Below are 60,948 nucleotides of genomic sequence, written 5' to 3' on the forward strand. Positions count from 1 at the left end.
TGAGAGTATAAGAGATAGTATGAGAGTAAGAGAGAGAGTAAATGTGAGAGTGTGAGAGGTAGTATGAGAGATAGTAGTAGTGTGAGAGTATGAGAGAGATTAAACTAAATTCAGGATTAAACTAAAAACATTTTTATTCAAAGACGCATACCATAGCATTTAAATATTTCCTCCCTAATAGCTAGCAAACTAAATACAAACCGCTTCTAAGAAGCGATCCCCTTTCCTGATGTCATATCCTCCCACTCTCTTCCTCTCCTTTTAATTTTTCTTTTAATGATGTAATTATCAACTTTCCCTTCCCCTTCACCCTCAAGCTCACATTGGTAATTGTAATTTTTCCATTTAATGTTCACACACACACCCATCTTATAATAATTTATTTTTAACATTGTAAACCGGCCAGGTGTCCGTCGATGTTCGGTATATTAAAATTAATAAACTTGAACTTTAAGTTTATCAAATAAATAAGTTTCTAATGATTTCCTTCTTTATTTGATAAACAAGAATGTTGATTTTAATTTTACAATAATAATAATAATAACTTTATTTTTGTATACCGCAATACCACAATCAGTTCAGAGCAGTTTACAGAAGAGACTGTACACAGACAGTGAATTTACAAAGAAAAAAAAGAAATACTTTCTTTTTTATATAATTCTTTATTCATTTTATAACTTACATCAAGTACATCAACATTGGTATTAACATTTTTAACTTAGATATATCACTTGAAATTCTACAATTAATCTTATCAAATTAAATTTATCCCCTTCCCTCCCATCCCTTTATATTTCATGAAAAACATTTTCCAATAATAAATATCCCCCTCCCCCGCCCAATACTTTCAATTACATTAGTAAGCCGAGAGTAGTTAGGTATGTCCGGAAGTATTTCAGAGATAAAAACAGGCAGGAAGGAGTCAGAGAAATTTGTCAGAGAGATAGGTTTTAATTGATTTCCTGAAGGATTGGTATGAGGGTGAATTAGAAATGAGGGTGGTTAGACATTTATTCCATTTGCCTGCTTGGAATGACAGTGATCTGTCAAGGAATCTCTAGTAGATACAGCCCTTCAGTGAGAGGAAGGCAAACAGATAGGTATTATGTGTGCAAGTGTTGCCTGGAAATACAAAATGGTACAAAAGGTAGATTGGGAATGAGCATGTTATGGTTTTGAAGCAGAGGAAGGCAAACTTGAAGATGACCCTTGCCTCCATTGGCAACCATGTAGTTTTTTGAAGAACGGGCTTACATGGTCTGACTTTTTGAGACCATAGATAAGACGGATGGCAGTGTTCTGAATGATTCTCAAGTCATTTGATGGTTTTCTTAAATGATCCCAAGTATATGATATTACAGTAATCTAAGGTGCTTAAGATTAGAGATTGGACCAGCAATTGTAAAGAGAAGTCAAACTAGTGTTTGATGGTACGTAGTTTCCAGAGGGTACAGAAGCATTTTTTAACCTGGGCATTGGTGTGATCTTCAAAAGTCAGGCATCGGTCCAGGATGACTCCAAGAATTTTGATGGTGGAATTGATTGGGTAGATTAACCCATTTAATTTCAGAGAGGTATTCATTAGCTTGTGGTTAGGACTTGCCAGGAAAAGCTTGGTTTTTTCTGGGTTCAATTTTAGTTTGAATTGTGTAGGCCATTGTTCTACCTTAGTGAGAACAGATGAGGTGAATTGTTCTGTTTCTTGTGTCAGTGAGGTTATGGGAATGATAATTGTAATGTCATCTGCATATATGTATGATTTCAATTTTAAGTCAGATAACATATGGGCCAATGATGCCATGTAGATGTTGAACACAGAAAGAGAGAGAGAGGGGAGCCTTGTGGGACTCCGCAGGGGTTACATCAAAAATAAGAAAAGGTTCCGTCACTGTGGACCTGGTAAGTACGGTTTTTTAGGATGCCTGTGAACCAGGTTATTACCTGACCAGAAATGCCAATAGAATTGAGGCACTTGAGTAGAATGTCATGGTCTACAATGTAAAAAGCACTGTTCAAGTCAAACTGAAGGACCAGTGCACTTTTTCCCAGAGAAAATAGATGGAAGAGTTGGTCAGTCAGTGACGCTAAGACAGTTTCTGTACTGTGGTTTGTGCGAAATCGTGACTGAGAGTTGTGTAGAATGTGGTTCTATTAGAAGAACGCTGCTAGTGATGGAGTAAGCCCAAACCTTTGATCTTATTCTTTTTGCTTCTGAACTATTGTCGATGTGACATATATTAAATGTAGCCAGTGTTTATATATGTCTGTGTTATATATGTATGTTTGTATGTGTGCATGTCTGTATCTAACAGCATATTTCTGTCTATCTGTCTATAATTCTGTCCTATTTCTGCCTATGTGAGGTTATTAAATTTGCAACTGACACCAAACTCTGCAGCAGGGTTAGAACCACGGAAGACTTCGAAGACCTGCAAAGGGACCTAACGAGGCTGGAAGAGTGGGCAAAAAAGTGGCAAATGAGCTTTAACATAGAGAAATGCAAGGTCATGCACATAGGGAAAAAGAACCCAATGTTCAGCTATAAAATGCGGGGATCATTGCTAGGGGTAAGTAACCTTGAAAGAGACCTGGGGGTGATGGTGGACACAACATTGAAAGCATCAGCACAGTGTGCGACAGCCTCAAAGAAAGCGAACAGAATGTTGGGTATCATTAAAAAGGGTATCACGACCGGGACGAAGGAAGTCATCTTGCCGCTGTATCGGGCAATGGTGCGTCCACATCTGGAGTACTGTGTCCAGTACTGGTTGCCATACCTCAAAAAGGATATGGCAGTACTTGAGGGAGTCCAGAGAAGAGTGACAAAACTGATAAAAGATATGGAAAACTTCTCATACGCTGACAGGTTGGAAATGCTGGGGCTATTCTCCCTGGAAAAGCGGAGACTCAGAGGAGACATGATAGAAACCTTCAAAATCCTGAAGGACATAGAAAAGGTAGACAGGGACAGATTCTTCAGACTGTGGGGAACTAAAAGTACAAGGGGGCACTCGGAGAAATTGAAAGGGGACAGGTTTAGAACAAACGCTAGGAAGTTCTTTTTTATACAGAGGGTGGTGGACACATGGAACGTGCTTCCGGATGTTGTGATAAGCCAGAGCACACTACAGGGGTTCAAGGAAGGTTTAGATAGGTTCCTAAAGGATAGGGGGATTGAGGGGTACAGATAGAAGTAGAGCATAGCAATAGTCAGGGACCACTTCACAGGCCATAGGCCTGATGGGCCGCCGCAGGAACGGACCGCTGGGCGCGATGGACCTCTGGTCTGACCCAGGGAGGCAACTTCTTATGTTCTTAAGTCTGTCTCCCTCTATTGATTGATGCCAATAAAGTGACTTTGCGGCTCTGTGAGTTTCCCATTAGATGTTCTTCTCTAATATCACTGATAAGAACATACTAACATAAGAATTGCCGCTGCTGGGTCAGACAAGTGGTCCATCATGCCCAGCACCCTAACCGAGACTAGCCCTACCAGCACCCATTCTTGTTCAGCAGGAACTTGTCTAACTTTCTCTTGAATCCTTGGAGGGTGTTTTCCCCTATAACAGCCTCTGGAAGAGCGTTCCAGCTTTCTACCACTCTTTGGGTGAAGAATTTCCTTATGTTTGTACTGAATCTATCCCCTTTCAACTTTAGAGAGTGCCCTCTCATTCTACCTACCATGGAAAGGGTGAACAACCTGTCCTTATCTACTAAGTCTATCCCCTTCATTACCTTGAATGTTTCGATCATGTGCCCTCTCAATCTCCTCTGTTCGAGGCCCAGTTTCTCTAATCTTTCACTGTACGGCAGCTCCTCCAACTCCTTAACCATCTTAGTCACTCTTCTCTGGACCCTTTCGAGTAGTACTGTGTCCTTCTTCATATACGGCGACCAGTGCTGGATGCAGTACTCCAGGTGAGGGCATACCATGGCCTGGTACAGTGGCATGATAACCTTCTCTGATCTGTTTATGATCCCCTTCTTTATCATTCCTAGCGTTCTGTTTGTCCTTTTTGCGACCGCTGCACATTGCGTGGACGGCTTCATCAACTTGTCGATCAGAATTCCCAAGTCCCTTTCCTGGGAGGTCTCTCCAAGTACCGCCCCGGACATCCTGTATTCGTGCATGAGATTTTTGTTACCGACATGCATCACTTTACACTTATCCACATTGAACCTCATCTGCTATGTCGATGCCCATTCCTCGAGCCTGATTATATCACGTTGCAGATCTTCACAATCCCCCTGCATCTTCACTACTCTGAATAATTTCGTATCATCCACAAATTTAATCACCTCACTCGTCGTACCTATGTCCAGATCATTTATAAAGGTGTTAAAGAGCATAGGTCCAAGCACTGAGCCCTGTGGCACTCCACCCGTGACACTCTTCCAGTCTGAGTATTGTCCATTTACCTCCATTCTCTGTTTCTTATGCTCCAGCCAGTTTTTAATCCATGTGAGAATTTCACCCTTGATTTCATGGCTCACAAGTTTCCAAAGTAATAATAATAATAATAATAGTTTATATACCCCGTTACCATGAAGTTCTATGCAGTTTACAAAAGATTAAATGAAGGTACGAATTGATTGAACTTAAGAGGGGTGGAAGACAGTGATTAATAGGTCAAGAAAACCATTATTGAGGAGAAAGAGATGTATGGGTCAGTTGTCTAAATACTTCAGGAACAGGTATGTTATTAGACGCTTCCTGAATTCCTCATAGGTAGTGGGCGAAAGCAATTGTTCTAGCTCTTTACCCCATAATGCTGCTTGATGTGAGAGAAGGTGTTCAAGGTGTTTTTTCAGTTTACAACCTCTAACTGGGTGGGAAACGAAGTTCGAATGTGAGCTTCTCTTGTGTCTATTGGCTGAGAAGGAGAAAAGGTCAGTTATGTATTTAGGGGCTAATCCGTATAGTACTTTAAAACAGAGGCAGGCGACCTTAAACCTTACAGGTGCTTCCATCGGTAGCCAGTGCAACTGCTAGTAGTACAGTGTCACGTGATCAAATTTCTTTAGCCCGAAGATTAGTCTGACCGCTGCATTTTGCATTAATTGTAAACGTCGCATATTCTTTTGGGAAATTGCTAAATAGGCGATGTTACAGTAGTCAAGTTAACTTAGTACGAGGGATTGAACCAGGGTTCTGAATGCTGACGTATCAAAATATGATTTAATAGGTCTAAGTAGTCGTTCATTTGGAACCTTGTCGAATGCCTTCTGAAAATCCAGATATACAATGTCTACCAGATCACCCTTGTCTATCTGTCTGTTTACTCCATCAAAGAAGTGCAGCAAGTTCATCAAACATGATCTGCCTTTGCTAAAACCGTGCTGACTGATCCTCATCAGCCTGTGTCTATCAAGGTAATCAAAGATGCTGTCCTTTATCAGTGACTCTACCATATTTCCCGGTACAGAAGTCAGTCTCACAGGTCTGTAGTTTCCCAGATCTCCCCTTGAACCATTCTTGAAGATCGGCATAACATTCGCCACCTTCCAGTCTTCTGGAATCTTTCCCGATTTGATTGACAAATTGGCTATTAGTTGATGCAATTCTGCTATGGTCCCTTTCAGTTCCTTGATGACCCTCGGATAGATGCCATCCAATCTCAGGGATTTATCGCTCTTAAGCCTATCAATCTGCCTACAAACCTCCTCTAGACTGACCGTCAATCCTGTCAGCTTTCCATCTTCATTTCCAGCATATAGCCTGATGGGTTCCGGTATGCTGTGTACATCTTCTTTGTTAAATACAGACACAAAAAATGTGTTCAGTTTGTAGGCAATTGCTTTGTCCTCTTTTAGCGCTCCCTTTATTCCATAGTCATTCAATGGTCCACCGCTTCCTTCGCGGGTCTTTTCCCCTTAATATATTGAAAGAACAGCTTGAAGTTCTTCGCCTTCTGAGCTATTTTTTCCTCATAGTCTCTTTTGGCCCCTTTTACTGCCTTATGGCACCTGCGATGTTTATGCTTTTTCCAGTTTTCATCCATTTTTGACCTTTTCCATTCTTTAAACAAAGTCTTCTTGTCTGTTGTCTCTGATCGCTTCCTCATTCTTCCCTTTACGTTTGCATTACTTATAATTTGGTAAGTCCAAACATTTGATTTTCTGAACAATTGCCAAAGTCAAAAGTATTGAATTGGTGTTATTGTATCAGAAAAATATTAATAGGAAAAAGAAAAAAGTCATTTTTAGTTAGGAAAGCCTTGGCTTTCTAACCCTTAGGGCCGTAATTTAAAAAAAGTGTGAGGTCATGTGACGTGATTGGCTGGTGAGGACGGTTTCTTGCTAGCTCCATGCTGGATGAACTTGCATTGCATTAAACCCCCCTTTTTCAAGTTTTTTGGTTTGCGTTTGCCTTCAGATTGTATGGATAGATTTGTTACTTGGTCTCAAGCTTCCATGTCAGCTAAATCAGCCAAAAAAGATCGAGACCGTCCACAGCCTGCCGAAACCAAAATGGTGGAGACACCATCGGCAACAGTGTCCCAATTCACTGAGGTGGCACTGAGTGATTTAAAAGCAGCCATTGCACATGTACTTGAACCCCAGCTTGAGCAAATATCTGCCCAGATTACTCACCTAGAACATATTTAGTCAGAGGCGGTGATGAGAACAACCGAATTGGAGCAATGGGTATCGGCGATTGAGGACACTGCGACCACGCAGGCTGCAAGACCTACTACGGGCACAATCGACGAAACTGGAAGACCTAGAAAATAGGTTCCGTCGCTCGAACCTATGTTTCTTAGGTCTGCCGGAGACAGTGTGTGTGGCGCAGTGGTTGGATCTACAGCCTCAGCACCCTGGGGTTGTGGGTTCAAACCCCGTGCTGCTCCTTGTGACCCTGGGCAAGTCACTTAATCCTCCATAGCCCCAGGTACGTTAGATAGATTGTGAGCCCACCGGGACAGATAGGGAAAATGCTTGAGTACCTGATTGTAAAACCGCTTAGATATCCTTGATAGGCGGTATATAAAATCCTAATAAACTTGAAACTTGAAACAATCGCGGAGCGGCGCTTTTTGGAACTTTTGGAGTATTGGTTGACGGATGAAATTCCTCTCCCACCCATACTCGGCCCAGTGCACATTGTATTGGGCCTCTACATGGCCAAGATATGCACCCCCGGGTTGTGATAGTGAAATTGCTTAACTATCGGCACAAGGTGGAACTACTTCATCAATTCCGATTGAAGAAGAATGAGTTGAAGTATGACGGAGCGCCTATACGTCAAGATTACTCTGCAGTGCTGACAGAACGTTGGAAGCCTTATTGCCTACTGTATACAAAATTGGTAGGTCTCAAGCAGCATTTTCAATATGTTTATCTAGCGCTTTTGAAGATTCATCATAATGGCATGTGGCAATCATTGCTACTGCAGGTGACTTTATTGCTACTCTGGGAACTTCTACTTCTAGTGGACCTTGAGGGTGCAGCATTTTAGATTTTGTGGAGTTATTCCTTCATAACATTTTGCAGATCCTTTCTGGTGGTATTAGTTCTCTGTTATTTGAATTGCTAGGGGATATCACGGTATTACTGGCCTGTTCAAGGAGGGGGTGCCTTGTTAATCTAGCGTCAATTCGTACCTCCATTGGTATCCCTATTGGGAGGATATGTTGGGGTTTCTGTGGGAAAGAGGGGGATGGGTTTGTTGGGTTGGTTAGGTTTTGGGGAGCAGTGGCAGCACTGGGGCTTGCTTTTTATTATGGGGGATCTATATGTTTGCACATACTGGGGTTGGTGGGTTGCAAATTATTTATTGTACTGTGTTTGGGTACTGCTTCCTTCTCTGGAGTCTTTAACACTTTTATCTTCTGGGTGAGGCTGGGTGCCCCGTAGATTTTGTTTACATTTATTGGCTTATGGTATGTCCCCTGATATACCTTGAGTAATCGCCCATTGGGAATCATTTCCTGAAATGTATCAGGCATAACGTGCCCAATTAAGAGAACGAAAATTCTCACTCTGTTGAAGCATCATAGGGTGGACATTGCCTGCCTCCAGGAAACACACCTTACTGATACTGAGCATGCGAAACTGAAGTGGAGTTGGGTGGGAGACATATTACGCTTCTTCCCCTGGTAAGAAGGCTGGCGTGGCTTTGCTGATTCATAGGGGTTTACCTTGTGAGGTTCAAATTAAACAACATGATCCCCAGGGTAGCTATTCACTGTCCCACATTACAGTGTGGGGTACCACCTTCCGCTTGCTTATAATTTATGGTCCCAATGTGTAGTCTCACCCTTACTTTCAAAACTTGGTGAATCTTTGCATTAAAGAGCCTCCATTACCATTGAAAGGAAAGAGAACCATAGCGACAACTTTTAACTTCAGAAAGGAAAACTATGAAGCAATGAGAGGAATGGTAAAGAAGAAAGTTAGGAACACTTCCAAAAAATGGCATACGGTAGAACATGCCTGGTCCTTTTTCAAGGATACGGTGAGCGAGGCGCAAAATCTGTATATCCCCAGATTCAGAAAAGGGTGCAACAAGAGTCGAACAAAAGACCCGGCGTGGATAACTAAAATAGTGAAGGAAGCGATAGGCAATAAGAAAAACTCATTCAGAAAATGGAAGAAGGACAAATCTGAGGGAAACTGGAAAGATCACAGAAAGTATCAATAAGAATGTCACCATGTGGTTCGAAAAGCCAAAAAAGAGTATGAAGAGAGGCTAGCCAAGGAAGCACGAAATTTCAAGCCGTTCTTTAGATATATTAAAGGGAAACAGCCGGCTAGGGAGGAGGTGGGACCGCAGGACGACGGAGACCGGAAGGGAGCGGTGAAGGAAGAGAAAGAGGTCGCAGAAAGACTTAACATGTTCTTTTCATCGGTATTTACAAGCGAAGACACAACCAACATACCGGAACCTGAACAAATCTTCAAGGGAAATCAAGCACAAAACTTAACAACCATGGAAGTGAGCCTTGATGATGTGCGCAGGCAGATAGAAAAACTAAAAACTGACAAATCGCCGGGTCCGGATGGAATCCATCCAAGGGTTCTGAAGGAACTAAAGGAGGAAATAGCGGAACTACTGCAGCAAATTTGCAACCTATCTCTGAAAACAGGTGTGATTCCGGAGGATTGGAAGATAGCCAACGTTACGCCCATCTTTAAAAAGGGATCAAGAGGGGACCCGGGAAACTACAGACCGGTGAGTCTGACCTCGGTACCGGGGAAAATGGCGGAAGCACTGATAAAAGAAAACATCGATGAACATTTTGAAAGAAACAAACTTCTGAAAACCAGCCAACATGGTTTCTGCAGGGGAAGATCGTGCCTGACTAACTTATTGCACTTCTTCAAAGGAATTAACAAACAGATGGACAGAGGAGACCCCATAGACATCATATACCTAGATTTCCAGAAAGCCTTTGACAAGGTGCCTCATGAACGTCTACTCCGGAAACTGAAGAACCATGGGGTGGACGGAGATTTGCATAGATGGATCAGAAACTGGTTAGAAGGTAGGAAACAGAGGGTAGGGGTGAAGGGCCACTACTCAGACTGGAGAAAGGTCACGAGTGGTGTTCCGCAGGGCTCGGTGCTCGGGCCGCTGCTTTTTAACATATTCATAAATGATCTAGAAACAGGGACGAAGTGTGAGATAATAAAATTTGCAGACGACACCAAACTATTTAGTTGAGCTCGGACAAAGGAGGACTGCGAAGAATTGCAAAGGGACTTGGACAAACTAGGGGAATGGGCAGAGAGATGGCAGATGAAATTCAATGTTGAGAAGTGTAAAGTATTGCATGTGGGAAGCAAAAACCCGAGGTATACTTATGCGACGGGAGGGATGTTTTTGAATGAGAGTACCCAAGAAAGGGACTTGGGGGTGATGGTGGACATGACAATGAAGCCGACAGCACAGTGCGCAGCTGCCGCTAAGAGAGCGAATAGAATGCTAGGTTTAATCAAGAAAGGTATTACAACCAGAACGAAAGAAGTTATCCTGCCGCTGTATCGGGCAATGGTGCGTCCACATCTTGAGTACTGCGTCCAGTATTGGTCTCCGTACCTTAAGAAGGATATGGCATTGCTCGAGAGAGTTCAGAGGAGAGCGACACGACTGATTAAGGGGATGGAAAGCCTTCCATACGCTGAGAGATTGGAAAAACTGGGACTCTTTTCCCTGGAAAAGAGAAGATTAAGAGGGGATATGATAGAGACTTACAAGATCATGAAGGGCATAGAGAGAGTAGAGAGGGACAGATTCTTCAAACTTTCAGAAAATAAAAAAACAAGAGGGCATTCGGAAAAGTTGAGAGGGGGCAAATTCAAAACAAATGCTAGGAAGTTCTTCTTTACCCAACGTGTAGTGGACACCTGGAATACAATTCCAGAGGACGTTATAGGGCAGAGTACGGTACTGGGGTTTAAGAAAGGATTAGACAAATTCCTGCTGGAAAAGGGGATAGGGGGGTATAGATAGAAATTTACTGCACAGGTCCTGGACCTGTTGGGCCGCCGCGTGAGCGGACTGCTGGGCGCGATGGACCTCAGGTCTGAACCAGCGGAGGCATTTCTTATGTTCTTATGTTCTTATGATAGTGGCTGGGGATTTTAATCAAGTTCTGGATCTGGCCATGGATAGATCCCACTCTCCTGTGGGATCATTGGGGAGGAGTACTAAGGGTATTCCTTACTTTTGCCCATCCTTGGGGTTGGTGGACCCAGGGCATCTCTTACATCCAACCGACCATGATTATACCCACCAGTCTAGAGTGCATCATACCTTTTCGTGCATTGACTACCTTTTGACTGCTGAATCTTTATTTACTCAGGTAGAAGAGGCTACAATTGGTCCCTTGGAGGTATCTGACCATAATTTAATTTGGTTGGATGTCTCTATGGGTGGCCCATCGGGCCTTGGGTGTGGGTGGTGGTTCCCGGCATATTTACATGGGGATAAACAATTTACTGCTTATTTACAGACTAAATGGGATGAATACCTTCACTTTAATTCTCTACACTTAGAGAGTCCAGTCCTATTTTGGGAGGCAGCGAAGGCCGTCCTCGGGTGACATTATTTCGTACGTGTCCGCTGAGGAAGAGATGAACTTTGTTGGACTAGCGCAGAAATGGACTCAAGAACTACGGGTCTCTATAACGCCGGATATGTTGAAAAAGGGCCTGCAGCTAGGTCATAAACATCTGACTCAAGCCACAGACAAAGAACGTAATTATACATTTGTGCAGGTGATCATTGGATTAAATGTTTGCAGACACACGCCACTCTTGGACACATGTTTTGGATTCAACTTATAGCATATGTGGCACAACTTTGGAATTGCTCATGGCGCTTACATCCTAGTTTTCTTTTTACGTTGCAGGTCCGTCTTCACCCTATTCGACCGGGTTGTGCAGCCTTTATTAGGAAAGCCATTGTTTTGGGCAGAACTAGTATTTTGCATTGCTGGCTTTCCCCACAACCAGCTACTATGTCACATTGGAGGTCTCTGATGATCCACCATGCACTGATGGAAAGGAGAGATGTGGGAGCTCTGAAAAACAGATGTTGGACTCCCTTTTGCATGACTTCAGAACAAACTTGGGGTTTGACTGGTTAACGGAGGTATCCCTTTCTATGCACTTGCTGCTGCTGCTGCTCCCGGGGTGGGAGGGGATGGGGTTGGTTGCTGATACACTCTAACTGCTGATTGTTTTTGAAATTACTTTACTGCACTTGTTTGCTGTTGTTTTCTGAACCTTTAATAAAGAGATTTACACATAAAAAAGTGTGAAATTCTGACCTGTTTCTCACAGTTCTTCAGAGACAGAGAAACTGATTTCTTCAACTGCCAGTTTTTTGCCTGTGACAACTAATCACAAGTATTTTTGGCTAGAACAACAATCGCTAAAAAAAAGAAGGAAAACCTAACAAGCCCTTCTTCAGAACAAGCGTGGGTCTGTTGCCCTTACAGACTTGCCAGCCTCGTTTTCTCACATAGCAGCCGCTAGGACCATGGAGACTTTAGAAGTTAAGATATCTATGCCTCCAATTTCACTACAAACCGGCACGGAGAAAATGCCAGTGATTTTTATGGCTCCTTCCCCTCAGGGCCCTGCTTCTGTTCCAGCGGGGGAGGGAAGTGCCATTCAAGCTCAACTGGCTGCACCCCAGCATTGGCAGCAATCAATAATATGAGGCAGCTCCTGGATATCCCAGGTAAGTGTTGGGACGTGGGTGCTTTCAGCGGCTAAAAGGAAAGCCACACTGGGACGTTGGTTCCCACGCAGGGACTCTGAAGGCTGCACCGTTGAGAAGATTTTATTGGGCCACGTTCTTCTTCTCTTGTTCCCTCCCCTCGGGGCCATATTTTGACTCTGCAAGGTGATGGAATCCTATCGCTGCCATCACAGCAAGTAAAAAAAGGGAAAACTCTATATTATTAATACTTATAATATGATAATTATTAACTAAGTACCCAGAAGCTCTTGCTGCTGAATTTTGGTACTGGCATATTAGACAGAGAGTTTGAATTCATGAGTGGCAGTGGCTCTCTTTTTTTTCTTATAACTAGTTATAACTAGTTTGACTTTATGATTGTGCTACTATGTTCTTCAATTTCAACCACACTGTTTGTATTTCAACTAACTGTTGTGAACCGCCTAGAACTCCCTGGGTATGGCGATATACAAAATAAAAATTATTATTATTATTATCTTATTGGGGAGATGCCACTGAAGAAGTTGGTGGGTTCTAAATGTGGTGGAAGTTACAAAAAATACTAATAATAATTATTTACAAGTCTTGACGGAGCAACTACCCTCCTACACCCAGTTGCACAGATGGTTGCGGAGAGCTCGTGGTGGGCTATGTCTCCAGTTTCAGAACCATTGGATATGGAGGAATCTGACAGCAAACCAGTATCCTTCAGCCACTGTGTCTTCCTCTGTGTATATGTGTGTGTCTGTCTCTGTATTTCTGTGTGTCTGTCTATATCTGTGAACATATGTGTGTCTATCTCTATTGATTGATGCCAATAAAGTGATTTTGCTGCTGTATGACTCTCCCATGAGATGTTCCTCTCTAATATCACTGCTCTCATTCTTCCCTTTAGGTTAATGTTTCGGTAAGTCCAAGCTTTTGTTTTTCTGAACTATTGCCAAAGTCAAAAGTATTGAATTGGTGTTATTATATCAGAAAATCTTGCTCTTTGTAGCCACTCTATCTACATCTGTGTGCGTGTGAGTGTCTGGCTTCTTATCTGTGAACATATGTGTGTCTGTCTCTATTGATTGATGCCAATAAAGTGACTTTGCTGCTGTATGACTCTCCCATGAGAAGTTCTTCTCTAATATCACTGCTCTCATTCTTCCATTTAGTTTGGCGTGGGTTGGGATGTGGTAAGTCCAAGCTTTTGTTTTTCTGAACTATTGCCAAAGTCAAAAGTATTGAATTGGGTTTATTATATCAGAAAATCTTGCTCTTTGTAGCCACTCTATCTACATCTGTGTGCGTGTGAGTGTCTGGCTTCATATCTGTGATTATATGTGTGTCTACCTTTGTGTGTGTGTGTATTCATATGTTTGTCTGCCTCTGTTGACTTTCCCATGAGAAGTTCTTCTCTAATATCACTGATCTCATTCTTCCCTTTAGTTGCTCATTAATGCTGAGGAAAGCCCAAACCTTTGATCTTATTCTTTTTCTTCTGAACTATTCTAGATGTGACATATATAATTGTAGCCAGTGTTTATATCTCTGTATATATGTGTGTGCGTGTTTGCATGTCTGTATCTAACAGCATATTTCTGTCTATGTCTGTCTCCCTCTATTGATTGATGCCAATAAAGTGACTTTACTGCTCTGCTACTATTTATTATTATTTCTATTGTGCTGAAAGGTGTACCCAGTGCTGTACATTTTAACATACAATAGACAGTCCCTGCTCAGAAGAGCTTGCAATCTAATTTAGACAGGATATTTCAGAGTTGGGGAGATTATGGTAGAGGAAATGATACAGTGGGTCTAGGTATCTGACAGCAGTGTGCGGGAGTTAGCTTGGATTTGAGTACTGCCAGGGATGGAGCATGACGTCTTGATTCAGGCAACCTGTTCCAGGCATATGGTGATGCAAGAAAGAATGGCTCACATTCTTTCAAAGGAGCAAAGCATTCATTGGAGACAGACAGGGGATATGCAGCCCCACTTGATGGTGAAGTCTCTGACAGCGGTACGCTCCCCTAGCTATAGTAAGCCTTTGAGCATGTGCAGGATTGTCCTCCCCTCTGCCGGTCAGTCTTTTTCTAACCCGTTCCTGTACAGTCACGGCTCTCCCCTTTGTCAGAGAAAAATATTAATAGGAAAAAGAAAAGTCATTTTTAGTCAGGAAAAGTGTGAAATTCTGACCTGTTTCTCACAGTTCTTCAGTGAAAGAGAAACTGATTCCTTCAACTGCCAGGTTTTTCTTTACCAAAGCTTTGGGCATGGCTACTGGATAGCTTCACTTTCTTTAGTTGCTCTATCCAGTTGGACACAGGGGTTGTTTCTCTCATTGGCAGGACATGCCTTTGACATTCTGAATTCATTTCAATTTGATGCAATCTACTACATTAGCTTTCATCTCTTCTATTTACTACCTCAGCACTTTGGAGGTTTTTCCACACTTACAGAGAAACATGAAGCCTGAGAATACCTTTATCTATCCATTCAGGCTTCATGATGTTCTAATTCCTGAGAAAACCTTGATCCCCTTCTCCAAATGAAGAGAAAGCTATTCATTAAATGATAAAGACCACTACAAATGGCTGCAACTACATCACTGCTTTAGTCATCAAAATCTTTGACAAATTTTTCATACTCTTTTCCCTTCTATTTTGACTCAAGCCACAGTCTTATTACAGACAGGACATGCAGCTTCAAACCTATATAAGATGTTATTACTTTGATATTCTTCTCTCTTCCATTGAGTTTGAATTTAAGCATACAAACAGATATTGTAACTCTATGTTTTGTATTGATTCATGCACTGATGTACTGTGAACCTCATTGATGTTTCAGTTTTATATTCTCTTGTATTTTTCAAAATCTTAATAAGCTTTCATGGAAAAAAAGAAACATAGAAACATGATGGCAGATAAAGGCCAAATGGCCCATCCAGTCTGCCCATCTCTAGTAGCCATTATCTCTTCCTCTCTCCGAGAGATTCCACATGCCTATCCGAGGCCCTTTTCAATTCAGACATAGCTAATTTTTTCTATTTTTTACATTGGTACACTGGATCACAGCACTTGTACCCTTGTTTGAGATCCAGTTTCACTTCAACGGAGTCTCATTGGTCACTGTGGTTGCTCACATCCCCATAGAGTTCCCTTGGAGTTCCTTTCCCTCATTCAATCCTAGGGGCTTTCCATGCTTTTCATCTCTCTTATAGGGCCAGAAGATGCTAGCTTTCCTGCGCACCTTACGTGCCACCAATATCTTCGAGAAACCATCTACATTTCATTCCCTCTAAGATCAACTGTGAGACATCTATCTTCTCCTCACTTCACATTTTTACATCCCTTCATTGTTAAATGAAGACCCATGCTGAACTCTCAAACCTCAGACACTGCCAAGGGACAGTCTGAATACCTTCTGAATACTCAAAAAAACAAACAAACGAGTGGTTAACTGGCATTCACTCGAGAAAAAATAAAAATTATCCCAGGACAAGCAGGCAGGTATTCTCACTAGTGGGTAACGTCATCCAACGGAGCCCCGATGCGGACGTCTCACAAGCATACTTTCTTGTAGAAACTTCAGAAGTTTCCAGTCGCCCGCACCGTGCATGCGTGAGTGCCTTTCCGCCCGATGCACCGGGCGTGTCTCCTCAGTTCTTACTTTTCTGTGGACCCGAGAAGTCCGTCTTCGACTCTCTGCGCGAAGTACCTTCTCTTGTGCCTTCTGAGTCCGCGGTTTTGGGTTCTGTTACTCATTATCGTTGATTCGCGTTGCGTTTTCTTGTTGGTTTTTTTTTAAAAAAATTCTTCCGTTTGTTTGACCGGGTAGGCCATGTGGCCACGGCCCCGCGGCTTCGATCTTGCGGCGGAGCTTTTTCGGCCTATGTGCCGGCCTGTCACCGGTTTTAAGAAGTGTGTCAAGTGCCAGCGTGCAATTTCGTTGATGGACCTTCATCGATGCTGTATTCAGTGTCTCGGGCCTCAACACCTTCCGAAATCGTGCCGGCCTTGCTCCACACTTACAGCACGTGCTTTTAAGCATCACTGCATCTTCTGGGAGTCGCTGTTCAGCATGGCGGCGTCATCGGAGCTGTCCTTATCGCAGGGATCCGCGCCTTCGACTTCCGCTTCGACCTCCTCAGCCTCAAGTCAAGACCGCGAAGTCCGTGCAGAAGGTCCAATTGCAGATGCGGATCCCTCTTTGCCGGCTTCGTTCAATGCCATGATGGAGCAGCGTTTCGTCGAGCTCTTTACTAAGATTGGGCCGACGCTTCTCTCTCAAATCCAGCCTGGGCATGCGGATGCCTCCCGCGAGATCAAGTGTGCCTTCGGTGCCCCCTCGACGGTCACTTTCGCTGCTGGGAGCCGAGTCTCGGCAAGTGGCTGGTCTGGCTTCGGGGCGTGCATCGCAAGGAGCAGAGTCTTTGCTCGTGCCATCTCCGATTCACTCAATTCATGGCGCTGAATCCTCCTCACTGCCTGGAGCAGATCCTTCCTCAATGCTGAGCCTCGAGGCTTGGTGGGTGCCTCGAGGGGCTTCTTCTCAGCCTCCTCTGCTTCGATCCACAGCCTCCAGCCCCATCTACTCGCTGGACGCCTCGTCTGAGCCTCGCTCGCTTCGACGTTCGAGACCTGCTTCTAGACACAGTTCTGGTCATCGTTCGAGACATTCATCAAGGCATTCATCGAGGCATGCCTCGCCTCGTCATAAGCACCCCTATAAGGAATATTCTCCGCCGGCTTACTCGCCTCCTCCTATGCCGGAGCTCGAGGACGCCATGGGATCGCTCTCCCCCTGCCGATCCTTGGCCTCTGCGGATCAGGACGCCTCGACATCGAGTCCTTCTCGAGGCCAGCTCTGGCTGACCAATTGTCTTTCTCATCTTTCCTGCGTCAGATGGCGGTGGATCTTGATATTACGCTGGACTCGGGTTCCAAGTTTTCCAAGGAGTATTTGGAGACGATGCATCTTCCCCAGCCTCCGGCTGAGTCTCTTTGTCTGCCTCTGCATAAGCTTCTGGACCAGACCTTTATAAGATGTTTCGAGACACCTTACTCCATCCCCGCTGTCCCTGGGAAGTTGGATGCCAGGTATCGCACGATGCACCATAAAGGATTCCACGGTGCCCAGCTCTCTCACCAGTCCCTCTTGGAGTCCTCCTTGAAGCGGTCTCATCCCTCCCAGGTCTATGCCTCCGTTCCTCCTGGCCGGGAGGGCAGGACCATGGACAGATTTGGCAAGCGCATCTACCAGAACTCAATGATGGCCTCTCGAGTCCTGAATTATAGCTTTCACTTTGCGACCTACTTTGAGTTTTTTCTGTCAATTCTCCAGAGGTTTCTCCCCTTTTTGGACTCTCAGGCTCGCTTCGAGTACTTGGAGGTTCTGGCGTCGTTGTCCCAACTTCGTCTGCAGATGATGCAATCGTCTTACGACGCTTTTGATCTTGCTGCGAGAGCTGCTGCTTGTTCGGTGGCCATGCGGCGCCTGGCATGGCTTCGGACAATTGATATGGACCCGAATCTCCAGGAGAGGCTTGCGAATGTTCCATGTGCGGGAGCCAACCTCTTTGACGAGTCATTTCAATCCATTCTCTGCCAGAAGCCCAAGCCTGCTATTTCTCACCCGTCTCGCCAGCCTATGATCTATCAGCTGCGCTACCCTCCGAAGCAGGCACCCGCCATCCGTCAACCTGTGAAGAGGCAGCACCAACAGAAGCCCCAACAAAAACCGCAGCCTTCTGCTGTCCCCAAGGCTCCTCAGCCTTTTTGACTGTCTCGTAGAGAGAATAACTTCCATCGTTCTGCCCTTCCCTGTTTTTCCCATCGGGGGTCGGCTCCATCATTTTTATCATCGATGGGCGACTGTTACTACCAACTTCTGTGTCCTTTCCATTGTAAGGGAGGGATACTTTCTTCAGTTCCATCAAGTTCCTCCGGAACATCCTCCAAGAGAGTATCCTTCCAACTTAACCCAGACCGCCCTTCTTCTTCAGGAAGCTCAGGCTTTGCTCCGGCTACGCGCCGTAGAGCCGGTCCCTTTGGACCAACAGAACAAGGGTTTTTACTCCCGGTACTTCCTTATTCCGAAGAAGACGGGTAATCTGCATCCTATTTTGGACCTCAGGGTGCTCAACAAGTTTTTGGTCACCTCCCCCAACCCCATAAGCTCCTCCAAACTCACCCAAATCAACATAAAACCTGTACCCCCCACACTCCCCCTCCACAACACTTACACAAAACATAACACCAGCACAAATGGGAAGGAGGGAGAGATAATCTTTTCATGAAGAGAGTATTCTACTGTTCCCCTTTCCTCACAGAATTCACTCCAGCCTGCCATAACATCCAACAATCACATGACTGCTCCACCCCATCAGCTTAAAAACCTCCCTAATCATTTTTCTTTCTTACAAGCCCTGCTTATTAACCCTTTCTTAACTCCTCTTATAAACTTGTCAATCCTTATTCTATAGACCCTTGACAACACTTCATATATTCCCCTCACCCTCTGCCCCCCATTTTACCCACACCATCATTCAATAAATATTACCAGCAGGTGACATCAGCTCAGCTAATGTTATATCACACCAGATGAATCTGGTGTTCTTCTTTAATCTTCCTTTTTCTTTTTTAACTTCTTTCTTCTTTTCGTACCTGTCAATAGGTATTCAGCAGTATTGAATTTTTCCCTTTATTCCCATTGTATTTTCCGTTAATGTCTTCTAGCCTAAACTTTATTGTGGTTCCTCCTCTTTCCTTGTTATTTGTCATTTTCTTTTTGTATTTAGTTTTTGTCTTTGTTTAAATTTTGTATTCCCCCTTTTTTTTACTATTGTATTTCACCTAGAATTCAAGATAGGCGAGTAATCAAATTTTAAATAAACTTGAAACTTGAACTTGATCAAATGGCTCACCTTTATCCGCATCTTCATTCACACCTTCAAAGAAATGCAGTAGATTGGTGAGGCAAGATTTCCCTTGACTAAATCCATGTTGGCTTTCTCTCATTAATCCATGCTTGCAAGATTCTGTCATTTTGTTCTTTATAATAGTCTCAACCATTTTGCCCAGCACTGACGTCAGCCTCACTGGTCTATAATTTCCAAGAACACCCCTGGAACCCTTTTAAAAATCAGCGTCACGTTGGCCACCCTCTAGTTTTCTGGTACTATTCTGCATTTTAATGAAAATTTCAAATTATTAACAATAGCTCTACAATTTTATTTTTCATTTTTATCATCACTCTGGGATGCATACCATCTGGTCCAGTTGATTTGCTATTGTTCAGTTTGTCAAACAGGCCCATTAAATTATCCAGAATTACAGAAATTTGTTTAATTTCTCTGATTCATCAGAACTGAATACAATATCTTGCACTAGAAATGACTTAAGACAAAAGAACAAAATCCAAAAGGTGGCACAAAGGAGATGAAGCAGCAAAACAACAAAAAGATTGTGGAACAGATCAGACATACCAGTGCCCAAATGACTTAAAAACAAACTACAAAGGATATATATAGTCACAAGTGACCCACAAGATAAAAACCAAATAACACAGCCGAGTTCTAGCAAAGTAAAATGCCTTCCTCAGGGGTCTTATAGGGGGGCCCTTGGCTGCCTTAAATATAAAAACGTGACAGTCACAAAAAATCCATGCAGTTGAAGAGGCTACAAATGAGCAGCACAGCACAGAAGCCTCCAGTGTAAGCTCATATCTTGATACCAGCCTACTGATATGAAGTTATTTGGCCACATAATAAACTACAAACTGGTACATCTGATTTTCTGTCCCACAATCTTTTGGTTCTTTTCATTATGTTTATTTTTATTTTTCATTTGATGTCTCTCTTAAAGCAAAAGGTCAAAGCTTTTTACAAAACAAATCACGATGAAGAGAATGCCAATATTAATAGGAAAGATAAAACAATCAAACAAGAGATATTCTTACAATGAAAATAAAAAATATAAAAACAATATACTATTCAAATGGTTAATTTAATAATAGATTTACTGATGCCATGAATTTCATTTAGAGTTACCCTGAAAAAAATAAATCTTCCAAAGTTATTTAAATTTGGAAAAGGATTTCTCAGATCTTTTTTTTTAATAAATCTTTATTCATTTTCAAACATAGGGAGGGGAGTCGCGGCGCAAGGCAGAGCAACCTCACCAGCCAGCCGGGGAGCCTCGTGGAGCAGAGAGGCGAGTGAGGGAAGCGCTGCAGGAGGAGAAAGGCGACAGCGGCGAGAGAGAGCAGGAGGCTTGGGGGTAGCGGCGAGAGTTAGTTCCGCCCACCCCGTAGCGTCATCGGCCGGACTCCCCCTTGATAGGGAGGGGAGTCGCGGCGCAAGGCAGAGCAACCTCACCAGCCAGCCGGGGAGCCTCGTGGAGCAGAGAGGCAAGTGAGGGAAGCGCTGCAGGAGGAGAAAGGCGACAGCGGCGAGAGAGAGCAGGAGGCTTGGGGGTAGCGGCGAGAGTTAGCTCCGCCCACCCCGTAGCGTCATCGGCCGGACTCCCCCTTGATAGGGAGGGGAGTCGCGGCGCAAGGCAGAGCAACCTCACCAGCCAGCCGGGGAGCCTCGTGGAGCAGAGAGGCGAGTGAGGGAAGCGCTGCAGGAGGAGAAAGGCGACAGCGGCGAGAGAGAGCAGGAGGCTTGGGGGTAGCGGCGAGAGTTAGCTCCGCCCACCCCGTAGCATCATCGGCCGGACTCCCCCTTGATAGGGAGGGGAGTCGCGGCGCAAGGCAGAGCAACCTCACCAGCCAGCCGGGGAGCCTCGTGGAGCAGAGAGGCGAGTGAGGGAAGCGCTGCAGGAGGAGAAAGGCGACAGCGGCGAGAGAGAGCAGGAGGCTTGGGGGTAGCGGCGAGAGTTAGCTCCGCCCACCCCGTAGCGTCATCGGCCGGACTCCCCCTTGATAGGGAGGGGAGCCAACGGCGCACAGCCGTTCGGCGCACGGCGAAGGCGAGCGGCAAAGGCGCTCGCCTTAGCGAGAGCGCCTTTGCGTAGGGCCTTTGCGTAGGGCCTCTAGGAAGGGCTTTCAACTTCAGTCTACAGTACTCTATCCTTCAACTCTCATCACCTAGCTATTTAACAAATTCACTTCTGTCTTTCTTTCTACTTTCTCCCAAACTTTCAACCAGGCAGACAGCCACCCTATCTTAATCTCTCAGACACCCTTATCTAATAAACTCACAGACACCCTATTCTTTTATCATCTAAATATCCATTTCTCTAACTTTCTAATTCTCTCTTACTGACAGGCAGGCCTAGCTTACAACTTAGATATGGCAGGGAGGACAAGAAGCGCCAAATCTACAATCAAGCCCAGCATTCCAATCGGCATGGGGATCCAGGAGGCGACCACGGACTGCATACGAAAGGAGGAGGACCCAGGACGGTTGACAGAGGGCTCTCTCTCTGTCTCTGTGCAGACCGAGACCATCTCCCAGCACTACACTACAACTTCTACACAGACGGAGGAGGTAGACCATCTAGATAGTGACCTCATGCTGGAACTAAGGAACCTCAGGGAGGAGGTGAAACGTCTGAGATGCATCCGGGAGGATGAGGATTACATCGATGGAGTCGTCCAGGAGCTGTCCCAAATCACCGAGCAGACCCATGACAAGTCCATCCTCGGGACACCCCAATCATCAGCGTTGAGACCAACAATTGGGATACAAGAAATGGCCGGCGACGCTGAGTCATGGCAGCTTGTGACCTCCTCCACGGGCAAGCACAGGAAACCCCCCCCACTTTTTTCAATCTCCTCATCTTCTTCTTTCTCTTTCTCTCATCGACAGGGCAGCTCTACACCAACCCCTCAACTCACCCTGAGGAACAGATTCCAGATTCTTCAGGAAGGACCTACTGATGAGGAACAGGAACGGGCCCAACTCACAGCTCCAACTCCGGGAACAACTGACCAGGCCCAACTCACAGCTCCAACTCCGGGAACAACTGACCAGCCCCCTACGAAGAAGCGCAGAGTAATAGTTATTGGGGACTCCATGCTGAGGGGCACCGAGGGACCAGTTTGCAGACCGGATATGGATTCAAGGGAGGTCTGCTGTCTGCCTGGAGCCAGAGTACGGGACGTCACCACCTGTCTTGATAAACTACTCAAACCCCAGGACAACTTTCCCATGCTTCTCGTCCATGTGGGGACAAACGACACTGCAAGGAACACCCCGGAGAACATCAGCAGAGACTTTAGAGCCCTGGGCGAGAGGCTGAAGCAGACCGGAGCTCAGGTGGTCTTCTCCTCTATCCTCCCAGTTAGAGGCAAGGGGAGAGCCAGGGACGAGCGTATCCTGAGGACTAACGAGTGGCTACAGGGATGGTGCAGGGATATGAACTTCGGATTCCTGAACCATGGAGAGGCACTACAGGGACTTCAGGGACCAGACGGACTCCATCTGACCAGTAGAGGTAAGTATGTCTTCGGACACCGACTAGCCCGCCTGCTTCGCAGGGCTTTAAACTAGGTAAGTCGGGGGAGGGTACCCACTCACATACCAACGCAGTAAGGAACTATCCTGATGAGATGAGTCAAAGCTCTGAGGTAAGTACCCACACTGCAAACAGTTCTCTAGGGGTCACACCAACTCACGTAGAAAAAGAAAAAGTATCAAAGGGATTTAGCAAACATAAAGAGTGGAGGGCTATGTATGTTAATGCACACAGTTTAGGTAATAAACTTCTAGAATTAGAGACTGAAATAAGGAATGCTGACCTAGACGTGGCGGCGATATCCGAAACTTGGCTAACGGACTCTCATGGGTGGGATATAGCTATACCGGGTTACAACTTACTTCGTCGGGACAGAGAGGGCAAGTTAGGTGGGGGGGTAGCATTATATATTAAAGAGGACATCAAAACCACCAGGATTACAGATGTCAAATACACAGGGGAATCCCTCTGGGTAAACCTGGCAAGAGGCAGAGAAAAGTGCCTGTATCTTGGTGTGGTATACAGACCCCCTAGACAACTGGATGACATGGACCCAGACCTAATTGAAGACATTGAGAATATCACTCTAAGGGGAGACACTGTACTACTTGGGGACTTCAATATGCCTGATACAAACTGGGGCACACTTTCAGCGACAACCAGCGCTAGTAGGAGATTATTAAACTCCATAAAGGGAGCCCGTCTCAAACAAATGGTGATGGAGCCCACTAGGGCCCAGGCGATCCTCGACCTGGTACTCACCAACGGGGAAAGCGTTTCAGAGGTCTCAGTAGGAGATACGCTAGCCTCCAGTGACCACAACATTATATGGTTCAACCTTAGGAAAGGCTTCCCTAGATCAAACACGAAAACAAAGGTACTCCATTTCCGCGGCACAGACTTCGCACGCATGGGAGATTTCGTACATCGGACGCTGCAGGACCAAGTGGAGACCGATAATGTAGAAGATAAGTGGTTAACACTGAAATCAACCATACATGAAGCAACTAGCCGCTTCATAAAATCAGTAAATAAACGAGAAAGAAACAATAAACCCCAATGGTTCACCGCAGAGATCTCACACCTTGTTAAGGAGAAGAAAAAAGCATTTCTTTCCTACAAGCGTACGGAAACAAGAGAAGCCATCATGGAATATAGGACCAGATCTACAGCGGTCAAAACAGCAATTAGGGAGGCCAAACTTCGTGTGGAGGAAACTCTAGCAAAGAACATTAAGAAGGGGGACAAATCCTTCTTCAGGTATATTAGTGATAGGAAAAAGAACACAGACGGGATAGTACGCCTTATCAAACGGGATGGGAATTACGTGGAAGCAGATTCAGATAAAGCCGAACTACTGAACGAATACTTCTGCTCTGTCTTCACTTGCGAGGCACCAGGACACGGTCCTCAGTTAGAGGCTAAGTCAAATGCGAACGACCCGTTTCAGAATTTTGAGTTTACACCAGGTGAAGTTTACAGTGAGCTGTCAAGACTAAAGGTAAATAAGGCCATGGGACCAGACAATCTGCACCCAAGAGTGCTCAAGGAGTTGTGCGATGTCCTGGCGATACCGCTAGCTGCACTCTTCAATCTCTCCCTAAGCACGGGGAGAGTACCCTTGGACTGGAAAACAGCCAACGTCATTCCTCTACACAAAAAGGGTTGCAGGGCAGAGGCTGCGAATTACAGGCTGGAGAGTCTCACATCAATAGTGTGTAAACTCATGGAAACTTTACTTAAACGCAAATTAGACACGATCCTGTCTGAGGGAAATCTACGGGATCCCAATCAACATGGATTCACCGGGGGTAGGTCCTGCCAATCTAATCTCATCAGCTTCTTTGACTGGGTGACAAGGAAGCTAGACTTGGGAGAGTCTATGGACATCGTGTACCTGGATTTCAGTAAAGCATTTGATAGCGTCCCACACCGCAGGCTGTTGAGCAAAATGAAATCGATGGGGTTAGGAGAAACACTAACTACTTGGGTCAATGATTGGCTAAGCGGAAGACTACAAAGGGTAATGGTAAACGGTACCCTCTCTAAAACATTGGAGGTGACCAGCGGAGTGCCGCAGGGTTCAGTCCTGGGCCCACTCCTTTTCAACATATTTATAGGGGATCTGACTCAGGGGCTTCATGGTAAAATAACATTATTCGCCGACGACGCTAAACTATGCAATATAGTAAGGGAATGTACTTTACAGGATAGTATAGCACAGGACCTGCTTACATTGGAAAGATGGTCCTCGACCTGGCAGTTGGGCTTTAACGCTGAGAAATGTAAGGTTATGCACCTCGGTAGCGGTAATCCATGCAGAAATTACACCTTGAATGGAGAAACTTTAACTTGTACTTCGGCGGAACGAGACCTAGGAGTAATCATCAGTGCAGACATGAAAACTGCCAATCAAGTGGAGAAGGCTTCATCTAAAGCAAGGCAGATGATGGGATGTATCAGTAGAAGCTTTGTCAGCAAGAAGCCTGAAGTCATAATGCCATTGTACAGAACCATGGTGAGGCCTCATCTGGAATACTGTGTACAATTCTGGAGGCCACATTACCGTAAAGATGTGCTTAGAATCGAATCGGTTCAACGGACGGCCACCAGGAGGATCTCGGGGCTAAAGGGTCTCTCGTACGAGGAGAGACTAAACAAACTACAGCTCTACACTCTAGAAGAACGTAGGGAGAGAGGAGACATGATTGAGACATTTAAATACATCACGGGACGTATCGAGGTGGAAGATGATATCTTCTTTCTCAGGGGACCCTCTGCCACTAGAGGGCATGCGCTCAAACTCAGAGGCGGGAAATTTCATAGCGACATCAGGAAGTATTTCTTCACAGAAAGAGTGGTTGACCGTTGGAATGAGCTTCCAGCGCAGGTGATCGAGGCCAGCAGCGTGCTGGACTTTAAGAATAAATGGGATACCTATGTGGGATCCCTACGAGGGTCGAACTGGAATATCGGTCGCTAGGTATAGACTTAAGAGGATGGGTCAGTAGGGTGGGCAGACTTGATGGGCTATAGCCCTTTTCTGCCGTCATCTTCTATGTTTCTATGTTTCTATGTATCTGGCGAAGGACGTAAGAAGACTTGAGGCGGTCCAGAGGAGGGCGACGAAAATGAAAGGAGGCTTGCGCCATAAGACGTATGAGGAGAGACTGGAAGCCCTGAATATGTATACCCTAGAGGAAAGGAGAGACAGGGGAGATATGATTCAGACATTCAAATACTTGAAAGGTATTAACGTAGAACAAAATCTTTTTCAGAGAAAGGAAAATGGTAAAACCAGAGGACATAATTTGATGTTGAGGGGTGGTAGATTCAGGGGTAATGTTAGGAAATTCTACTTTACGGAGAGGGTAGTGGATGCCTGGAATGCGCTCCCGAGAGAGGTGGTGGAGAGTAAAACTGTGACTGAGTTCAAAGAAGCGTGGGATGAACACAGAAGATTTAGAATTAGAAAAAAATATTAAATATTGAACTAGGCCAGTTACTGGGCAGACTTGCATGGTCTGTGGCTGTTTATGGCCGTTTGGTGGAGGATGGGCAGGGGAGGGCTTCAATGGCTGGGAGGGTGTAGATGGGCTGCAGTAGGTTTTAACTGAGATTTCCGCAGTTGGAACCCAAGCACAGTATCGGGTAGAGCTTTGGATTAGAGAGTTGCGCAGGGACAGAAATCCCACCCGTCCCCACCCGTCCCCGCCAAAATCCCACCCGTCCCCACCCGTCCCCGTGAGGAATCCCTCCGTCTCCACCCGTCCCCGTGAGGAATCCCTCCGTCCCCACCCGTCCCCGCGAGGAATCCCCTCCGTCCCCACCCATCCCCGCGAGGAATCCCCTCCGTCCCCACCCGTCCCCGCGAGGAATCCCCTCCGTCACCATCCTTCCCTATAAACTTCAGAAATAGTTATTTTATTTAATTATGCTACTGAATTAAAGGCTCTGGTAGAGACCCATTTACAAATAAGCAAACAGACTTTATTAATTTGGAAATATTAATTGGGAAGAATACATACTTTGTAAATGGGTTTCTACCAGAACCTCTAATGTAAATATAAAATATAAATACTCATCTGATGAGAACCCACAAACTGTCAGCTGAGGACTTCCTTTGCAGTTGGCCGGGGGTCCCCTTTGCCAAGCTTGGCAGGCAGCAGTAGCGTCCCTGAGTCACAGATGCTGGCACCTCAGTGGCTCATGGATGCTGCCAGCGACTGCTGCGCTTGGTGGAGGGGAGTTCTGGCCATCTCTAGAGGAGGTCCTCTGCTGGCGGTGCTTGGGGATCCCCACCAGTCACAGCAAGGGTCAACAAGTACTTCAACACTGTAGAAATAAAACCAGAAATGCATTTCCTTTTCTTTTTAACACAAAACAAAGACATCTGCCATATACATTTCCCAAAGCTAACATATTTTAGTCAATAAATTCCGTTTTTTACCTTCGTTGTCTGGAGACTTATTTTTCCATAAAGTTGGTCCCAGTTTCTTTTTTCCGCTTTCCCATCTTCTGTAAATTCTTCTGTTGCTGTCCATTGGTTCCCCCTACCATGGTCCAGCATTTATCTCTTTCTCATCTTTCGTGCCTGCCCACCAGCCCCATGTCCAACATTTCTCCTTCTATCACCCCTCTCCAACACTATGCCACATCTCTCCCTCCATTCCCTTCACCACTGTCCAATATTCCTCCCTCTTGCATCCCTTTCAATCTGTCCCATTGTTCCCTTGCCACATTTCTCACTCTCATCTTTTTCTTCCCTATCACATTCTGTACCTTCCTCCCTACGATCAAAAATTCTCCTCTTTCTTCCATTTGCCGTGTGTGTGCCGTGAGGGAGGTCTGGTGCCCCAGAGTAAGAGCAGGGGTGCCCACACTTTATGGGCTTGCGAGCTACTTTATAATGACTAAGTCAAAATGATCTACCAACAATAAAATTTTAAAAAAACACAAAGCACAATGAAAGGCAGAGAAAATGTTAATTATTCATATTCCGGGTTTTTTCAAAGAGGTCACGGCAATTGACTGTATGCAATGTCACCTCGGTAACAAAATACAAAAATAGACAAATACACCCCCTCCCTTTTTACTAAACCACAAAAGTAGGTTTTAGCACAGGGAGTTACGCTGAATGCTTCGCGCTGCTCTCAATGCTCATAGGCTCCCTGCGCTAAAAAACGATATTGCGGTTTAGTAAAAGGGAGCCATAGTGCAAAATATAGACAGCAGATATAAATTCTCAAAACAGACACATTTTGATCACTAAATTGAAAATAAAATCATTTTTCCTACCTTTGCTGTTTGGTGATTTCATGGGTCTCTGGTTGCACTTTCTTCTTCTGACTGTGCATCCAATCTTTCTTCCTTTCTTTCAGCCTCCTGTATGTTTCCTCTCCTCCAGACCTCATTCTCTCCCCCAACTTTTTCTTTCTGTCTCCCTGTTCCCCCTTCTTTCTGTCTCCCTGTCTGCCCCTTTTCTTTCTTTCTCCGTGCCTTCCCCCAAGCCACTCGGTTTGTTGCCACCGCCATCGGGGAATAGCCCCCAAGCCACCGCTGTCCCAAGCTTTCCCTGCAGAAGCATCGCGCTGACCAGCATTCCGCTCCCTGACATCAATTCTGACGTAGGAGAGGAAGTTCCGGGCCAACAAGGCATTTCTCCTCATTCCATCCAGCCTGAGCCCCATCTCTCCTTGATCCAGCATTTCCCTTCTGTGTCTGTCAGAATTACTATTCCACCTATTTCCAGCATCACCCTTCTTTGTGTCCATCTCACCTATATCCCTATCTCACCACTTTTTCAGAATCTTCATTTGTCTCTGTCCTTATCTTTACGCCATGTTCACCATTTGCCCTTTCAATGTCTTTATCTCCCCCCACACACCTTTTCAGCATTACTTCTATGTCTCTGTTTCACCTCCTCTTCATGTCTGCCTGGTTTGCTGAGCTCTAAGAAATGTGACGGTTTTCTCCTCTCTATGAAATGTGAGCAGCTGAGCCAAACACTAGGCTGTAGTTTTAGCCTGGTAAAACTTAAGGCTCCCTGGTTTCAGGACTCTGTGCAAGAGCCCAGCTTGGAACTGATTAGCATAGCAACTGTGTAAGGTAATTAGCCTGCATGTCACTTAGGAACAGAGATTAAGAATCTGAGAGTAATCCTGCTCCATTTCCTTTGGGAAGCTCCAGCCCAGCTGGAGAGTGATTGCACTGCTAAAAAACACACTACTATGAATGTTCCTCCTATAGCTCTGCATGGGAAAGCTGTTTCTATTAACGGTTGCACTGCTTAGCTTTATTGAAAGCTAATGGACTGTATTTTGCACTGGCATCAGGAGATATGCCCGATTGAAGGACTCTGGTACAGGGGACTGTATATGGTTTGTCAAGCAAGCCCAAAGCTTATTAGTGAGATTCAGTGAATGAAGTGAAAACGTTTGCCTTTTTGTTTGTATTATTTTCATGCTACCAGGGAAACCTGGGTTGCATGATGATCCTGTGGCTGGTGGCCGAATAAAGCTTGTGTTTTGAACCAAGGTCATTCTGACAACCATGTTTTTTAAAAATTTTTGGAAGTAAGCTTGGTTAGGCATTTGCCAGTGGCAGCCAACTTGAAAGGATACCCTAATTCTAAAGGGACCACGCCAGAAATGAACAACGTGCCACTACCCGGCAGCTCAGGGTATCCTTATAGAGCCCGGATGTGACAGAGTAGAAAAGGTTCAAAGAAGAACGACCAAGATTATAAAGGGGATGGAACTCCTCTCGTATGAGGAAAGACTAAAACGGTTAGGGCTCTTCAGCTTGGAAAAGAGATGGCTGAGGGGAGATATGAGTGAAGTCTATAAAATCCTGATTGGAACAGAACGGGTACAAGTGGATCGATTTTTCACTCCATCAAAAATTACAAAGACTAGGGGACATTCACTGAAGTTACAGGGAAATACTTTTAAAACCAATAAGAGGAAAAAAATTTTCACTCAGATAATAGTTAAGTTCATCTTTTATGAACCGCCTAGAACTATTTGGTTAAGTGGTCTAGAAAATGATTTATGTTTATGTTTAAACACAGCTTCAAATAACTGGGCTTTCAGCCTGGATTTGAATACCGTCAGAGATGGAGCCTGATGTAATGAGGCAGGCAGGTTGTTCCAGGCATGCAGCACAGCAAGGTAGAAGGGAAGGATATTGGAGTTGGCAGTAAGGGAGAAGGGTACCAACAGGAGGGACTTGTCTGACGAATGGAGTTCCTGGGGAGAGTATGGGGAGTAATAAGAGAGGAGAGATACTGAGGAACTGCAGAGTGAGTACACTTGATGTCAGTAAAGGGAGCTTGAATTGTATGCAGAGATGGACAGAGAGCCAGTGAAGCAACCTAAGGAGAAGAGTAATGTTGATATAATGACCCTGACGGATTATGAGGTATGCAGCAGCATTTTCAACAGATTGAATGGGAGAGAAATGGCTTAGCAGAACAGCAGGAAGTGCATTGCAGTAATTCAGATGAGAGGTGAAGAGAGCATGGATGAGGGTCTTGGCAGCGTACTCTGAAAGAAAAGGAAGGATTTTTAGCAATATTATAGAGAAAGAAATGACAAGTTTTAGCAATCTGTTGGATATGCCAGGAGAAGGAGAGCGACAAGTCAAAGATCACCTCTGAGGTTGAAAGCTGAAGAGACTGGAGTATAAGAGTGTTATCTACTAATATAGAGAATGGGGGAAGAGGAGAGGTGGGTTTAGAAGGAAAGAAAAGGAGTTCAGTAATGACTATGTTTAATTTTAGATGGTGACAAGATTGAGAGGGGACATGATAGAAACATTCAAGATACTGAAGGGAATAGACTTAGTAGATAAAGACAGGTTGTTCATCCTCTCCAAGGAAGGGAGAATGAGAGGGCACTCTCTAAAGTTGAAAGGGGATAGATTCTGTATGAACGTAAGGAAGTTCTTCTTCACCCAGAGAGTGGTAGAAAACTGGAACGTTCTTCTGGAGTCTGTCACAGTGTAAAACACCCTCCAGGGATTCAAGACAAAGTTGGACAAGTTTCTGCTCAACTGGAAAGTATGTAGGTGAGGCTTGGCTAATTTAGAGCACTGATCTTTGACCTAGGGGCCGCCACGTAAGTGGACTCCTGGGCACGATGGACCATTGGTTTGACCCAGCAGCGGAAATTCTTATGAGCCAGGAGCCAGAACCAGACCGGGTTGAGAGCACCCTGTGGCTATGACAACAATCTCCAAAGTTGACCCCAAAGGAGGCATAGTCATTTCCAGAAGCAGAGAAGAGTGAAGGAGGAGGTGACTGTGCAAAAATGTAAAGATAGCACATGGTGTTAGAGGAATGAAACTTGTGCAATTGCCCTTGACCCCATGGCCAGAAAGAGCCACAAGACCACTGGAAGCTGAAGGCAGCTCAACCTGGTAATGATCTTTGGGGTCCCAGCTATGTCTAACACCACTCTGGCAACAAATACAATAAAACCTGACACATTCTAATCACAAAAAATATATATACAGTAGTTGGGTTTTTTTACCTTTTGTTCTATGTTCATTTTATTTTTCCAATCAAGTTGGTCCCAGTCTCTGATTTCTGCTTCCCTCTTTCGTCTCTTAGCTCACTCACCAGGATCTCCTGTCCATTTGACATTTCTTCTCTTCCCATGTTCACCCTCCATCTCCCTTCTCTGTGTTCCTATAGTTCCTTGTCTAGTATCTCTGGTCTAGTATCATCCATCCTCACTCCTCTATCTCTAGCTTCTCTGTCCAGCATCAACGCTTTTGTCCCTATGCCCTCCTATGTACAGCATCTCCCTGAGTCCCTGCTCTCCCCAAAAAATCTAGTATCTTCTCTCTGTGTCCCCATGTTCAAAATGGTCTCTTTCTTTCCATGTTCCCACACCCATCATGACAAGTATTATCCCTCTGTGGTCATACTCCATCCCCATACAGCATACATAGAGCTTTGATTCACTGCCTTGTGTCTATCATGTGTTTCCTCTGAGTCCATCTTCTCCCCTCTCTGCATCGCCCACACCACCCATCCAACTTCTGATTCTCTCTCTCTTCTCTTCCTTCAGCATCCGGCTCTTTCTGCCACTGTGGGTCAATAAGTTGTCTCCCTCTTTCTTCAACCCCTTGGTCTGGCATCTTTCTCCCTTCCCTGCAGTGACATGTGGTCAGGGCCTTCAGGAGATTTACCCCACACCCATAAGGCAGATGGTGCTCAGCCAATCAAATTCAGACCAGGGGGTTCAGAGAATCCCCAGCCCAAGAGCCCTGCTTTTTTTCCCTTTTGGTTTCCTTTTTGTTTGATGCAGTTTGACTGGTTGAGCAGGCTGCCCACTGAATCCCCTGAAAGCCCTCTCCGCATGCCACTGCTTCCCTGTAAATCCTCCTATGGAACAGCACTTCTCTCCCTTCCCTCCAGTCCCGACCCTTTATACAGGCCTCCCCCATGCATTTCTATAATTTCTTTCTCTTCTCTCCAGCCATTCCTTGCAGATCTTGCCTTCAGTCACCCTGTAGGTCTAGCACCTCTCCTTGCTCCCAGTCCCCCGCCATCAATTCAGCACCCCTCTCTCTTATCCCTAGCCCTCCTGCCCACAGATGGAGTACCTCCATTCCTTGACCCAACCTTTCCCGCAGGGTCAGCACCTCTCCCCCTTCAATTTCCATTTCTTACTTTCTATCAATTTTGAAAAGATCTTAAAACCCACTTATTTAAACAATATAATATACATTATTGATTTTCATATTATCATGTAGTTATAATATACTTTTAATCTTTTTATCTATACTATTTTAGTTTATTTTGTGGTTTTTTATTCTTTAGTTTTATGCTTGTATTAGTTACTTAGAATTATATTATGTATGATGTTATTATTATATTGTATGCTGAGTACCTATTGTGTAAACTGCTTTGAACTGCTGGGTAGGTGATATATAAAAATAAATTACTATTAATTATTATTCCCTTCAGCACCCAGCACCCATCTCCCCACAGGTCCAGCTTTTGTTGGTTGGCCTGACACCCATAATTCACTGAAATACCATGGAGGGGTGAGGGAGGAAAAAGGACTGAGAGATATGTAATCCTTGGTAGCTGGTGTGCACTGCCTCTGGGTGGGCTTTAGGTGAAACTGGGTGGGCCTGGGACCTTCCGTGGCTATGCTCCCGGTACATGTGTCTGTTCTTGTCTGCATTCACTATCTGTTAGCGTGTGTGTGTGTGCACAGACGTGTTCATAGGTGTCTGCACACCTCCATTGATTGATGCCTTTGCTGACAGAACAGTGACTTTACTGATCTTCTCTAAAATCTCTGCTCTCGTTCTTCCCTTTAGGAAAAGATTTATAAACCCTCTGATTTCTTGGTAAGTCCAGACTTTTGTTCTTGTTCTTCTCAACTGTTGTAAATTTCAAAACCACTTCTTTTTTGGAGTTAGTGTGTCAGCAAAACTTGCTCTTTGTAGCAACTGTGTCTAGCTCTGTGTGCATGTATGTTCATGTGTGTCTGTGCGTGTGCATGTATGAGTGTTGCTGTGTGGATATCTGTGAGCATCTTTGTGCCTCTCTTGGTTGATCCCTTTGAAGTGACTTTGCTGCTTTTCTCTAGAATCTAGCTCTCCTTCTTCCCTTGTACCTGGTTTGTTTCTTTTTTCTTGCAGAAACTTTTAAGGAGAAACAAGCGCCATTAAAGAAATCCCATGGGACATAATTGCTGGTAAATCCAACTTCCTCTTGTTAGGTATATTAGCAATTTGAGCATAGGTAAAAGACAGCAATTAACAATCATTTAGCCACCCCCTTCTCTCTGGTTTTCTATCACTTTCAGGAGTATATTGTTTCAAACATTCATCTTGGCCTCTGATTCCCCTCCTCTCTCTGGTCTATGAAACAAGGTAGAGGAAGGAGGAAGGTTCCCTCCATCTTGCCCCTCCCTCCACCGCTCGACGCCACTCCAGTCCCCCCTAGAACAAAAAAATAATCCTACCCATACTAGAAAAAAAACCTCAAAAGCAATACAACTCACTCCAAACTTTCTCACATACATACCAACCAACCCACAGCTCTCAACTCCACAAAATGAAGATTTCAAAACAGGAACAGTCATCATCCTGTTACTCTTGATCCTAACAAACCGGAAAGCAAAAGTAAACTATAACTCTCCTATTCCAGTTTTAGTAACAAGTAATAGAAACCACCACCCAGCAGGGAGATACCATATAAACATGGTTGACTGCTCCTCCTGCATGCACCACAGGATTCCCCAGACCTGGGGGAGAAGACCTACAAACGCCTCCTGAAACCATCCCAGGAACAAACCAACCCCCAAGCAAACTACCTCATCTACCCAAAAACTTCAAGTAACACTAAAACAGAATTTATATCAATAAAATGCGCATACATGAACATCAGATCCCTAGGCCCAAAACTGAGATTATAAGGGACTGGATAGAAACAGAAAAACTAGGATGCCTCTTCCTCACAGAAACATGGCTACCTCAGATGCCGACCCTAGAATAACAGAAGTGTGTCCACAAGGCTACAAAATACAAGTAGTTTGCAGAGACAAAAAACAAGGTGGAGGACTAGCCATCCTAGCCAAAAATACTCTAAATATAGCCCTACAGGACAAAGCCTTCATCCCACACATGAATCTACTCTCATGCCAACTATCGAGCCCCACACTGAAAGAAACCTTAATATGCCTACTTTGCTACATAACACCAGGAATATGGAACTTAGCAAAATCAGAATTTGAAGAATTTATTCTCAGAATATCCCTCATATCAACATATAACCTAATCCTAGGCAATCTTAACCTGCACCTAGAAGACGAATCTTCCAATCAAACAGAAAACCTCTTTGCATTACTCAAAATCCTTTCCTACAGAATCCTGGACCCACAAACCACACACGAAAAGGGCCACCAAATCGACATAGCTGCCTTCATGTCCCAAACATCCACCACACAAGACATACACACCACAGATGGAACTTGGTCTCGCACCCTCTGGTCAGACCACTAAAGATACACCTTCAAAATCAATTGGACACGGCAAAACCAAACAAAATAACCAAAGCTTAACATACGAAACACACAACAAGATCGACCCACTTACATTCTGGAACAAAGTAGACACCATGATCCAAGATGGCAACCCCAAGGGTTTCCTAAACCACTGGTGCACTCTAAGCACAGCCATCCTTGAAGACATGACACAATCACAAAGAAAAACCAGAATCTGCAGACGCTCAGACAAATGGTTTGACAACGAACTACTACAACTCAAATGACAATGCAGATGTCTTTTTTTTTTTTTTTTCAGTTCCAATAATTTTATTGGTTTTATAAACAAAAGAGTTACAGAAATATGAGAGAAGCTTCCGTAAAAACTACGGAAGTAATCGAAAGAAAGGACACCATCAAGTAGATCACATTACACATGAGTAGAGATCGGATTATAGGTAATAAACAAAGATACGAAACAGCAAGTATATGTTAATACATCAGTTATCAGTAATAACGTGGATATAAAAGGGAGAAGACACATTATAGGATAATAATTGGCAAGTGAGTACAATGTCAGGAATAAAATGTAGTGACAATAATCATGCTAAATCAAACGGAGAGCTATCATATCTGAAAATACAGCAACAGAGTGAGTGTTCATAGTAAACATATTAAAAATTAATATGAATAAGACAAAAAGAGATCAGGTAAATATACAGTCAAAGGTCCATACCACAAAATTCCATTATTATCGACCATGTTTTAGTATAGGATAACGATGAATTACAATGATTTGCCATATGTCGTTCGTATTTATTATGGAGACATACAGAATTCCACCATTGGTTGAAGTCAATTTTTGTAAAGTCTTTCCAGTTTTGTAATATTATTTGAAGAGCGAGAAATAACAAAAGGGTTAGAAGACGGTCATGATACATAGAGAGAGGTGTGGAAAGAGCTAGGGAGCCCTGAATAATAATATCAAAAGATAAGGGGTCATTAAGCGCAAAAATTTGGGTAATCATCTTCCAGATAGATGTCCAGAAAATCTGCAAATGAGGGCATTCATATAGCATATGGCGTAAGGATCCTTCAGAAGACTTGCAGGTCCAACAAAGATTATCCGAGGATCTCATGACTTTAGCAGTTTTAGTGGGAGTCCAAAAGGCTCGACGGTAAAGGAAAATCGCTGTTTGCCTATGAGAGGCAGAGTGAAGGGATTTAAAAATTTTGGTCCACAAAGTAGTCCAGACTCCATCAGTGAAATGAGACTTCAACATTTGATTCCATTTGGTTTTGGAATCCAGGAGTGTAGGAAAACATTTAGATTGAATAAGTTTATACCAATTGGAAGACTTACCCCTAGAGGCTGAAAAGGCGAGAATCTTAGATTGCAAGTCCGGGTTAGTATGAAGAGAAGAAGGAGAAGAAAATTTTGCAGCAAGACAATGGTGTAATTGTACCCATCTAAAGTACTGAGAGGTGGGAATATTAAATTTTGCCATAATATCGGAGAAGGTAATCCATTTGTCATCTATAATAAGATAAGATAAATTCCAAATGCCCTGACGATGCCAGGTTTTCCAAACCACAACTGCATTATCAATGTTAAGTTTGGGGTTGTGCCAGATCGGTGCTAGTATCAATTCACCCAATTTTTTCTCTGAAATAGAGTCTATGCGATGAAGCGCCTGCCATGTATTAAGCAAAATCGGGTTTTGTTTGGCTAGTGGAGGAAGAGGAATGGCAGGAGCATGCTGGAGGTAGTAGGGGTCCACAGTCGAATGTTCTAAAGATAGCAGGGAGGGGAGAAAGGCTTTGTAGAATTCAACAGTAAGGCCGTCCGGGCCCGGAGATTTGTTAGGAGTCATAGAATTGATGGCATCTGTAAGTTCTTGGGCTGTAAAGTCAGAGATAAGTGAGGTAGACTCCGATGATTATAAAGAAGGGTGAGGGAAAGATAGGAATGAATTGAGATGGGCATTAGTAGAGGAGGTTTCAGAGGAATACAAGTGCTGATAAAAATCATAAAAGGTGGAAGAAATGTCAGAAGGGTCCGTGAGGTATTGACCAGTTGAGTTTTTAATAGAAGATATAGTAGTTTTATCCTGGGCTTTTTAAAGATAATTTGCAAGTAAATGGCCTGGCTTATTATTGTCCGCATAGTAAGTAGAGGATTGGGCAAATACCGATTTAGCAGCAGATGAGCTCAGCAAAGAATTGTATTGGAGTCTAAGATTGCGCAGATTCGTCAAGGCTGTAATATCTGAAATATCTGAGATGTGGCGCGATTCAGCTTCACAAATACGAGTTTCAAGATCCAGTTGTGTTTGTTTCCGAGAAGAGTGAAGGCGTGTAGTGAACTGAATAATGGTGCCCCGTATGTAAGCTTTAAAAGCGTCCCAGGTGGTAGTCCAGTTGGTATGTGAAGGAATATTGAATTGAAAAAATTCTTTAATAGCAGCCGTTATGGAATCTGAAAACTGGGCTTCAGCCAGAAGTGAGGAATTGAACCTCCATTGTTTGCTGCGAGGTGCAAGAGAAAAGTGAGAGCATGTGATAGAAACAGCAGCATGGTCAGAGACTGTGATGGAATGGATGTTGGTTTTACTGCTTTTTCATACGCAGACGACATTCAATTAATACACCCTATTAATCCCGAAAATCAAGAAGACATTAAATCTTTAAATTCAAAACTCGATCTTGTTCAAAATTGGCTTAATAACAATAAATTAGCATTAAATATAAATAAAACAAAAGCTATGATCTTTAACTGGAAAAGAGACATCACATTACATTCACCTTTTCTACTCAATAATAAGCCAATTGAAATTGTTCCTAAATTGAAAATCTTAGGTGTTATAATTGACGAAAAATTGGAATTTAAAGATCATATTAACAACATAGTTAAAGTCTGTTTCTATAAATTACGTTTGATTAGATCTATATCCAAATTCCTTGAGTCAAAATCACGCAACATTCTAATTCATTCTCTAGTAATAGCAAAATTAGACTACTGTAATTCTTTGTTACTTAATATTACTCAAAAAGAAAAACGACAACTTCAAATTGTCCAAAATACTGCTATTAAATTAATCCATGACGCCAAAAAATTTGATCATGTAACTCCTCTCTTCATCGAATCACATTGGCTCCCTATTTGCCAGCGCATAGAATTTAAGGTCTTGTTACTTATATTTAAAAATCTGATATTCAATCAACCCCAATGCATTTCTAAAATGTTAATTCCTTATAGTTCCATACGTACACTTAGATCTTCTTCCCAAAACTTACTAGTTGTTCCTTCCTTAAAAATAATAGGCACTCGACGATTAGATATGTTTTCTGTAGTTGGCCCCCAATGGTGGAACTCATTGCCCCAATACATAAAAATTGAAAAAGACATTTTATCCTTTAAGAAATCCTTAAAAACATTTCTTTTTAAACAGGCTTTTAATATCTAAAATTTATTTTATTTTTTATTACTCGTGCTTATAAAATTCCTTTATTCCCTAATGTTCTTTCCTTTAAATGTATTTTCCAATATAACAGATGTAACTTTTACCCCTCTTCCCTCCCAATTGTTGTTGGTCATGTTGATTTCTATTGTCTATATATACTGTATGTGTTTTAACTTAATTGTATTTTTTACTATGTACATCGCTTTGCATAAAGATATAGCGATTCATCAAATAATTAATAAACCTTGAAACCTTGAAACCTTGATGTGAGAAGTGGTGATGTATTGCAAGATAGAGGAGCTGGTAAGAAAATAATCAATCCTGGAGGAGCAGAAAAAAAGGTATACTGGTCAGAGTCTTTATGGTGAAGCCTCCAAGGGTAGCTGGGACAAAATATCATGTAGTGCAGACCATGATTTAGGTTTTTTATATATGGCATGTGATTTTCTATCTTTCAATGGATCAAGAATAAGGTTGAAGTCTCCTCCTACAATGACCGGAGTGTCAGGATCCTGTAAAATATGATTAGCTAAATTGTGAAAGAAATCTGGGGAGTCCAAATTTGGTGCATAGAGATTAATAATACGGAGGTTGCGATTGGAAATAGATAGCTTGGTACTTACCCATCTTCCATATGTATCATGAGAGCTGGCAATAATTGAAATGGACAGGTGCTGTCTTATTAGAGTAAGAACACCATTCTTTCCATTCAATGCAGGAGAAAATACAGGAGGGCAAAAACCTTGTTTAATGAACTTGGCTGAGTCTGAGTCTCTTGTAGGAGAATGATATCAGATTTAAGATCATCAATGTAAGATAATATTTTACGTTTCTTGATTATATTATTAAGACCTTTGACATTTAAAGGCAGATGTCTTGAAAGAGAATGGTGAAAAGACAACCAAGAACACACAAAAACAACCTGGACAATGCTGAACAAACAATACAAACAAAAGCTGAAAGAAAAAAATAAAATCATACTACACCATTCAAATAGGCACAAGACACCAAAAAACTTTTCAAACTACTAAAGGAACTCACAGACACCAAACCCTACCTAGACACCAATACTGCACCTCCCCCCACAGCAAACCAACTGACTGAATTCTTCAGAAACAAAATCTCAACAGCCAGAAACACTTTCACTGGGACCCAAGCCATCTCGACAAAATCTCACTACCACCCATAGAAAAAGAGGTCTACGCAGCAGACAGAAATTGGTCAGACTTCCCAAACTTACAATGGCCCGACCTAGAAAGACTCTACAATCATGTAGCCTGTGACCTCAACCACTGCCCCATAACTGTTAAAAGCAGCCAGCACTAAATTCCGCACCTACCTTATGCGGTGGATCAGTTACATGCTAACAGAGGGCCAGTTTCCACAAGACCTATCCGAAATCATCATAACCCCTATCCTGAAAGACTCAAAGGGAAAAACAGATCAGCCATCCAATTATAGACCTATAGCCTCCATACCGCTTTACATCAAACCAATGGAAGGCCTCGTAGCAAAACTTCTCACCAAATATTTGAAAACTACAACATACTCCACCACTCACAATAAGGCTTCAGAGGCAACTACAGCACAGAAACACTATTAGTCTCCCTCTTAGACACAGCCAAACAACACCTAAGTAAAGGCAAAAAAATGCTACTCATACAACTCGATCTCACAGCGGCATTTGACCTAGTAGATCACAGCATCCTACTACAAACACTAGAGGCAATAAAAATCCCAGGCAAAGTCTACAATTGGTTTGAAGGATTCCTCCACTCAAGAATATACAGAATTAAAGCAAACAAGGAAGAGTCGGAATCCTGGAACAACCCCTGCGGAGTCCCCCAAGGCTCCCCACTATCTCCAACACCTTTACATAACCACACTTGGCACATGCTTACATGAAATAGGCCTAACTTCATACAGCTATACAGATGACATCACCATCCTTCTGCCTTTCGACCAAACCAACCCCAACACAATGAACAAACTACACACTGCACTAGAAACTGTGTCAAAATGGATGAGAGACCACAAATGAAAGCTGAATCAAGACAAAATCAATTTCTTCTAGAAAAAAACAAAACCACAACCATAACAAACCTAGAAATAGACTCCATCACATACCCCATACAACCCAGCTTAAAACTGCTGAGAATAAAGATAGACAAAGGCTGCACCATGCAACTTCAAATCAGCAAAAACGATCCAGAAGGCATTTGCAACCATGTGCAACCTAAGGCAAATCCGAAAATACTTCAACAATGAACAATTCAAACTCTTGGTACAAGTGCTAATCCTAGGACTCCTGGACTACTGTAACATCCTATACCTGTCATTCCCAACCAATAAGCTAAAACAATTACAAACAGTCCAAAATACAGCTCTTAGATTGATTTACTCCATGAAAAAATATGACCACATTACCACCGCCTTCCGAGATTCACACTGGCTTCCAGTACAAGCAAGCATACAATACAAATTCTACTGCACCCTATTCAAAGCCCTAAATGGAAACGGACCAAGCTATCTGAGCAACCGCCTAATAAGGAAAAATACATCCAGACCAAGGAGAATTCATGCACCCTTTACTACCCCCCAATCAAAGGTATACAAAGCAAAAAAATATACGATGGACTATTAGCCACCAGAGCAGCGAAACTAGACCGCCTCCTCTCCAATCTGCTGACTATAACGCCCAACTGCAAAACATTCAGGAAAGAACTTAAAACCTTTCTATTCAAGAAATTTATCAAATGATCTATCTAAACCTGATCGACCCTCCACGCATACTACCAGGCCAACCCTTGTTGTAAACTGCCTAGAATTGAAAGGTATTGGCAGAATAGAAGACACCAATGTAATGTAATGTACAGAGCAGGAAAGAAACCGGTCTTTATTAGAGATCTACTGTATGAACACCCAGAGCATGAAAAAGCAGGAAGTAATAATGTAATCCAAAATAAAAGTTCTGCATTCAGACCTAAACAGCACCTAATCAATGTGTTCTTGAAGCAACTCCCATTTCAATACTGATCACGATAATCCCTTCAGAAAGATTTTGTGTTTTTCTCTCAGATTGCCTCTGCTCAGTATTTACTTGTCTTTTTCTCTCTTCTAGAAGGTCCTGGCCTCGCTATCAGCCAAAGGAATGTGCCAAATGGCCACCGTAGAATCCTCTCTGTACTCTTCTCTTCCATACAAGGGATCTTCTTCCATATCATCTAGCACTTGAAGCCTATTTTTCTGTAGAGATGTCTCATGATTCTGCTGTCCCTTGTTTCGCTTCCTCAATAAAGTATAAGCATTCACATTCCTGGTTCTACTTCCTTCATCTCTTGAGACATGAGTTATCACAAGTACAATTACAATATTGCACAAGTTCTATGTGGATTACAGAGACAAAAGCTGGTCAACCTGAATAAAACATGAATTTGTGCAGACTGGTGAACCCGTTTCCCCCTTTAACCCTGGTTTCTAGGGTAAAAGAGAAAGGGTGAGGTTCTTATCTCAAATATGTAGCCACCCCCTGAGTCAGTGGAAGGGGCAGTGCGGTCATGTATCCTGCTTAGGAGATCCCAGAGTTTGAAATCACCCTCCCTCTCCAGGTGGCAAAACATGTCACACACCAGACTGGGCTTCCCAAATACTTATGTTTATTGCTTCATTGGGGAAGCAGCTGTAGATGAAAAGTTATAGTAGACACTGTTTAGTCAAGCAGGTAAATAAAGCCGTCCTCTCAAGATGGATGGCGTAGACTGAAACATCTTGAAAGGACTTTCTTAAGAGATTTTACTCCACAGGTGACCCTTGAGGGGAGGAATTCTGGCCTAGTGTATCATTGTAGACAATATGATGAAACCTTCTGCCCAATATACGGCGGCAGCCAAAAAAGCAAACAAAATGCTAGGAATTATTTTAAAATGGATGATTAACAAGACTAAAAATATTATAATACCTCTGTATCGTTCCAGGTGGGATCTTACCTGGAGTATTGCGTTCATTTCTGGTCTCCTTATCTCAAGAATGATATAGCAGTACTAGAAAAGGTTCAAAGAAGAGCAACCCAAATCATAAAGGACATAGGCAGCGGAATGCTTTTTAGTTTGGGGCCCTGCAAGCTCCGCCTCAGACTCCGCCCCCATTATAGTACTAATTGTAATACCATTATTTCCATTCATTTTTCATATATACACACAATATAATCTTATTAACAATACATAATGAGTAACCACAAAATTAAACTATGCAAAAGCACACTATATGTTTCTCAACATTCCTTCCTACCAGAACACCTGGGCTTGGTCACACATGCAGAAAACAGATAACCTCTATGCAAATACAGGACCAGAAACTAAAGTACTAATATATACAAGCCTCTGCATGCAGTACAACCCCCAGAGAAATAGAAACAAATGCATTTATTCCTTAACAGTGAAAAATATAGTAGTTGTAATTTTTAAAACTGACACAATTCAATCACTAAATTAAAAATAAAATCATTTCCCCTAGCTTTGTTGCCTGGTGATTTTGGTTTTCAACCCATCTTTCCCAGTCTCTGGCTGCACATCCTTCTGTCTGTGCTCTTAACTGTGTATCCTGGGCCAACTCATCCATTTGCTCTTTTTAATCTCCTTCACTTTCTGCCATATATCCATATTTGTTTCCTTCAGAGAACTCAGGGATAATGATTGAAAAAAGAAGGAAGTGAGAAAAAAATATAAATGTAACAAAAAATAAACTGACCAATAAAATGGCCAGTCTATGGAGGATGATCAAAATTATATGTTAATTGCTCAGAGACATGAAAGTCTGTAGGGAAGGATAATCATCCCCCTTGTTGTAAGAGTTCACCTTCTAGTCATTGCAACTGCTTTAAACAATGATCACGCTCCAAGCCATGGTCAATATAATAAATTAGTGTCAAAATCCTTCTGAAACATTCAATAATAAGAACATAAGAACATAAGAAGTTGCCTCCACTGGGTCAGACCAGAGGTCCATCTCGCCCAGCGGTCCGCTCCCGCGGCGGCCCATCAGGTCTATGACCTGTGAAGTGGTTTCTGACCCCTTCTATGACCTACCTCTAGTTCTATCTGTACCCCTCAATCCCCTTATCCTCCAGGAACCTATCCAAACCTTCCTTGAACCCCTGTAAAGTGCTCTGGCCTATCACATCCTCTGGAAGCGCGTTCCATGTGTCCACCACCCTCTGGGTAAAAAAGAACTTCCTAGCATTTGTTCTAAACCTGTCCCCTAGTGGTTGTGGGCCCCCACAGTTTGAAAAATCTGTCCTTATTCACCTTCTCAATGCCCTTTAGGATTTTGAAGGTTTCTATCATGTCCCCTCTAAGTCTCCTTTTCTCCAGGGAGAACAGCCCCAGCATTTTCAACCTGCCAGCGTATGAAAAATTTTCCATACCCCTTATCAGTTTAGTCACTCTTCTCTGGACCCCCTCAAGTACTGCCATGTCCTTCTTGAGGTACGGCGACCAGTACTGGACACAGTACTCCAGGTGCGGGCGCACCATTGCGCGATACAGCGGCATGATGACTTCCTTCGTCCTGGTTGTGATACCCTTTTTGATGATGCCCAGCATTCTGTTTGCTTTCTTTGAGGCTGTCGCACACTGCGCCGAAGGTTTCAATGTTGTGTCCACCATCACCCCCAGGTCTCTTTCAAGGTTGCTCACCCCTAGCATTATTCCCCCCATTTTGTAGCTGAACATCGGGTTCTTTTTCCCTATAAGCATGACCTTGCATTTCTCTACGTTAAAACTCATTTGCCACTTTTTTGCCCATTCTTCCAGTCTCGTTAGGTCCCTTTGCAATTCTTCACAGTCTTCCGTGCTTCTAACCCTGCTGCAGAGTTTGGTGTCATCAGCAAATTTGATAACCTCACATTTCGTCCCCGTCTCCAGGTCGTTAATAAATATGTTGAACAGGAGAAGTCCCAGCACTGACCCCTGTGGAACTCCGCTCGTGACCCATTGCCAGTCTGAGTATTGGCCCTTTACTCCAACCCTCTATTTCCTGCCTGCCAACCAGTGTTTGATCCATCGGTAGACATCCCCTTGCACCCCGTGGTTCCACAGCTTTTTAAGTAGCTGTTCGTGAGGTACCTTGTTGAAGGCTTTTTGGAAGTCAAGGTAAATGATGTCTATGGATTCCCCCTTATCCATCTGGCTGTTTATTCCCTCAAAGAAATACAGTAAGTTCGTGAGGCAAGACCTTCCTTTGCAGAAGCCATGCTGGCTCACCTTCAGCTGTCCATTGTTTTCTATGTGTTCGCAGATTGTGTCTTTAACCAGTGCTTCCATCATTTTTCCTGGAACTGAAGTCAAGCTCACAGGCCTGTAGTTTCCGGGTCACCCCTTGATCCTTTCTTAAAGATGGGCGTGACATTTGCTATTTTCCAGTCCTCTGGAATCTCCCCAGTTTTTACGGAGAGGTTGCAAATTTGGCAAAGTATTTCTGCTATTTCGTTTCTCAGTTCTTTTAGTATCCTTGGGTGGATACCGTCTGGGCCCGGTGATTTGTCGCTCTTCAGTCTGTCTATCTGTCTGAGGACATCCTCTTTGCTTACCTCTAGTTGTACCAGCCTTTCATCATGGTCTCCGGTTATAATCTCCTCGGGCTCTGGGATGTTGGATGTGTCCTCTCTGGTGAAGACTGACGAGAAGAATTTGTTTAACCTGTCAGCTATCTCTTTTTCCTCCTTTATCTTCTCTTCTTATAAAAAATGCAACCATCACTTTTGTTAATGAGCTATAATACTGTAATACTTTCACTTATCTTATAAATAAAGTTCCAGGGGTCCCAATGTGGCTCCGTTTCGATTTCTGTCTCAGGAGACAGTTCCAAGATGGTTATTATTTTGACAAGTGCATGCCGATGGGGTGTTCTGTGTCCTCTTCTTATTTTGAAGCCTTTTCCTCTTTTCTGCATTGGGTCACTGAGCAGGTGTCCGCTTGTTCATTATTTGGACGTCTTTTTGTTCGGGGGTCCTGTGGGTTGAGTGCAGTGCAGGATTTGTTGGAGGCTTGTTATGCGGGATGGGGTGATGAAATTTTGTTAACTGCTCATGTGCGATACCGCCATGAGTGGCGGCTGGACTCTGCGCCACTGCGTGTTGTCGCACACCCGATAGTGAGTAGTCAGAATGGCTACCGGGTGCTGCGCACAAACACAGTTCCTGGACGTGCCTTCCCGAATTGAAAGGCCCTGCTGGTGATAATAAAGTCAGGTAAACACAAAAATTGCTCAGGATGCTTCAGCTTTTAAAGATAGCACACTTTATTTATCATAGTCACTGTGCTCAAGTCCACATTCAAAAGGAAAAGAAAAACAAAAGAAAACTCATTAGTTCAGCTTATTTTACAGCTAAACCTGAGCAGCCCTTTCCTCAGGGTAAGTCTTTCTTATGTAGTCTTTATTATGCAATTCAAAAGTCAATTTGTTTTCACAAGCACGCTGTGTCAGCCTGAGAGTATCACAGGCTTTTCCCCTTTTAAGCCAGCAAAGCTGACGGGGGTGGGGAGTTGCTGAATCCACTAATTTAGCTTGCCAGAAAATGGCCCCTCTATCCCAACCTAGGATCTTTGTGGATTCAGACCCCACAACTCCCACTGCACAACAATCAGCAGCTAACTTGGCCTTATCACAAAAAAGACAAACCACAAATATTCCAAACAGAGTTCACAGTTCCTCAAAGAACAAAAAGGTTTCTTCAGGGTGAGACTGGATAAGAGTTCTCACCCACACACACACAGTCCCAGCCAGCACAATTCCCCGGTGCCTCAAAACACCAATCAGGCTTGTCAGAGAAGAACAAACATAGCAAAAACAACTTAGCTCTCTCTCCTGCAGTCTTCTCAACTGTCACAGGCAATGTCCATTGCTTCCTCAGGTAAGCTTGCCAAAGGGAAATTACTCAGGTCCTCCATTTCTATCTCATTCCCTTGCTGAGACATGGGAGCAGCACCAGGACATGAGTCTTCTTCCCAGGCTGGATCCAGACTGACTCTTCCTAGCTTGGACTGCTGGTTATGACCAGGTTTGAGAAAGCCACGCCCTGCTCTAAAAGGAGAACGGGTTGGCTTTTGCTGAGCCTTCTGGTGTTGCTCAATTAGTCTCAGGAGCTGTGTGCTAGCTTGATTAGGAGCCTGCCTACCAGAGTGCTTTTTAACAGGGATTGTTCTAGGTTCAGGGAAGTTTTTAAACTCATCCTGCTTCCCCTCCCCCCAGGGCTCCTGCTCTTGGGCAATCTCCTCAGAGCTAGAATCCTGTTCCCCACTTCTAGCACTGCTGCTGCATTGATCAGCCCTTTTAAAGATCAGGGGTTTTTGTGCTTTCACAGGCACAAACCTGACCTCAGTAGCAGGTTTGTGACAGTGTCTTGCGAAAGGGAAGTGGGGAATGGGGGTGAATTTTGGAAGAGGAGCTAGTTCGACACCGAGTAGCTCCAGAATTTTGAGAATAAGCTACACTGTATTGGAAAATGTTCTAAGTTGTTTTTATGGCCCATTTTTTGCCACTTTATATGGGTTGTGTATTTGATGTGAACAATCTGAGCGAGATGCGAATTCCAGTGTTATTTCTTTCTTTTCATTGGATCGTTGAATCCCTTGACATTGAGAGAAATACGTCACAATAGGATGTTCGATCCCCATAGCCAGAATCTGACAATCAAGTCCAGTAACACACAATTTAGACAGTAAATACACACAACTGAAAACAAGTGCTTCACCCCTCTCTGCCCTGAACTGCCGAGAGAGACTGAAACAAACCTACTCTACGGGTAGCGAGAAGATAAGGACAGCACAGCTGCAGTCCAACAGTCATTGCTATCAAGATGAGTGTAAAGTATTCATCCGAGTCCTACACAGCATCTTCTGCGGAAAACAAGAAAATCTGGTGCCATTGACCACAGAACCATCAACTCATCCCACTGATCCTAAACCTAAATCCATGCTCAGTTTCAAGGGTGATGATCCGTGTTCTCGGTTCTATAACTATACCAGCAATGGTCATATGTGAGTGTTAACCAAGCAGTGGCTCGTAGATATGCATTGGAGCACACCATATAGAGCGATCACAAGAAATTCTATAAACCCACAGCATAGCACTACATATCAAATTATTATCAAGAAATTCATAGTATACATTAAACAAAGGATTATGTGAAGCGTATCGGTGCAATCAATTAAATACTGCCTGCAAGCAACGCCAGCCGAATTTCATATGTAGAACCATTGGGAAAGTTAATATCATAGGAAGTAATGTGTAATATATCAAATAATAGGAGTAAATGTGACAATTAATATGGCAGTCTCCAATTAAAGACCGATCATATCAAACTGTGTATTAGAACTTGCAGCACAACGGGACCATATCATTAATAGTAGAAAAAGCAGAAACATAATTGAGTGCTGCTGAATCAAATTGTGTCCCTCCAGCTCATAAAGGAATTAATAGTGTCGTATTCGCGGGTGCTGGGGAGACATTTAAGTAAGTTAGTAGGATAGCTATGAATATATCCTAAAACTGATAGAAAAACAAGCATTGTCCCATTTGATTGCTTTTTGCATAAAAATGTGGAACTTCAGCTAATCCCATAGTTGTAGAACTCACAGCAGAAAATGAAGAATTCTTGAGATCAGGACTATACAGAATTCATAAGTAGATTAAGAGCATAAAAGTTATATAGATCGAGTAATAATAGGAACTCCAACAAAATCTGAAAATACGCAGCACTCCTGGAACATGAAAGCAATAGTGCATGAGAACAGGACTAGCCGGAATTGATATGCATGTGTGCTGAGAAGACATTGAATTCAATTCAGATCAGACCCAGCCGATGCACAATTGCCTACTGCGGTCTAAAAGTTTGGAACACCAATTCATATCACAGCATATCAAATGGAATTATAAACAGGCAGCTTAAGAACAGTTAAATCATAGAATTAAAATGAGACCAGGCACGTACACATTTGATTGCTGCGGAGTAAAAGTAAAGAGTTTCAACTAATTGCAATACACCCAGCACACCTGTGCTAGAAAATTAGTAGTACTCCAATTAATAGGATGGCATATCATACTGAATTGAAAAATCCGCAGCACAGATCAGTACTAGACGTGATTCAGATGCATTGCTGCTGAGTAGAATTATGGATTTCCAACTAATAACATAGTGCCAGTCAAAATGCATATGCAGGAGTGCTAGAAACATAAAAATATAGATGTGGAGCGTCATCTAATATATAGCTTATCATACTGCACTTATAAAACACGTACATTGTGCAGAAGAGTGGAGAGTTATGGTGCAGCCCAAGTTTGAGCCGGGTAGCAATGATTCCTCACACTTCATCTATGCCAGACGGCTGAAGGTCTTCAAGGTATTCAGCCAAAGCTGTTGGATCAGTGAAATCTTTTGTAGAATTGTTAACTGTAACCCGCATTCGTGCAGGATACAGGAGCCCATATTTTGCATTCAGGGCTTTCAGCTTTGGTCTGTTGAGTTGTTTCCTCAGTTGAGCAGTGCGTTTACTGAGATCCGGAACAAATAATATATTAAAGCCTTCATATTTCAGTGGTGCTTTCGCCTTCGCTTTCATCATAATTTCAGGAACCTGACTGTACCTGAGTAAACGAAGCACAATAGGTCTCGGGTAGCGAGAATTAGTGAGCATGTGCGATGGGACTCTGTGTGCTCTGTCAATTTCAAATTCTTTAGCAAATTTAATGTCCAATAATTTTGGTATAAAGGTCTCCATAAATTTAATCATATCAGATCCTTCCCGACCTTCCGGTACCCCCAAAATTCTCACATTATTTCAACAGGACCTCAAATTAGTCTCCTCGAGGTCTCTTTCCAGCTGAGTAATTTTTTAAACTTGTGCTTGGAGCGATTTTATATTTTCTTGTTGCACTAACTGTTTAGCTTCCACTGATTCAATTCGAGATTGAAATTGAGTCAAGTCTTCCTTCATATCAGCTACGTCCGTTTTGATTTCAGTGATATCTTCCTTCATTTCAATGAGCAGCAGCCTCAGGGCCTTGAACTCAGCCATGATGTTATCCTCCTCTTTACCTTCTTCCGTCGTTTTTTTAGGAGATGGAGGGTCCGGCTTGTGTCTTTTTCCCACCTTTGATGTAACCATGAGTAATATCTCTTTATAGATGCAGTTTCCGCAGAAGTTAAATATAATTTTTTAGATGAATATTTGATTTAAGATAAAAGACTGCAGGAGCTCAGCAACTATGCTGCCATTCCCTATGCTGCTTGCTAGCGCCAACCCCTCCCCCCCCCATATTGCTGCCTATTAAACCTCGCATAGATCGCTAGAAAAGCAGGCTCTTCTTGATAATGACAGGGATAGGTATGCAAATGATAACCCACAATTGGAAGAATTGCGATCGACTCAACTTTCCATTTTGGTGGGCCAGTTTATGTTTAGGGTACAAATACGAAAAGATGAATGCAGATATGTTGGGGCATAGCAAATTATTTAATTTGGTTTGGGGCCCGTTGACATCCTTTGTTAATTTAGTTGTCTTTGTTTAGATTTTTTGTGGGTGGATGGGGAGGGGGTATCTTTTTGGTTTATTTCTTGATGGGAGGGGAGGGATATTTATCTTCTGCATTGTTATTTAATGGAATTTAAGTGCTTATTTTGTTATTAATGTCTGTATAATTCATGGCACTTTGTATTAGTTTTGAAAATTAATAAAGATTTTAAAAGAGGATAATGACATTAGCTCAGCTTGCTCTTGATCTAGAATTGATCGCTGATTTAAGGTAAGATTTTTTCTGATGTTATTAGCTTTGTCTATGAAATAATTTGCAAGTTTCTGGGCAGTGGGCAGGTTACTGTTTGTCTGACTTTGCCTTTTGGTTGTAGAAGTTATTGATTTTAATATAAAGTGTTCCCTTTCCACCAATATTTCTCCCTCTCATCTGTACCTCCCTCCCTCCCTATGACCAAAAATGAAAACACGTGCGTGCCCACTCATGCCCTCCCTCCTTTTCTGCCCCCTTCCTGCAAGACGTCAGAGCTGCACTTCTTCGCAGACCAGCAGACCCTGCACGTGGCTGACACAAAGCCTTCCCTCTGATGTCATCTCTGATATCGGGGGAAGACTTCCAGTTTCACTACGTGTGGCATGCTGGGAGTGCTGCAGGAGGGCAGGAAGAGAGGACGAGCCACTTGACTCCATCTGCCTCCAACCTCTCGAGATCCCTGAGACTATGAGTGGGGTCCCCATGACCTGAAGAGGGAATCCACGGGATCCCCGTGGGTCCCCATTCCTGTGCAGCTCTCTAGTTTCAGGTCAGCCACACGCCTTGTTTTTACACCAGTTTTTATTCTCTGCACCTGATTTTGTCTTTAGAGGTTCAATTAGACATGTTTTTAACACCAACTCGTATGTCTTTTCCTATTCGTTTAATCTTAGTCTCTTTTAGTTTGACTTTTAAGTGCTGCAGCGCCATCTAGTGGGTAGGGTTGGGATTTTTTTCTATACACATACGTTGTTCATTTGGCCTCCGCAATTCCATTGGTTTTTCTTTTATCGAGATACCTTTTTAGACTCCTGTGATATTTTAAGTGCTTCTTTTACATATATTGTGTTGTTTTTTTAAGCCTCTATATACCTGTTTGTGTTGTTTTTATTGAGATAATTGTGCATTGTTGCTGTTCTTATAAAGATGCTTTTGCTTTCCTCTCAACCCCTATGATAATTTTAACATTTATGCTTTTACTTGCATATATTATTTTCATCTATGTTCATTATGTTGCTAATGTTATTTTACTTGTATCCATCATGTTCATATTTACAATTTGGATTGGTTTTTATTCATGTTATTATGTTACCGACACCTTTTATTAATGTTCATGATGCTGTTGACTTTATTAATGTTGATTTGAACTATATTCATGCTTTTTAACATTTATTTTATGTCATTTTTCTTGTCACTTGTACATTTTTATATTTTTACACTTATGCAATATCCACATATTCATTTAGACTGATTCCATCACCCCTGAGGCAGAAAACATGGACCGTGTCGGGTCACCAAAGACTAAGGACATTATATTAATGTATTTATGTGTTGAGTTTTTGATTGAATTTACACTACTAAACCTGTGGATTCCAAGGTCCCACTCGCCACTTGTTCTTCTTTTCATGAGGTAGATATTGAACAGAATAGGTGACAGGGTTGAACCTTGTGATACGCCGCAGGTCAGTGCCCAAGATGGAGATGAAGTGCTACCAAACAGTATGGACTGTTGTCTGTCTGATAGATAGGATCTGATCCACACAAGTACTGTTCTGTTGCATTCACTCTGGAGTCATTACAATAGGTGTTCAATCCATGCCCGTGAACCAGGTTTTGCAGAAATCCTCACACTTTTTTCTCATCTGCACCTCCTATTTAGCTGAGAGAGACAGAGCCCCCTGAAAGCGAACCATGCAGAAGTATTTCTAATCTAATCTAAACCTCCATTTGTGTGTCGCACATATCTATACAGGCTCAAGGGGACAGATCAAGGAGGAAGGGGAAAGGAGTAGGGCAGGGGGTATAGAGAAAATAAGATAGGGACATAAAAGTAAGGGGAATTATACAGAAATTAAGACTGTTAATTGTCAAAGAGGTGAGTCTTCAGGTTTTTTCTGAATGCAGTGTAGTTGTCTCTGTCCTGATAAATTCTGTTAGATCATTCCAGATTTTTACACCCAGATAAGTTAGCATACAGCAGAAAATTTGCTTGTAGTGGAGGAATTTTGTGGATGGTAGATTTTGTTGGATTCTGTTAAGGATTCATTTTGATGTCGACCAAACATTAGAGAATAACTGGGTGAGAGGGGCTGCTGAGCTTCCATATAGGATCTGGTGTAGGATACAAGATGATTTGAAAAATATTTGGGATGATATAGGGAGCCTATGTAGTTGCCTGATGAAGGTTGTGATTGAATCAAATTTCTTTAATTTGTAGATTAGTCTAACGGCTGTGTTATGGATAAGTTGTAGTTTGTGGATAAGAGCGATGTTGATGCCAAGGTAGGCAGAGTTGCAATAGTCCAGTTGAGGTAGGCCCATCATCTGAACGATCAGAGCAAAGTGGTGTGGGTGGAAGTATGATCTTGTGAGTCGCAGTTGACGCATAGTGTAGATGGTCTTTTTCCGAAGGTTAGAAATTTGTGGTTCCATTGTGAGAGTGTCGTCTGAGATGCAGCCTAGTACCTTGGTGGATTTTTCCATTATGAGAGTGATGTCTGATGGAAGAGTGAGGTTAGGTATGACATTCTGTTGTGCGGTGCAGAAACCAATGGCTTTGGTCTTACTGGCCTGTTGTTCGATGCTCTGCTTCTTCTGTTTTATTATTATTTTCTTAAGTTCGTGTTTCGGTGGCTTTGGTGCCATGAGATCACTACTGCTGCCTCTGCTTTTAAGCCTTCCCATTAGTGCTGTGAGGGTGTGTGTAGGGGAATCCCGAACTACATTTACAAGTCTTCGCACTCCCGTTAGTGGGGGGGGGGGGAACCCCCACTACACTGAAAACTCCAAACGGAAAGGAAAATGGGAGTTTTCAGTGTAATGTTTTCCCCCCACCCACCTCCAACGGAAGTAATGTAATGTAATTTTATTTCTTATATACCGCTAATCCGTTAGGTTCGAAGCGGTTTACAGAAAATATACATGAAGGATGCAATAAGATAAGATAGGTACTTTGAAATTCCCTTACTGTCCCGAAGGCTCACAATCTAACTAAAGTACCTGAGAACAAACAAATTAGTAAATAAAGATAGAAGAAAAAAATGAGATATGAAGCATCGTAACAAGAATACATTGAACTCTCAATACCATACTTTTAAAGCAAAATGTACAATCCAAAATAATAATGTAATGGAAAAAAAACAAACCTAAATTAGATAAAAATATAATTTTAAGAATTAAATAAAATATAGAAATGTAAAAAGAAAAATAAACAATAGAAGTGAGGAAAAAAAGGTAAAGGAAGGAATATGAATAGAATGGAATGAGAAACCGTTAAACAATAGAATTCTGAGGAAATTTAAATGAAAACTAAACAAATAGATTAAAAAAAAAAGATATAATATGCAGAATGGAATAAAAGTTAGGAAGGACTTAATTTCATTTCCATCGATCATCAATGTCATCATCCCTAGTGCTTTAGCCGTTTCAACCAGACAACCGCCATCATCGGCCTCTGCACATCAGCCATGGGTCCACTTTTTCAAAGCAGTGAGAAACATCTCCATTGCACTCAACAGCTCTCAGATCTTCCGGCTCCAATTTTCCGCTCCTTGGTCCAGACTATGCAACTCACTCAGCCAGCCCTCACACTTGATGGCATCGTCCCTCACAACAGCACTCCAAGCCAGCTGCGGGACATCAGGCGCGGTGAGATTCCAGGCATGATGAAAAGCCAATCTCCGGACCTCCCGTCCTGCTGATGTCGCACTGCCAGTAGGAAATTCGAAGCTGCATCGCTGCAGGAAGCCAGAGTCCACGCCGATCACCTCAGACATGGCGCATCCGCCTCGACAACCGCCTCCACTCGACGACTCAGTCACCCTCCGTCGACCTCGGCAACGCCCCCCCTCCGGTTCTCCACCATCAGCCCTACTCGCCATGGATCGGTCACCAGGCACAGCTCAGGATTGCCAAAGGTGAAGGAATACCAGGTGAGAACAAGGCCTTTCTGACAGACCGAGAACAACGGTCAAATCAGAACCGTCGGCTCAAAGTCCACAAGTGAAGTCCCAACCAGTATAAAAGATCAAAGAAGATTAAAAAATAACACAAATAAAAATAACAATTAAATAAATAAACAAAAACAGCAGGAAAACCAAAAATAAAAAGAAATAAAAGAGAACAAAGGGAGACAGCACAAATGGTGACTTAATCGGCTGTCATCTTGTTAGAAGTAATGTTTCCCCCCACCCTCCTCCAACGGAAGTGTAAGAATTTGTAAATGCCCCTCACAGCGCTAACGGGAAGTCTTAAAAGCAGAGGCATCAGTGGCACGCATATGTTCTGTGTGCAAATGTTGGCACGCTTTAGTTCTGGAACTGAGATTTCTGCAGGATGAACTGTGCTTTCTCCACTAGCATCTGAGGTGAAATGTTTGTCACTACCTCTGAGGAAAATCTAAACTAAAGGCCTTTTTATTTCAAGATGTTTGACCATCTTTAGGACGAGTTGCAACTAAGAAATTGAATGCTACCCTTCCTTCTGTTCTCATAAGAACAGAAGAGCTGCCACTGCTGGGTCAGACCGATGGTCCCATAATGCACTAGAATGAGGAATATTCAAAGACGGGGTCTGGTCAGGACCACCCAAAAACTCAAACTCGCTTTTCCACCCCTAAAAGCTATCATTTCTATTGGTAAACGGGGGAAATCCTATCCGTTTAAACTAACTAAGGTTAAAAGAATTAGGTTCATTTCAATCCATTTGCAAAAACTTAAAAAATTGGTTTTCTTTTTGTCTCTTAATTCTTTTAGTTTATTGTAAGCCAAGTCAAGCTTTATTATATGAAGATGAGCCAGACTAAAATGTTAGGTTTAATTTAGTTTGTCACCTGGCTATTGATTTGGAAGAGAAGTTAGGCCGAGAGGGCTGTGCATTATAAATTGACAACAAACACAGGCAGGATATGTTGTGTTTTGGCCTCCTTCGATTATGCAGCATAAGAATGGTTGTTTACCTAGTATGGGCGTTTGGGTATCGATGTCACCTTTGTGCTGTATCTGAATTAGAGAGCTGCATGGGAATGGGGACGACGGAAATCCCGTGGGACCCACGGGGATCCCACGGATTCCCCTTTTGGGTCACGGGGATCCTGTTTGGATGCCCCCTAGGGTCACGGGGATCCCGTGGGGACGCTCCCTAGAGTCGCAGGGTTCCTGCAGGGTTGGATGCACTCGAGCCACGAAGTTCGTCTTCTTTTCCCTACCTGCCCTGCCACAGCACACAGCCGACCGGAAGTCTTCCACGATGTCAACACTGACGTCGGAGGGAGGGCTTAAGCAAAGCCCTCCCTCCGACGTCAGCGCTGACATCGGGAAGACTTCCAGTCGGCTATGTGCTGTGGCAGGGCAGGTAGGAAAAATTCAAGGCAGTGGCATACCAAGGGGGGGCGATCCGCCCCGGGGCAGTCTTAGGAGGGGGTGCAGAGCTATCCAGATCCCCTTACCTTCGTGACGCTTTCCCCCAACCGACCAACAACAGGCCCGGTCTGACAAACCTCCCTGCCCTATAGCCGTGAATCTAAATTACCTTCTTACAGCAGCTGGATTCTGGACAGAGAGGTTTGTCAGATTGGGCCTGTTCTATTGTGGTCGGCGGGGAAGCGCCACGAAGGTAAGGGGCAGGGAGGGAGAAAGGGAGGAAAGGTGGAGTGGAGAGGAAAAGACGCTTAAGGGAAATGGGTAAAACTGAGGGGGAAGAAGGATGCTGAAAGCACTGGGGAAGACAGAGGGGGGAGAAGGACGCTAAAAGCACATGGGGAAGACAGAGGGGGAGAAGGAGACTGAAAGCACATGGGGAAGACAGAGGGAGGAGAAGGACGCTGACAGGACATGGGGAAGATGGGGGGAGAAGGACGCTGAAAGGAAATGGGGAAGAGAGAGTGGGGAGAAAATGCTGAAAGGAAATGGGGAAGAGAGAGTGGGGAGAAGACGCTGAAGGGAAATGGGGAAGAGAGAGTGGGGCGAAGACGCTGGCAGGGAAGAAGACAGAGATGCCAGACTATGAGGGGAGCGGAGGTAAGAAGATGGGTGCCAGACCAATTTTGAAGGGGGAGAGGCACAGTAACAGAGCAAATGGAAGACGCAGAGAGAAGAGAGATAGTGGATGGAAGGAATTGAATGAGAACATGAGGAAAGCAGAAACCAGGCAACAAAGGTAGGAAAAAAAATTCAATTTCTTTTTTTTTTTTTTTGCTTCAGGATAAAGTAGTATATTAGTTGTGTTGATAAAAATTTATAAACATTAGAGGCTCTGGTAGAAACCCATTTACAAAGTATGTATTCTTCCCAATTAATATTTCCAAATTAATATGAATATGAATGGTTATTTAAATGGGAAAGATTGATGTTTCCCTTATGAAACAAAAAGTAAAATCGTATATTCTGATTAAATTGTTTCGGTAATATATTCATAATATAAATGAAAACTGTATATTAAATTTCTTCATATGGATAAGATGCATGAAATAGAGAATTTCGTCAGAATATTTAATATAGTGGGAAATAATAAAATAAAAATAAATAAATAAATAAATAAATAAATATATATATATTTAAGTATATATATATTAAAATGGATATAAGGTTATAACACTGAATTGGGAGATATGTAAAGAGGTAAAACAGAAATTTAAGTATTTAAAATGTTTAAACTTATAGAATATAGGGGAAATAATGAAATGAATTGCTTGGGAGGGGGAAGAGGGCTAGTCTGATAGTTTGACTTCAAGTTATCGCATTCTAAGAAGGGGTGGGATAAGGGAGGGTTTAGGGATGGGTTTCGGGGATTTTATTAATATAATCTGTAAGAAATTAAGGGAGAAAAGAAATATATCTTATAATAATTTAAAGGAAATTAAATTTTTACAAAGAAAATATACATTGCATAATTTAGTGAAGTTTATATTTGTTATTAATAATTATAACAATGGAGCTTAAAATATTATCGCTTAATGTTAATGGATTGAACCATCCTATCAAAAGAAAGAAAACCCTTTTATATCTGAAACAACAAAATTTAGATATCTGCTATATTCAAGAGACTCACTTATCAGCTATAGAATCTAAAAAATTAAAAGATACATGGATAAAACATTGTTTTTATGCACCAGCTGTAAATAAAAAAGCAGGAGTTGCAATTTTGGTAAGCAAGAGATGTACTGCAAATTTTAAATTTATTTCAGCTGATCCCTTAGGAAGATGGTTACATATAGACATGAAAATGGGAAATACTACCATGACACTGTTCAATATATACGCACCTAATACGAACCAAATTGAATTTTTTAAAACTCTGCAACAAATATTATTACCACTGGCTACTTCAAACTTAGTGGTGGCTGGGGATTTCAATGCTGTTATAGATCCAATTATTGACAAAAAACCTAGTAAAAATATGAAATCATTAGGATTAGATAATTTAGTAACAAATTGTGATTTGAAAGATATATGGCGAATATTTCATTTTAATGACCGGGAATTTTCATTTTTTTCCCATGTTCATAAATCTTTTTCAAGGATAGATTATATATTAGTTTCAAATTCATTAGTTCAACTAGTAACACAAGCCTCCATAGATCCAATTATTTTATCTGATCATGGTGGAGTGTGGATTAAAATTAAGATAGTTGATAAAGAAGACAATAGACCTATATGGAGATTTGATAATGCCTTGCTTGTTGAACCAAATTTTATTGAGGAATTACAAGTGAAAATCAAAGATTATTTTCAAACTAACAATACAAAGGATATTTCAATAGAAATATTATGGGATGCTTTCAAAGCAACCATTAGAGGTCAAATTATTTCCTTTTCGGCATATATAAAAAAAAAAATTAAAGAACAATTTTATAATTTGGAAAAAGATATAAAATTACTGGAATCTAAATTAATTAAAAAATGGGAATATTCTACATTACAAAACCTCTTGAAAGCTAAAGGGAAATATAATGAATATTCTTCTAAGTTAATTAGGAAAGATTTATTTTCTCAACAAGCATTGTATTATGGAAATTCAAATAAGGCGGGAAGAATATTGGCAAATTATCTAAAAGCTAAAAAAAGGAAAACAAAAATAGCAATGATAAAAGATGAAAAAGGAAATATTTATTCTCAAAATGGACCGATTATAAAACAATTTTTAAATTTTTACAAAAACCTGTATTCTTCTGAATCTTATTTGGATAAAGAAAAAGATAGTAAAAAATTTTTAAAATTAATTAAGGGACCGAAAATTCCTGAGCATATAAAAGAAAACTTAGAAAAGCCAATATTAATAAACGAATTGCAAACAGCATTGAAGTCCCTTAGAGTTGGATCCGCTCCAGGTGGAGATGGTTTTACTATAGAATTTTATAAATCATTTCAAATTACCATATTACCATATTTATTAAATTTATATCAGACTCAACTTACTAAAGGATATATTATGGGTACCATGGCTGAATCGTTAACTATTGTTTTACCAAAGCCAAATAAAGATCCCACACTGGTTTCCAATTACACGCCTATTTCTTTAATTAATATTGATGGAAAAATATTGGCTAAGATTTTGGCTATTCGTTTAGCTAAAGCTCTCCCTTTTATTATTGGAATACACCAAACAGGATTCATTGCTCAAAGACATTCTTCTAACAACACTAGATTGGCATTACATATGTTGACTTTGTCCAAAACCTTAAAATATCCAGTTTTCTCTGTATCTCTTGATGCAGAGAAAGCTTTTGATCGTATTGAAAGGACCTTTATGTATCAAGTGATGGAGTGGTTTGGAATTGGATCAGGATTCGTTCAAATGGTTCAAACTTTGTATAGTTCTCCTGTTGCTAAATTATATATTAATAATAATTTTTCAGAAGTTTTCAAATTGCAAAGGGGAGTTAGACAAGGCTGTCCTTTATCTCCTCTGCTTTTTGATATTGTATTGGAACCCTTATTATTAGCTATTCAACAGACAGAGGAGATAGAAGGTATTCCGCATAAAGATCGGGAATATAAGATTTCAGCTTATGCGGATGATATATTGCTCTATTTGAGGAATCCTGAAACAACCATTCCTTGCTTACTTAAGTTAATTGAGAATTTTGGGAAATATTCAGGATATAAGATAAATTGGTCCAAATCAGAAGTTCTTCCACTCAATGTACATTGTACAAAAGGCTTGTTCGATTCATTTCCTTTTCTCTGGAAGGAAGATGGAATAAAATATTTAGGCATTTTTATTAAAAACACATTGGAAGAAACTATAAAAATAAATGAAAAATTATTATTGCAAAAGGTCACGGAAATGTGTGAGCAATGGAATCCTTTACACCTTTCATGGTGGGGGAGAGTTCAAACTATTAAGATGATGATTTTGCCTGTAGTTTGTTATCAGTTGGGCATGTTAACTGTATTTTTTCAAGGGTCCTTTTATAAAAAGTTAAATAGCATTCTATTAAAATTTATTTGGCTGGGGAAAACTCCTAGAATAGCATTGGTATCTTTACAAAGATCAATTTCAGAGGGAGGGGTAAATTTTCCAAACTTTTATAGGTACCATCAAGCCTATATTTTGCGTCATGGTATGTATTGGATCCTCCCAGAACTCATGGAAAAACTCCCAGATTGGTTATATATAGAATGGCAACTCATGTCTCCAATTCGATTATCACATGTTCTCAGTATCAAAATGCCTAGTTATAGTAAAGATAATAAAATATTAGCAGATACATGGAAAACTCTAAGATATATAAGCAATTTAACAACTATTCCAATTTACAAATCTACAAATCAATCTATATGGGTAAACTCCAGGATTCAAATTGGAGGAGAAAGACTACTCTGGAAGCATTGGATGATAGCAGGAATACGTATATTAGATGATGTCATTTCTAATGGTACTATGCTTGAATTTTCACAGTTGCAACATAAATTTGGACTGAATAAATCAGAAAATTTCAGATGGATGCAACTGAAGCATGCCATTCAGGCGGGGTTCCCTGACTGGAAAAATCTTAATAATCATTATAGTATGGAATTCCTTTGTTTTCAGACAGACTTCCTGGGTCACCAGGCCTCCCAGTGGTATAAATTATTAAATGGATTTACTAAGAAGAAATTAAAAACTGGTTTAAGAGATATTTGGAGTATTGAGATTAAGCATGAAATTACTGCATCTCAATGGCCACGAATTTGGTCTTGGAGGATGAAATGTACGGTATCAGCATCTATGAGACAAACATGGTTTTTTCTATTGCATAGAACGTTATGGACCCCTGTTAGATTGCAAAAATTAGATAGTTCTTTGTCTAATAAATGCTGGCATTGTCATCTAGAAGCAGGAACTTTAGATCATTTATTGTTTCATTGCCCATACATTAATAATTTTTGGAAATCAATTTGGGACCAAATTAACAATTTATTAGAAAACCCAGTGGCATTAACTTATGATACTGTAATATTTGGTATGGAAATGAGAACCAAAAGTCAGATTTTGGCAAATAACAACAAATTATTACTAATAATGACTGGAGTTGCCATTCAACAAATCACATTTAACTGGAAAGACTGGAAGAGATTGAACTACAATTTCTGGTGGAACTCTTTGTGCCATATTTATAAAATGGAAAGGTTTATTGCAGTACAACGGGGCTATCTAAAAAGGTTTCAGGATGTATGGAAACCATTAACGAAATATTGTAAAGATTAAAGTAAAACTGATTCCCTTATATTAATTATTATTTTAAGATGCAGGGGGAGGGTATTTTAATATCACATGTTTTATATGATAATAAAATATATGGGGGGGTGGAATGGGATAGGGTTGGGGTTAAGAATTTATGAGATGTATCAATGAATAATTCTAAGTGATATATTTATTATTTATGTGAATGAATATATTATAACACTCTATGTAATCTTGAAAATGAATAAAGAATATAAAAAAAAAAAAAAAAAAAATATTTCCAAATTAATAAAGTCTCTTTGCTTATTTGTAAATGGGTTTCTACCAGAGCCTTTAATTCAGTGGCATAATTAAATGAAATAACTATTTCTGAAGTTTATAG

The 60,948-nt window shown here is 42.2% G+C and overlaps 1 long non-coding RNA gene across 1 annotated transcript; it reads left to right on the forward strand.

Annotated features, from left to right (window-relative positions):
• The first annotated feature begins 32,691 nt into the window (after positions 1-32,691).
• LOC117354748 lies at positions 32,692-41,418 on the forward strand. The gene is made up of 3 exons (XR_004538231.1): positions 32,692-33,015; positions 33,310-33,365; positions 41,241-41,418. It is a non-coding gene; the product is annotated as an uncharacterized LOC117354748 (long non-coding RNA).
• The last annotated feature ends 19,530 nt before the right edge of the window (positions 41,419-60,948 follow it).

Source organism: Geotrypetes seraphini, chromosome 2, assembly GCF_902459505.1.
Source record: "Geotrypetes seraphini chromosome 2, aGeoSer1.1, whole genome shotgun sequence".
NCBI classification, from domain to species: domain Eukaryota; kingdom Metazoa; phylum Chordata; class Amphibia; order Gymnophiona; family Dermophiidae; genus Geotrypetes; species Geotrypetes seraphini.